At 36.6% G+C, this 60,948-nt stretch overlaps 4 protein-coding genes across 7 annotated transcripts; 2 read left to right on the forward strand and 2 right to left on the reverse strand.

Moving 5' to 3' along the window:
* Positions 1-22,035: 22,035 nt before the first annotated feature.
* Positions 22,036-25,842, reverse strand: LOC103956990 (vacuolar protein sorting-associated protein 9A). Of its 2 annotated transcripts, none has more exons than XM_009369047.3 (5): positions 25,592-25,842; positions 25,284-25,431; positions 24,926-25,096; positions 23,562-23,741; positions 22,036-23,368 (listed from the first exon to the last, which is right to left on the reverse strand). In XM_009369047.3, the coding sequence occupies exons 1-5, from the start codon at positions 25,681-25,683 to the stop codon at positions 22,535-22,537; spliced, it is 1,425 nt and encodes a 474-aa protein (XP_009367322.2). In that variant the 5' UTR covers positions 25,684-25,842; the 3' UTR covers positions 22,036-22,534. The 2 variants fall into 2 exon arrangements, with proteins under 2 accessions (XP_009367322.2, XP_048437236.1); XM_048581279.1 differs by having other exon boundaries at positions 25,284-25,453; positions 25,592-25,838.
* Positions 25,843-28,717: 2,875 nt separating this feature from the next.
* On the reverse strand, positions 28,718-32,721 carry LOC103956991 (beta-1,3-galactosyltransferase 7). 2 transcript variants are annotated; one of them, XM_009369049.3, is made up of 11 exons: positions 32,485-32,721; positions 32,262-32,358; positions 32,114-32,172; positions 31,739-31,959; positions 31,583-31,646; positions 30,751-30,823; positions 30,538-30,658; positions 30,355-30,442; positions 30,122-30,247; positions 29,557-29,666; positions 28,718-29,320 (listed from the first exon to the last, which is right to left on the reverse strand). In XM_009369049.3, exons 1-11 carry the CDS (start codon positions 32,574-32,576, stop codon positions 29,172-29,174), a joined length of 1,200 nt encoding a protein of 399 aa, XP_009367324.2. In that variant the 5' UTR covers positions 32,577-32,721; the 3' UTR covers positions 28,718-29,171. The 2 variants fall into 2 exon arrangements, with proteins under 2 accessions (XP_009367324.2, XP_009367326.2); XM_009369051.3 differs by having other exon boundaries at positions 31,739-31,950; positions 32,485-32,719.
* Positions 32,722-51,888: 19,167 nt separating this feature from the next.
* Positions 51,889-54,987, forward strand: LOC103956992. 2 transcript variants are annotated; one of them, XM_048581280.1, is made up of 4 exons: positions 51,889-52,045; positions 52,413-52,521; positions 54,030-54,283; positions 54,436-54,695. In XM_048581280.1, exons 2-3 carry the CDS (start codon positions 52,449-52,451, stop codon positions 54,242-54,244), a joined length of 288 nt encoding a protein of 95 aa, XP_048437237.1. In that variant the 5' UTR covers positions 51,889-52,045; positions 52,413-52,448; the 3' UTR covers positions 54,245-54,283; positions 54,436-54,695. The 2 variants fall into 2 exon arrangements, with proteins under 2 accessions (XP_048437237.1, XP_009367328.1); XM_009369053.2 differs by lacking the exon at positions 54,436-54,695 and adding an exon at positions 54,769-54,987 and having other exon boundaries at positions 51,890-52,045.
* Positions 54,988-56,131: 1,144 nt separating this feature from the next.
* LOC103956993 (probable eukaryotic translation initiation factor 5-1) lies at positions 56,132-59,183 on the forward strand. Its single transcript, XM_009369054.3, has 2 exons — positions 56,132-56,289; positions 57,303-59,183. The coding sequence occupies exon 2, from the start codon at positions 57,612-57,614 to the stop codon at positions 58,938-58,940; it is 1,329 nt and encodes a 442-aa protein (XP_009367329.2). The 5' UTR covers positions 56,132-56,289; positions 57,303-57,611; the 3' UTR covers positions 58,941-59,183.
* Positions 59,184-60,948: the final 1,765 nt, after the last annotated feature.

Raw genomic sequence — 60,948 nt, forward strand, 5'->3', positions numbered from 1 at the left:
AGAATTGCGTCCCCCGAGGGACCAACCATGCTCTCTAGTGTAAGAAGGTAAACCAATTTCCCGACACCTATCTGGGTCTGTTCTCTAGTACGAGAGGATAACCTAATTGCTCTCCAGTGCGAGAGGGTAAACTAATTCCCCGACATCCACATGGGTCTGCTCTTTAAGGCAGGATGATAAACTTACATTTCGAATATCTAGACGTGGATAAGCTAGGCTGCACTGGTATAACTAGGTGCACGATGGCTTGCACTAGGATTCCTAGAAGTAGCCACAATGGTCTTTTTCAAGGCTTAGCTAACTGAAGGATTTTGGGTCTCTTGGCCTAATCCACGGAGAATCGCGCTTCAGAGACGAATAAGGTACATTACGCAGTACGCCCTATGGACGGCTGCCCGGGAACCCTAAAGCTGCTACCGAGTGCACTAAGGTAGCCTACGGTTTCCGGAAGACTTCCTACGGCTTGCCTTTTAAGCAGTAAAGCTGTGCTAGACTTATATAAACGTACATTCTTGTGAAAGGTTAAACAAGCTAGTGTACATATACGAAGCTTTATCCACTGCCAACATGCTATGTAGTTGATATGCTTTACCTCTGCCAAGCGCAAAACGACCTATACCAAGTCATAAAGTGTTGTGATACTTGCTACGCAACTTACGAAATTGGAGAAAGCCAAGGTTAACAGCCTAGTGGTCACGCGAACTTGTCTGCTTTTGTAAGTAAAATGTTCGGCTGCCAGCCCTATGGCTAACAACTTTACAAAGTTCGACACCAACACCTACGACTACATAGGCTATGCGGCCTATTTGCTTATAGAAAAGTAGCACGCCTACCATTGGTCTATAAAGTCTAAAGGTTAAGGCATGAACAAAAGAAACGAAGATAGAGAAAAGCGAATGAAGCAATTTTATTAAATTTTCTAGCAAAAATGATAAACGACTAGCAAAAACCGAATGAGTTCAAGAAAAGCAAAAATAACAAGGAAAACAAAGAAAATCCTAAAGACTACATAGAAGACTACTCCTCAGCAGCTTGGACGCTCCATGACTACTCAGTCACCACACCTTCAGTAGCCGCGACACCCTCAGCAGCGGCACCATCCAACACTTCATGTCCAACTGCCACAACCTGGGTACTAACTTCTTCGACTACTTCACAAATGGAAGCTTCAAAAGTAAAGGCAAATAAGTATTTCGAAGAATAAAAAAAGGTTTCAAAGTCTTTCCCAGCAAACTCGAAGTCAGACGACCTACCAAAGAGATGATTTACATAACCCAGCTTGTAAAAATCGGCATGACTCTGAACAAGCAAAGCGTCGAGCCCAACCTTCTCACCTTTCACCTGCTCATTCTCCTCGAGCAGACCAACACAGATGCTCTGCAGGTCATCCACTTATTTCTTCAAACTTTCGTTAATCTTCAGTGCACCTTGGAGTTCTAACATTTGGGGTTCAAACCTATCAACAACCTTCTTGAAATGGATCACTTGGTTATAAGCAGTATGAAGGAAGATTTGTGAAAAACAAGTTCATTTGAGCAACATCAAAAACATGCAATTAACAATTAAAAGGCGGAATCATGTTTATATGCACTCAAAAACAAAACTTAACTCATGAACTTCAAAGCCTAGTAGATAGGTGAACCAAGACTCAACTCAAAACAAAGTGAGTTGAGAAATCAATACCTTTGTAGATTCCTCTTTGCATAAGCAAAGGCTAATCACCCAAAGAGAGGGCCTTCATTCCTTGCATCTTAGATCCATGGATTTGGATGGATGAAAAGGTTTCTCCAAGTTCCCAAAATTGAGAACCTCTAAGTCTCCACACCAAGGCATTTTGAAGAAGAAATGAGTGACCTAGAGAAAGTAAGATTGCTAGATTTTCCCCTCTAGATTGGCCGGCCTTTTTGAGAGCAAAGGGAGGTTTGTGTTCTCATCTTTACTCCCAAAAAAACCCTTAGGATGAAATGGCTATAAAGATGTCTTTATACCACCTCACAATGGAGTGGCAAACTTGCAATTAAGCCAAGTTCACTACCCTCCTCTAAATGGCCGGCCTAAGGGGATTTATTGGGCTATTTGGGCCTTTGTGAATCATTATTCATTAAGTTGTCATACAACTTAAGTCAATGGACTTGACGTTCGAAGCCCATTGGGCTTTAAGGTCCAAAACTATCCCGAGGTCTTTTAACGAACTTATTTGTTTGATTAATTAACATATTAATTAATCCTTGCCATAAATAATTAAACCATTTAATTATTCTTACTCATCTCCGTTGAATCTTCAATCTCTACCTTACACGGTGTACGATCCATTAGGTTCCTTTTAGCGAGGCAGTGGGCGATTCAAACTCTTTCAAATCGATTGTGAATTGAAACTTACTTTCAATTCTCCCTTTAGTGTTTATACACGTTTAGGGCTTCCACAAACCATGAGTGACACCTAGCAGCATATCATGGTTACCCAAGCTAATCAGAAGAGGTGGAGAACCTATTCAGTTTAGGATTACAAATGCAATACGGTCTTTCTCTAATACAATACTCTTGACCACATTGTTTGGTTTGATAGTTTATTCATGTCTACTATCCAATGTGAATCTTGTACTTATATGATTACCTTGAATGTGATCTGGAACGCATTCCAACATCTCATTCATACTCTGGCCAGAGATTCTAAATCATATCATAGAGTATTCTCCCTCAAACAGTTTGAAGGTTAGAGATCCCTTGTTGCGCATTCACTTGCCTCCATGGCTAAGTGGCTTAACCCCGACGATGCCGTGGACACCCTGATAGAGTGACTTTTGACATAATCAAAGATCAAGTACCTAACCACAAGACAGCTGTGATGCCTCAGGTCAAATGACTACTTTGCATTATCCCAACCATGAGTTCTCATGTGACATGAATATGAGAACTCCTCGTTGATCGTGTTCAGTGAACTCATTCTCTATTGAGCACCTACATGCTTATCTTGGTGTCACTCACACCATTGACTCGAGACTAGTCACTTTCCCTGAGAGAAGACACAGCACGTACTGATCTTAACGGACTGTCAATGCCCAATTGGCAATCCTATGATGAGGAACGTTTAGGATGTGTCTACGAAAGAATGGTCTCATGAATCTAACTTCTTTAGATCGCATTCTCCAAATCACATATTCCTTGGACTTATCGTTTAAACATATAACATTTATATGAAACGGATCAAACAATAATGTTTGCCCTTAATATTAAACTAGATTAGTTTAACATGTGAAATGTCCATAAAGTATCATCATATGATTGGTTTTAGGGCACATTTCCAACAATCTCCCACTTGCACTAGAGCCAATCAGCTTAGTCATCAGTGATGATACCTCTTCTGTAGTCATTTCATAAATGGCTGAGTAGTAGGCCTAAACAATGGATATCTATATGTTATCCATAGAAGCAACCTTGAGAATAACGACGTCACCATTATACATGATTCTCAATCATGTGGTTCAGTCTCTCATTTGAGTTCGGACCTTGATGAGACCTTGATTCCCTGGCTTGAGCTATCGCCCCATTAGTGTCATACACTTTCTAGTTGAAACCGAATGGAGAGTTCATAAATGAACTTTCCCATCCAAACAACAATGTTGTAAGCTTCTATATGGCAATATATTTTGCATACATGATGGAACACATTAAAGTCATTACTTTTAACGTTTCCACCCAAATATCTCTTTAGTCATAATAAAGAGATATCTCATTATCACTTCATTCATAATGAAGAGATATTCTATGATAGATTAGATTCATAATCTAATACATTTACGCTTCCATTACGTTACTCTAATTCTTCCTCATTCTTGAGGAATCCATCCTTAGTATTTCTTAAATACCTAAGGATTCACTTGACAGTTGCCATGGTTCTGATCCTGGGCTTACACTGATATCATCTTGTACCGTTCTAGGTACAACTTATATCAATGTTTTCATACAATATGAAATACATAAATCACCTTTCTGCGTATGCATAAAGGATTCTATTTACGCATTATTTCTTTGGGAGTCAAAGGGTACATTCCCTTTGAGAAGAACAACTTCCTAGTCTCACTAGAATTGTCATTCTAATTGAAGTTTATCATCATATGAGAAACTTCCTAGCATCTCTTGTCTATTTTTGATATAATCCAATTATATCTTGAAATCTATCATTATAGATTTCCATCCCATGTATATAGACTATGTCTCCCATATACATTCTATCATTATAGAATGTTTAAAGTCATAACTTTAACAATGAAGAATTCCTTTCATTTTCAAAATTAATATATATCATGTATATATATTCAAATTTAGGAATATGATTAACTCCCACTAATCTTTTGTAAACCTAGTAAACAAAAGATTCATTTACATCTTTATGAGAAATCAAACGATTTGATCCTTTTTCTCATAAGATGCTTATAGCTCCCACTAACTTGCTGGGATTCATGATGGATGGATCTCTACAACTTATATGTCTTGTGATTCTTAGTTTTAGACATATATTATCAAGACTATCTTGATAATGGTTTCGGAAACCCATATTATGTCCAAACATTGAATCACCATTTAGTTGTTTCTAGCAATCTTCGAATTAATTGAAACTAAGACTATGTCAAAGACGGTTTCTTCAAAGTCAACCATTTTCTTTGAGTGTAGTCACCTTAAGCTACCGATTAGCTATTAAGGTTTCATTATTTCGATTCAAATGGTACTTTACCATTTCCTTGAGTATATGTCATATATATACACTCAGTGTAGTCATAAGGATTTTCATTCTTATTTCTTTCGAATTAAGAGGTGTAACTCTATGACATAGTCATAAAGTTCAAACCATTCAACTGAGACGATTTATAAATCCTTCTCGACTACCTTGGAGCTTGTGGTGTAGGAACTAGGTTGTTATTTTTGTTGATCATATCAAACAAATATTGCTTATTAGCACACAACCCCAAATCTTAACATGTTTAAGATTTGTCTTTCTTTCCAACTACATCTTATGGAGTTATGAAAATTTTGGAAGATCTTCTAATTGACAATCATATTGTTTTTAGAAGTATATATATCCTATATATGGGTAATAGATAACATCCAACGAACTAAATTTTATTCAAGTTCGTTCTTCTCCTAATGGAGAAATTCATTATCTTATGATGCTATTTTCCTTGATATCTTTCAAGGAAACTCATCTAAAGTGTTATCTTTCCTTGGATCAAATCCAAGGAGGTAAATACTTTAGACGTCTTACTCATCAACTCACATTTCTTGAATTCTTTGAAACCTTTTGCAAAGTATTCGGGCTTGTGTTTATTCAAAATAAACTATAGTCCAACCGAGAGTGATCTTCGGTGAATGTCATACAACATGAGTAGTATTATGTTGTGGATAAGAGCCACTAACATCTAAGTGAATTAATCTCAACAACTTTGTGATTCTTTCTTCTTTCCAAAAGAATAAAGATTCGAACATTTCGCCTCTATACAATTTTAACAAGAAGGCATTGGATCCGGATCTAACAATCCAAAGCATCCATCTATTACCAACTCGTAATTTATGTTTTAGAGGTGTCACAACTCAGTTGGGATTAGTCACTCCCTTGCAACCTTTTGGGTTTTAAGCATCATTGTATTCTAAACAGTTAAACTACCACATCATCTCTACTATAGAGACAACCAATTAAATTACAATAATCTAATTATTGATTAATAAAGAACAATGTTTTGTCAAACAAAACATTTATCCATCTCTACTATAGTGACGGATTTAAGTTCCTTAAAATTGGAATGTAAAGACAATCTTTAGTATTTTCCAATTTCTTTGGTAGTTCATATGAGGAAGTAAGTACAATCCGCTTTCGCAGAGATCTATATTTTATTCACTTTCCGAATGTAAAGTACTTTCTCTTCTCTCATTAATCTTCTACTTTTTATTAGCACACTTTTACAACAATTGTAAAACATAGTTACTAATACGGAATCAAGCATTCAAGTAGAAGAACCAACTGTTTTGAACTATTTCAAGAACATATTACAACACCTTCGAAAGGTGTGTTCTTGACACTTGCAAGACATTTCTTGCAAATACCCCTTCCAATGTCCATCCTTTCATAAAGAAAGTTTGTTCCCTTGGAGTTATTTTGCCTTCTTCATTTGACTTCTCCTTTGACTACAATAGTCATGGTCCCTAAACTCCCACTATCTCTCTTGAAACTTATTTCAATTGTGTTATACACATCAAACAATTTGGAGAGTGTGTGGTTATTGTTCACTATATAGTTTACAATAAACTTAGTGAACCATTAGGATAGGGACACAAAGGTGAAGTCCTTGCCTAATTTCCGTCTCGTTAAGTGGTTTAACACTTCAACACTCAATGATTCAAAATCATCATAAGTCCATGTTGATGGACTATTTTTGTCAACCAACCATTATGTTCTAAACATAATTACAAACTTTCAAGAGTTGTTCAAGGCAACTCTCATTTCTTCATACAACAATTTGTAAGTGAAGAATCATGGCACATAAAGCGTCCATGCCCTTGTGCTTACTTCAAAAGTTCCTTGTTTATGTAACAAAGAAACAAGCACTAAAGTTTGTGTTGATTAAGGGTTGTTCAAAGCAACTCTTATTTCTTCATACAACAATTTGTATTTGAAGAATTATGACATTAAAAGTGTTGTCCTTCTCATGTTAGACTTATCTAACATATTCTTCCAATGATACATTATCAATAGGAAGATTGTGAGGATGAGACTACTTAGTTACATCTACAAGCCATTAAAGACAATCTATGGGATTGTAGAACTAAGTCCGGAAATTAAAGCATTCAGCTTTTCTTTGTCAAGTTTTGGATAGCGTTTGCAAATATATTGGTAAACAAATACATAACGAATATAAATTGATTGATTTTAAGCCATTTGATTCGGGTCTTTAAATCAAATAGCACCACCCACTATTTTTGGCAAATTCCATATCCCTCATTGGAATTCGAGAGTTTTGTTGAACTCTTAGCGGGGTATGGGAGACTCACCATTACCAAGCCCACCTCACGATGATACGATATCGGTTAGCAAAAATAATGATGAGAGAATAACACTTTACTCATTTACAACTCTTGTAATTACCCATCTAGTTTGGCCTCTAGAGAATGTGGCCTCACGATGATACGATATCGGCACCATTGCACTTAGTTAAGTTATTCCCACCATGCTTAGTTCATGAAGGGGTTCAAGAATAGCCTCACAATGATATGATATCGGCCATCCTCGTTGCCTACACTTACCTCATCATATGTTTATGGACTCCTCCTGAGTGTAAGCATGCACTTTGTACTCCCCCATGATAGGGTGAAGCCAGTGTACAAGTCACAAACGATTGGAGCCCACCACGGTGGAAGGCCACGAAGAGATATTCAAAGCATCTCTCGCTTATCAACTTAATAATGGTTTTAGTTGAGGGTTTTTAGGTTTCATCACATATAAACATACATTTTAATCCAATTAAAACATTTTGGTCCTATTACAACTATTGGTCCATATGATTGATTTAGTAGTATATAATACTCCCACTATGCTTTTAAAATGGTTTTTAAAGCAAGACTATATGGTACTACTAACATAAGATTTGCATTCATTGATGGACTATATAGTTGCCTTAGGGCCTTAGGATGACTATGAACCTTTGATTCGATTCAACACGAGCCTAGTGTTGAATCTTGGTCTAGGGATGGTGATTGATTTTAGTTACGCGTTTAATCACATTAAGGCGTGTTGTCTTATTGGGCGTTGGACCCAACTACTCCAATTTCATGCATATCGAATAAAACAAGAAAGGAGTACTTCAAAGTAAATAAAAGCTTATGCTCTTTTACAACAATTGATCAAATCAAATTACTTTAAAGTAAAGAAGAGCTTATGCTCTTTTACAACAATTGATCATATCAAATTACAACCAAAATTTAATCTACACATTCCCATGGTTCAAACAAATTTGAAACGGCCTTTCACATAGCTCAATTATAGTAGGCTTAGGTTCATAATCACTCTTTCTTTAATTAATTAACGCTTTAACTAATTAAACTTGAATGCAACATTTTCATTTGGTTTTTGTATCCATAGAATTGATTTAAATGGAGCTAAATGAAATGAAAATCCAATTCTCATTTAAAGAGACAAAACAATTTTGTTCTCTACCTAATTTGGGCCAAAATGCTATGACCTCAACTTGTTTGGGCCATAGTGCAATTAACCTCAACTTTTGGGCTATTTTGCAAAAACTTAAACTTTTAGGGTCACTTTATAAAAACACAAAAGTCCACTACTTCATGTAATTACAACTAGAACCCAAAAATTTCCACAAAAGCTAAAACTTCATTAAAGGAGCAAAACAATTTGTCCTTTTAGTGATTTTGGACCTTTACGTAAAAACATAAACTTTTGGGTCAAAGTACAAATACACAAAAGTATCAAAACTTTATGTAATTGCATAAAAGCCCCACAAGGACCCTAATTGAGTAGGGTGGCCGGTTTTGAAGCAAAGTAATAAAAAAAAATTTCAAAGTTTTTGTAAGTGGGGTGTGTGAAATGGAATAAATCATTACACACCTACCCACTAAAATTTCTTTAATTTTTTAAAATAAATATCTAATATATTTAATCATAAGAAATATTTCAAAACAAAAACTTTATGAAATAAATCAAAACTTTGAATCAAAACACCAAACCTTTTGTTCTTGGCAAGAACATATCAAGAACAATGAAGAACATTCTTCACCCAAAAACATCCCAAAACCACTCAAACTTAAGGGAAATAACATACAACCATACTAGGTTATATAGGGGTTCCAAAAGTCACTTTAAAACACTTTTAACAAGTCAAACAAGAACCCAAAAATCCACCCTTTGGATTTGGCCGAATTTCCCCAAAAATTTAGCTCCAAAATTCATGCTCATATGAACTACATCTACAACATTTGAGATGGCAAATTTTCTAACGAAATTTACATTCAAAGAAGCAAGAATAAAGCTTGTAACAATTACAACATTCAAATCACAAACTATGAACTACAAAACCTAAAAGGATTCACCAACTACTAGACTTAGGCTCTGATACCACTTGAAGGAAGATTTGTGAAAAACAAGTTCATTTGAGCAACATCAACAACATGCAATTAACAATTAAAAGGCGGAATCATGTTTATATGCACTCAAAAACAAAACTTAACCCATGAACTTCAAAGCCTAGTAGATAGGTGAACCAAGACTCAACTCAAAACAAAGTGAGTTGAGAAATCAATACCTTTGTAGATTCCTCTTTGCATAAGCAAAGGCTAATCACCCAAAGAGAGGGCCTTTATTCCTTGCATCTTAGATCCATGGATTTGGATGGATGAAAAGGTTTCTCCAAGTTCCCAAAATTGAGAACCTCTAAGTCTCCACACCAAGGCATTTTGAAGAAGAAATGAGTGACCTAGAGGAAGTAAGATTGCTAGATTTTCCCCTCTAGATTGGCCGGCCTCTTTGAGAGCAAAGGGAGGTTTGTGTTCTCATCTTTACTCCCAAAAAAACCCTTAGGATGAAATGGCTATAAAGATGTCTTTATACCACCTCACAATGGAGTGGCAAACTTGCAATTAAGCCAAGTTCACTACCCTCCTCTAAATGGCCGGCCTAAGGGGATTTATTGGGCCATTTGGGCCTTTGTGAATCATTATTCATTAAGTTGTCATACAACTTAAGTCAATGGACTTGACGTTCGAAGCCCATTGGGCCTTAAGGTCCAAAACTATCCCGAGGTCTTTTAACGAACTTATTCGTTTGATTAATTAACATATTAATTAATCCTTGCCATAAATAATTAAACCATTTAATTACTCTTACTCATCTCCGTTGAATCTTCAATCTCTACCTTACACGGTGTACGATCCATTAGGTTCCTTTTAGCGAGGCAGTGGGCGATTCAAACTCTTTCAAATCGATTGTGAATTGAAACTTACTTTCAATTCTCCCTTTAGTGTTTATACACGTTTAGGGCTTCCACAAACCATGGGTGACACCTAGCAGCATATCATGGTTACCCAAGCTAATCAGAAGAGGTGGAGAACCTATTCAGTTTAGGATTACAAATGCAATACGGTCTTTCTCTAATACAATACTCTTGACCACATTGTTTGGTTTGATAGTTTATTCATGTCTACTATCCAATGTGAATCTTGTACTTATATGATTACCTTGAATGTGATCTGGAACGCATTCCAACATCTCATTCATACTCTGGCCAGAGATTCTAAATCATATCATAGAGTATTCTCCCTCAAACAGTTTGAAGGTTAGAGATCCCTTGTTGCGCATTCACTTGCCTCCATGGCTAAGTGGCTTAACCCCGACGATGCCGTGGACACCCTGATAGAGTGACTTTTGACATAATCAAAGATCAAGTACCTAACCACAAGACAGCTGTGATGCCTCAGGTCAAATGACTACTTTGCATTATCCCAACCATGAGTTCTCATGTGACATGAATATGAGAACTCCTCGTTGATCGTGTTCAGTGAACTCATTCTCTATTGAGCACCTACATGCTTATCTTGGTGTCACTCACACCATTGACTCGAGACTAGTCACTTTCCCTGAGAGAAGACACAGCACGTACTGATCTTAACGGACTGTCAATGCCCAATTGGCAATCCTATGATTAGGAACGTTTAGGATGTGTCTACGAAAGAATGGTCTCATGAATCTAACTTCTTTAGATCGCATTCTCCCAATCACATATTCCTTGGACTTATCGTTTAAGCATATAACATTTATATGAAACGGCTCAAACAATAATGTTTGCCCTTAATATTAAACTAGATTAGTTTAACATGTGAAATGTCCATAAAGTATCATATGATTGGTTTTAGGGCACATTTCCAACACAGCAATCATCTTTTCATCTTTTGCATAAGCAGCAGAATGAAGCTCAGAAACGGCATGCTCAAGATCTTGAATTTGAGGTATGTAACATCTGATCTCCATCTTTGCACTTTCATACTTAACTAGGATCGCGTCAAGCCTAGTTTTCAAGTCAACGATCTCTTAGCGAACAGTCTCAAGCTGCAAAAAAGTGAGGGCAGAGATATTAGATCCCTTCAAATTACCAAGCTTATGTTTAAACCTTTTGATCTTTTCAGCAGAAGAATAAGTTTCGGCTGCCACAGCCTTTGCTACCTCCTTGGCAGCCTTGGTATCCTTTTGGTCAATAAGCATGAACTCGGCTGCCAGAATAGCCGTCTTCTACATCATGGCAAGTAAAGCAGTCTTCCTATTCTTGGGCAAACAAACCCTATAACGCCATCAACAAACTTGGCATAAACGTCCATGTCTTCAAGCATATCTGGTTTTAAAAATGCACAGATCTCAATAGCCTCCTTATATGCAGTGGATTTCTCATAATTGCCCACGCGAGCAGTCTCCTGCTTCCCAACAAGTGAATCAATCTTAGCAGCAGGAAGAGTAGGCATTGATGCCACTTTAGCAGCAGAGCCCACCTTATCGCTCTTCATATGAGCAAGTCTCTCCAAAGGTAAACCATACTTAGTTCCTAAAGGACACCTTAACAGTGGTTTCGGCACTAAGGGAACGACGGAGCCTCTATGTTGAGCAACCTTATTAGCAATCGAACTAACCGTTTTTGGCATGGCAGACATCACTAGCTCATATCTAGCAGCCTCATCTTTCATCCCCTTAGAAGAAGTCAAGTCAATCACAAACTTGGGGGCAGTCGGCGAACCTTCGCGAGCAGCGGAAGAAGTCTTTGGTGTTTTCTCAGCCAGTATTTCTTGAGCAAGCGGGGAAGAAATTTCTTTCCCACTTTCAATTGTAGCAGGATCCGCAACAGCAATCAAACGAGCCAATGCATCCGCCTTGATCCTATTCATCTCCTTTCTTGGGAGCAGCCCATATTTCTCCCCTTGAAAATGACTAAGCAGCCAAACATCATTCACGGTACTCAGCATGGGAGCTCAATCCATGCTGGCTTTTCCCTAATTTTTCTCTCGGACCAGCAGGCAAGAGGCCTACATGCCCAGCATTCTAGTAGCCCACGAGTCCCGTGACCTCCTCATTTTTCTCAATCGCCAGCTTGGCCCGTGACAGGTCCAACAGCCCAAAGGACATGAACCATGTAACTCACCTAGCATTGCGCCCTAGCGCCACAATACGTAGCCTCAGCCGCACAGCTACCCTTAGCTTTAGCCAAGCCGAGCAACCCAAGCGGTGGTCCCAGCCACAACATTCCTCGGTCCATGCCGAGCCGACTCCTTGCCTGTGCTAGCTGATGTGCTGTACCACCCCGCCGGCTGCCCCGCGACAGCACTATCTAAGAAGAAAATAAGGAAAATTAAATTTTTCTTACCTTGGTGCGGTGCGGAGAAGACGAAGAAAGCAACGAAAAACAGTCCTTTGCATGGGCAAGTGTAGAAGATTGCTAGGGGAGGGGGAAACAAATATCCTCTAATTTTCTTTCTCTTGTAGGGTAGAATAAATTTCTCTTTGAAGTTGATTTAATCATCTACTTAAGGTAGACTTAAATAAGCTTTAGAAGTGATTTATTTCCCTTTCCTAGAATGATCTAATTTCCAATTAAAGAGGGAATCTATGTCAAAATAGGAAACAATCCTATGTTTTCCAAAGCAAGAAGATCTCTACACCTTCTGCCCTTTGATGTGAGCGGCCCAACAGTTGTAGGGGCATTTATGGAGCCAAAAATAATCGCGAAAAATATGGAGGGGACACGTGGATTCTAGGGTGAAAAAAACAAAATTACCCTCAAGGCACAAGGGATTTCTACGCGCAAGCAGCGGCAATCTTCCCTCAATCAAGTCAAAAGTGTCCAAAATAGGTATTTATTCAAAACCTATTTCATCCATCCTCATCAAATCTTCTCCACAAGGTAACCCCCAAATCATTCATTTCTAATTATATTAATTAGTTAATTAATTGATTAATTGCCCAATTAATTATTAATTAGCTAACAAATCATGTATCTCACCCAAAAAACCATGCAAGTGGCCAGTCCCCATCCTCCTAAAAGGGCCTGCCACACCCTTATAAATACCATCTCATTATCTCCAAAACTCAATAGCAACTTGATAAGAGCATATTTATGCGACTTTGTTAGTTTAATTCCTTGCATTTATGTTGTTAGTTCCTAGTTATTTTAGTATTTTAAGTTATTTTCATGTGTGTGTAGGTCCAAATGGTTAAAGTGGCAAGAAAAGGCAATTTGGAGCAATTTAGAGTAGTTTTGGGCTTGGAATGGTTAGCACATACTTGGAATAAGGTGGATGGATGAAATTGAAGACCAAAGGATGCTAGGAATCTGCTAAAGAGATGGAAGAAATTAATTTAAGACTTGGAAGAAAAAGAATCAGCCACAAAGAAGGAAACATGAGTCAAACTTCCTTATTTTGACTTAGTCAATCCTAATCTTTTCCTACTTATATTCCAGCTATCAAGAGGGTTCCTAATTAATTTAGGACACTTAAATATAAGTTCTAAAAACCCTAATCCCAGTCAAAGGGGGATGCCGCACCACCTTACCCTTTTCCCTTTCCCTTGCCGTGCAAGGTGTCCCATTTCCTCATTCCAATTCCTTGCCGCAACTTTCCTATTCTTTTCCCCTAGGATTCTGATTTTAACTACCCTTTTTCCTTGAGGATTTGGAGTCCAAATCCTTTCCTAAAATTAATTAGGGTTTCTTTCTTCTTAATATATATTATTGCCACAAATCCCTATACAATCACACACACACAATTCAGCCATCATCCATCCTCTACCACCAGAATTCGCACCATCCATCCACCACAACCCAATTTCATACCCAAACACCCTTGTGCCGCAATTTTGCAAGGAAAAATGAGAGAATACCCCTTGGAGCCGTGCCTGCCATTCAAGATTGGATTGTTGGAGCATTTCTAGGTGTATTCAATCTTTGTTTTCAATGTTTAATTTAAATTTTCTTTGTTTAATTGTGAACATGAGGAGTAGCTAGAGGAGACTTTGAAACCATGATTATATTTGCAATATGAGTTGATTACTTCCAGTTGTGATTTCATAAATCATGAATGCAATTTACTTTACTGTTTGATTAAGAACTTATTCTTGTGTGTTGATTAAGAGGGCCCGCTTAGTTTGCATGCATGAATTTGATGTTAGAATATAAGGGAATTTCACATAATCGTTACGAACTTATATTCATAAGTAGTGGAGGTTGCTGGTCACGATCGTGTTAAGTTAAATTCCTGGCATAAGTATCATGATGTCATAGCTATGAATGCCTTGTCAATGCTTATGATTTTCACAAAGCTTAATGATCTTTGATTGTATCTCTATTATGTTGTTCATGCAGGGAACTATTGAAGAATAATTTGGTTGCCGATGCGTTGTCCGTCCAATTGGTGATGTCACGGTTAATCTGGGGTGTTGAGGTTCATGGTTTATTAGAAAAGCAATTGGAAATCAATTTGTATGCAAGTGTGTCATGTGTGGAGAAGGACCCTCTTACTAGCCATTCACCCATAGTTTATCCTAAATTCATCCAAAGTTGTTTAAGTCTTTAAATTTGTTTGTTTTTACTTTAAATTCATCAAAAACCCAATCCCCTTTATTTTGTTGTGTCAAACTAGTTAGAATTTGTCCAATTTGTGTTTTTAAGTGTTTTGAGTCAAGTTAAAAGTAATTTTCATCCAAATCACCCTTTAGAATCTAGTTTGAGTCTATTTGATAGTTTCGTGCTGTTTTGAGTCTTTATAGTTTGATTCGAGTCATATAAGTCTAGTTAAGTGTTTTTAAGCCTAGTTTTGTGTTTTTGAGTCAGTTTTAAATAGATTAGCAATCCCTCCTAATCCCCAACCTAGAACGATCCCTACTTATTCATATACTACAATTGTCAACAAGAGGGTTTAATTTGAGTGCTATCTTCTATCACATCAAATTTTTGGCACCGTTGCCGGGGATTAGCAACTTTGCTAATCCCCTTTGTTTCTGTTCATGTATTTTAGCTTTAGTTTCTTATTTTTATTTTGTTTTGTTTTGTTGATTTTAGGTACTAGAGAAGTAAGACATGGCAATTGCTAATATTCAAGCGCAAATGGCGAATCTTACTTCTCTTTTGTCACAACATATCGAAAGGACCACAATGCTAAGTGTCCCTACATTTGGTGTGTCCTATAGGCAAGGATATCAAACTAATCAACATCCTCAATTGTATGATAATGGAAGTTGAGATAATGTCAATGCTTGGGGTTATCTTTATTGGAAATGTGCCCTAAAACCAATCATATGATGATACTTTATGGACATTTCACATGTTAAACTAATCTAGTTTAATATTAAGGGCAAACATTATTGTTTGAGCCGTCTCATATAAATGTTATATGCTTAAACGATAAGTCCAAGGAATATATGATTGGAAGAATGCGATCTAAAGAAGTTAGATTCATGAGACCATTCTTTCGTTGACACATCTTAAACGTTCCTGATCATAGGATTGTCAATTGGGCATTAACAGTCCGTTAAGATCAGTACGTGCTATGTCTTCTCTCAGGGAGAGTGACTAGTCTCGAGTCGTTGGTGTGTGTGACATCGAGACAAGTACGTAGGTGCTCAATAGAGAATGAGTTCACTGAATACGATCAACGAAGAGTTCTCATATTCATGTCACATGAGAACTCATGGTTAGGATAATGCAAAGTAGTCCTTTGACCTAAGGCATCACAGCTGTCTTGTGGTTAGGTACTTGATCTTTGATTATGTCAAAGTCACTCTATCAGGGTGTCCACGGCATCGTCGGGGTTAAGCCACTTAGCCATGGAGGCAAGTGAATGCGCAACAAGGGATCTCTAACCTTCAAACTGTTTGAGGGAGAATACTCTATGATATGATTTAGAATCTCTGGCCAGAGTATGAATGAGATGTTGGAATGCGTTCCAGATCACATTCAAGGTAATCATATAAGTACAAGATTCACATTGGATAGTAGACATGAATAAACTATCAAACCAAACAATGTGGTCAAGAGTATTGTATTAGAGAAAGACCGTATTGCATTTGTAATCCTAAAACTGAATAGGTTCTCCACCTCTTCTGATTAGCTTGGGTAACCATGACATGCTGCTAGGCGTCAACCATGGTTTGTGGAAGCCCTAAAAGTGTATTATCACTAACGGGAGAATTGAAAGTAAGTTTCAATTCACAATCGATTAGAAAGAGTTTTTAATCGCCGACTGCCTCGCTAAAAGGAACCTAATGGATCGTTCACCGAGTAAGGTAGAGTTTGAAGAAACAACGGAGATGAGTAAGAATAATTAAATGGTTTAATTATTTATCTAAGGCTAGGATTAATTAATATGTTAATTAATCAAACGAATAAGTTCGTTAAAGACCTCGGGTTAGTTTTGGGCCGCAAGGCCCAATGGGATTTGAATGTCAAGCCCATTAACTCAAGTTGTATGACAACTTGAATAAACAAAGGGCTTGAAAGCCCAATGAACCCTATAGGCCGGCCATGATAGAAGAATAGGGCTTTTGGTCCATTAGGTCACTTATTTGAAGGGACTATATAAAGGACTTTATAGCCTAAAATTTACATATGGTAATTTTTGGGGAAAGGATGAGAAAACAAGCTCTCCTTTCTCTCTAAAATTTTGGCCACCTTGGAGGGATCATCTAGCAATCAAACTCCTCCAAAGTCACTCATTTCTTCTTCATTATGCCTTGGTGATGAATCATTAGAGGTTCTCAATTTTGGGAACTTAGAGAAACCTTTTCATCCATCCAAATCCATGGATCTAAGATGCAAGGAATGAAGGCCCTCTCTTTGGGTGATTAGCCTTTGCTTATGCAAAGAGGAATCTACAAAGGTATTGATTTCTCAACTCACTTTGTTTTGAGTTGAGTCTTGGTTCACCTATCTACTAGGCTTTGAAGTTCATGGGTTAAGTTTTGTTTTTGAGTGCATATAAACATGATTCCGCCTTTTAATTGTTAATTGCATGTTGTTGATGTTGCTCAAATGAACTTGTTTTTCACAAATCTTCCTTCAATCTTGGCCATAATCAATCAAGGAACAACGTGTTTTCCAACACTTACAATTCAAATTTGAATGATCATTCAAATTTTATGTGGAGGGAACCTCAACATGTTCAACAAGAAAGATATTGGCAGCTATTTGAGGAGTTTTATTCAAGCCCTATGCAGCCACCACATCCTCCCCCACAACAATTCCAATCGAATTCAAGTATGTCCATGGATAATGATAAAATTCTCGATGAACTAATTTCTTTGGCACAGGGCTTACAAAACCAAGCTAAGGAGATAAGCGAATTGAAAAATCAATTTGGAGAGATTGCAGAATTCATGGGGCAAATTCAAGAACAAAGTGAACTCTCCAACTCAAATATTGTAAATTCAACGGGAGATTTTGAAATCGCTAAAGCTATCACCTTAGGAAGTAGTATAGAGCTACTGCAAGAAGAAGAAGAGGTGGACAAAGCCATGGCAAGGGTAGAACCACCCTTGCCGCAGCCTTCTAAGGGTTCTACGTCATCCAATTCAGGTAAGGTTGTTCCAAATTCAATTCTTTCAAATCTCATTCCACCAAATGTCCCTATTCTGTGCAGGTTCATGAATTCCAATGAAGAAGAGAGTGAAAAAGACATCTTGGAAGCCCTTCCAAAGGTGCAAAGTAATCAAGTTCCATGATGTGTTGAATTGTTCAAAGAACTTTGTACAACAAGAAGAATGATTCAAGAAAACCATCCAAGTGGCCAGTCCCCATCCTCCCAAAGGGGCCGGCCACACCCCTATAAATACCATCTCATTATCTCCAAAACTCAATAGCAACTCTCTTGCAAAATTCTCTAAATTCTCCAAACACTTTTTCCTTAAAATTCTAACTTTGGCATCGGAGGTTCTTCAGCCAAAGTGCGCACCCCCCTCCCACCCAATTCATTATGGGGACGTACGGTGTCATTTGTTTTGTAGATGTAATTTTGTTCAAGAAGAAGAAGACGAAAAATTGCATCCACATGTTGCATATTCATATATTACATGTTAAAATTATCAAGTTTGAATCCTTCTTTCTTAGTTGAGTATAAAATACGAGAAATCCATCAATATGCAACTCTTCTCTCCCATTAAATATGATTTACATGTTAAATTTTTTTGAATCCTATGAAAGAGATGAAAGCGAAAGTCAAACTCTGATTATAAATACGAGAAACCCATCAAAATGCAACTCTCCACTTCCATTAAATATGATTTTTAAGGACAAAATCAACAATGGTAATGTGATATATGTTCACAAACATATGAACTTTTTTTTAGTCGAAGAAATATGAACTATGAAGTGAAATTAAGGAAGAAACAAGCTGGACCATGCACGATTTATATTATAAGAACCACATAGCAAGGACCCCTCATTTGCACGTGTAGTAGAATGTAAAAGGTTGTAGGAATGTGTAGAAACCAAAGAAATACACATGTATACTGCATAAATCCACATATAAAGAACAAGAAAAGGATTAATGGCCAAATACACATATATACATATACATGTAATATATTCCTGCTCCTTGGGAGGTACCAAATAAATGACTACTTGAATCGGGATTTTGAGTATAAAGATTCCACTAACCTATAAAAAGTATATTCTAAACATTGGGTAAAGTACAAAAAACTACATCAACTATTGGTGTCACGATACTTTCATACCTCATCTTTTAAAATTGACAATGTCATACTTCATCTTTAGAATTTGGTCCAATGTTATACCTTCCGTTACTTGGCCGTTTACTTTTTAGTTAAATGCTGACGTGGCTTAATTCGGAACCCACTTTCTATTAAAAAATTATTAAAATATTATTAAAAACTAAAAAAAAAATATTTAATATTTTTTAAAATAATAAATAAAAGTAAAATAAAAAATAAAAAAATCCCTCTGTTCGTCCGTTCCCCCCTCTCTCTCCCCATCTTCATCTTCATTTTCTTCTCTTCTTAATATTCAACCAAAAAAAAATATATATATATATTTGAAAACCCATCAACCCCCCCTACAGAAGAGGAAGAAGGAGAAGGAGGAGGAGGAAGAAGAAGAAGAAGAAGAAGAAGAAGAGGAGGAAAAAAAAGGAGAAGGAAGAAGAGGAAGAAAAAAAAAAAACCATCAACACCCCCCCCAAGACCCGCACGGAAGAATAAGAAAGAGGAGGAGGAGGAGGAAGAAGAAGAAGAGGAAGAAAAATAAATAAATAAATAAATTTTGAAAACCTATCAACCCCCCTGCGGAAGAAGAAGAAGAAGGAGGAGGAAGAAGATGAAGAAGAAGGGGAAAAAAGGAGAAGGAGGAAGGAAAAAAAAAAATTTGAAAACCCATCAGCACACCCCCCGCCCCGCGCGGAAGAAGAAGAAGGAGAAGGAGAAGGAGAAAGAGGAAGAAGAAGAGGAAGAAAAGAAAAAAAAAACAAATCCAACCCAACCCAGTTGCCCCCTCCAAAAAGCCCCTACAACCCAGAAAGAAGAAGAAGAAGAAGAATAAGAAAAAAATAAAAAATAAAAAAAATAAAAACTCAACCCAACCCAGTTCGTGTACCCCCTGCAACCCAGAAAGAAGAAGAAGGAGAAGAAAAAGAAAAGAAAAACCAAATCCAAAGTGAACCCATTTTGTTCCTCACCCCCCCCCCCCAACCCAACCCCAAATCCACCACTCTCATCCATTATCCACATCCTCTTACGCACCTATTCTCCACCTTCTCTGCACACCCATCTTCCCGCCGACAGGATCTGGGTTGGGTTGCAGGAGGGAGAAGAAGGGGTAGGGAGGGGGGAAGACAAATTGGGAATTTTTTTTTTTTTTTTTGTTGGGGGGGGGTGTGGGTTGTAGGAGGGAGAAGAGGGGTAGGGAGGGGGGAAGACAAATTGGAATTTCTTCTTCTTTTTTTTTTGGGGTTTGAAAGTGGGGGGAAGAAGATGAAGATAGGAAGAAGAGAGAGGAAGGGGGAGGGGGAGGGAAGTGAGGGTTATTTTCTTTGTTTTTTTACTTTTTATTATTATTTTAATATTTAAAAAATATTAAATAAATTTTTTTAGTTTTTAATAATTTTTTAATGATTTTTAATACAAAGTGGGCTCCGAATCAAGCCAAGTTAGGATTTAACTGAAAAGTAAACAGCCAAGTAACGAAAAGTATAACATTGGACCAAATTCTAAAGATGAGGTATGACATTGTCAATTTTAAAAGATAAGGTATGAAAATGTCGTGGCACGGATAGTTGAGGTAATTTTTTCTACTTTACCCCTAAACATTCATTTAGTTATATATCAACATTCCAACAAAAATACATGTATTCACCAAAAACTTCAAATTCGGTGAAGTAAATGTATTAAAATGAATTATAATATATATATATATATATATATATATATATATAATTCAAATCTCTATGTCATGAATCTTTATAATATGAAGATCTTAGACCCCCAGTTTGAAAAATTCAGTATAATTGAAGGCTGTCTCAAAATATTATGTAATATTTTATGTAGTGGCGTGTGATGCACAAGAAGGGAGGTGATCTGTTTCGAGTTGGCCGGCTTGCCGGGCTATTCACAACAAACAGGAAACAGAAGAATAGTTTATGTGATACGAGTATATTATTACGTGACGTTTGCCAGTGAAATCAAAGACAAAATTTTGCACATATTTTTATTTTATTAGAATATGACGATACAATTACATATAAGTCATTCTCTGAAATAAGGAACTAACCGATCAATATCCAGTAGGGTTTGGAAGCTTTTGATTTGTTTGTGTTTGTTGGTTTTCCTGGTTTCACTAACTAAAAGTTATATAAATTAATTTGTTCTTTAGAAACATCGACTTCAAAGTACCTTATCTTATGATCTGTATTATTGAATTGGAGGCATGACATGAAGGCCATCGGACAATTTACAAAAGGAAAGTAACAAGGAATCACACAATACAATAAGTTCCAAAACTTTTATCTTTTCCTTGTTTATTTCTATTAACAATAGTTGTCTATGATTTAAATTGACACTAAACAAATTAAAGTGACACAAAACGCATATTGAAAAGCAAACATATATATATATATATATATATATATATATATATATATATATATTGTTTAAATATCCCATCTCGGTCGTATTTTTTAAAAAGAAGAGTTTAAATATCGTAACTCCACTCCAAGTAATACCGACACCTTTATATAATTTATTAATAATATAGCTCTTTGCCAATGGTCTGTTTCCTTTGAATCATCTTGTGGTAATAAGTCAATATGTACGGGCTTTTATTGGCAAAAACCAGCACGTGAAAAATATGACTAGATTACATCTTACCTCAGAAAATCCAATCCATGTTCTCAACTTCCTAATTGCTGTTGGTTTGGTTTCCAAGGGGGGCCAGAGGGCAGGTGGGGAGAGAAGAGAGTAGAGTCATCCCCGCTACCAAGTGGCATAGCAATGCTCTTACGAAAATGTCAAACCTACAGCATATCATAGCATCCCATCCAGAGATGATTGCGTACACCCTAATTCAAACTTATTTTCGATTCAGAGTATTGATTACATTTGCTACGATCAATCGCATATGCGCACGCCAGCTCCTAGCTGTTTGATGTGTGGTTGGCCCCACATGCATCAAGTCATCCTTGCAAACCAACTGATGAACAGCACTGCTCTTATGAAAATGTCAAACAATCATACAATAGCATAGCATGCCAACCAGAGATGATAGCGACGTCGGACATGGAAAATTCAACTTCTATCGACTCAGAATACCGAGTACTTTTGCTACATGATTAACATTTTTCACAAGTGTTGAGCACATGAAAGTCTCACTCGAAATTAATTTTTACCACTGTGAAGTGTGAATAAGCTACAATATCAAGCCATAGCTACATACATCATACACTAAACTCCTGGTGCAGCCGAACTAGAACGACGATAGCAGTAGAATGCAAAAATGAAGAAACCACATACAATTGCAGTAACATCACGAGAACTTTGTGCAGAATAGTGTGGCATTACAGATAAAAGAACAGAGGAATTTTGAAGTTAGAACATACATTCTGCTCGTTAATGAGGGATAGAACGGTGCAACTACGGTGAATATCACATTTGATTGTCTCCAGCATGCCTGTGGCTCAGGATCATTCTACAGCTACGCGTGTGAAATTACGAGTGCCTCCAAGCATACACTGTTGCACCTGGGTCTGCTGAGAGTTTTATATTTTTCCATCTTCATATAAATGCAATTTGATGCATTCCCAAACAAATTTGTAGCCCCTCATTTCTACATAGAATATTGACAATTACGTGGTGAGAATGGACAATGATAGAGCTCATCGCCAACCAAGACGATATTCCATCTGCAATAGGAAAAAGGAGAAATGGATCCCTGATGGTGGCGATTGCACTGGAAATTCAACATACTCCTGCAAAATACATGTCCTGGTACAGCTGCTACTGAGAGGACTCCTCATGTGAACCATTCTGTGGTGCAGCGGCTCGATCCTGTGACAATCTAGATTCCAAATTTTCAACATCAATAAAGGGCTCCTTTAATCCATCATCCTCCTTATCAGTGTCATTTGACATCTCATTATTCTGCTCTACAGCTCTAGAGCGTTCCTGTTGCTTTACCGTTTCAGTATGCTGGTGGAACTCTGTATGCAAATTGTAAGGAAGAGATGGAGCAGTAACGCCTAACCCTTTGGAAAGACAAACATATTTGAATGCAAGTTGCTTGTAATTATTAAGAAGGTCCTCTACATCATTGATGCTTAGGTCCCCAACATTCGCAAACAAGTATGGATACTCCTGGAAAACCTGGCCCACCTGATCGTTGTTTACAAGGACTGCTGCACCCTTATTCTCCAAGTCCGAAAGAGATGGAATTTTTGAATAGGGTGAGTTATCCTTTGCATTAGGTATCTTCTTCCCTCGGGATTTTGTTTCTGAAGATTTGGACCGTGCTGCTGGGTCCTTGTTGGCATTTGGAGGTTGATGTCTGGTTTCCATAGATTCTGATCTATGTACATATCCTGCAAATGGACTGCTTTGAGTATACTGACCATCCAAATCAGTTGAAAGTCCTGAAAGAAGTGCTCGAGCAGTTTCCATGTTCTTGTCATACTCAGATTCATCCAGTGAAATAGCGTTTGCATCAATATTTGAGATGAAGGACTCAACGGAGAGCATGTTTGTGAAAAAATAGGATGCCTCACCAACTAATCGAGATTGTCGCCTGTACCTTTGTATATACAATAAATTTGAGTGCAGTTGTGGGGGGTTTGCCTGCATCGCATCCATACAATAAAGCAACTTTGTAAACCTGACATACTATGTTGCCTTCTTTAACTGAAGAGCACAACCCACCTCTAGGGGGAACAATAATTCAAAAATTTACTTAAAATCAAAGATCATATGTATTGCATCAAAGGTAAATGTTTAATCAAATAATTCAAGCCATGATAAAAGTTAGTCATACCTTTAAAGTAACATAAATTAGGACTGGAAGAAATTCATCAGCTCCAGGGGGATTCTCATTGGAAGCAACAGAAGCATTCATCAGCAAGTTATTGATAACCTTGCAACAATTGAGGATACACACAAGCTTATCCCTCGGTGCCTTATACATATTGATCTTTTGCAGTTCTTTTTGTGCAAGCTGCGAAGATAAAAAAATAAAATAAATAAAAATAAATAAATAAATAAAAAGGAGCCAGGGTAAGGGTTTTTGAGAGGTATCAAACAAATAATTAAGTCGACATAGACAGAAGTAGGAAACAATAAATTATGATTGAATAATGCCCCATGCACATTCTCAGGAAAATAATAAAAACCTAAGGGCTGTTTGATAACCATTTCGTTTCAGTTTTATTTATCATTTTCTGTGCTTATATAGAGGAAAAGAATGCCAGAGAAAGGAGGAATGAAGAAGGGTGAAGGAAGGGTGGTTGAAAAAATGTGTATGGATTAACACACAAAATGAAAACTAAAACAAAAAACTGGGAGACAGTTTTAATTGATTTCAGATTGAAGTTATTGTTTTCATACTATCTCCTTCATTTCTCCGTCCTCCCTCCCACCACCTCCCTACATCCTTCTCCATTCCAATTTCTCACGTATACTTTCCCTCTATCTCTAGCAGAAAAAATGACATGGTAATCAAACGGGCCCTAAGAAAAACAAAGTTGAATTACAAATTAGAGAGACCGAGACACATTAATTACCCCGCACATGGAGAGACAGTCAGTTCACACACCTCGGAAGAACTGTAAAGGGGGAAGTCATCTCTATTTTATGATTCTTTCAACTAGGTATTTGTCTGAGCTATAAAAACTACTGCCTATGTTGAAAAACCTCCGATCATCATGACTATTTCTTTTTTAATACCTGTCAACATGTGTGTAGGTTTTCTCCAAGAAGGCCCCTGAACAAGGACCTATAACAAATATAGACGGCTCATATGCAAATCAATACATCTCGATTAAGATCCATGACCATATCTTTATATAATGTACTTTATTCGTGCATATCTAACATAGGAAATTTGGTTTAGGTCAACAAACAATTTCATATTTCAGCAGAGGTCAATCGTCTATTTATTTTCTAGTATAGATTGGAATAAAGAATCTTCCTCTCCATCTAAGGTTAATACCATTTGCTAAAATTTCTCTTCATTGAGCTATCTTTAAAACACAAAATATTGATTAATTCAATCCTAATGTTGAAATATTTTGTGACCTCAAACAAATTACCCCTGTTTGATATGTGTATTATATATTAATGCCATGAGCATACAAGGACGCTTCATTTATACATATTTCATATGGGTAGTCCTCTACTCACCAGCCATGAAGTCTCATTTTGAAAGGTGGGCTTGATATCCAAATTTTCCGGCCGAATAAACTGTTGTACTAAAGCCATCTTCTCATACAGTTGCTCATCAAGTTTTAAATCATCTGGAAGCGAAGCAAATACGCGAGGAAATAACTTTGTCATAACATACTTCTCCAGTCCCTGCACTTAACAAAAACCCACAAACCAAAAAGTACCAACAACATCAACAAATCATACATATATTAACACAAATTGTTAGCCAAAACACTTTATAGCAAGCAAAACGACAATGCAAATAGTTGGATTCGTAAAATCGAACAAGGGTGTCAAATTCAATGTCAAATTCAAGCTCAAAGTTGAAACTCACTTCGCCGGCACTGTCGAGCTCCTCCTCTGAACAGCCCGCCCAAAGTGGATGAGCCCTGAAATCAATTTCCATCCGGGAAAAGAAGTCCTGCACTGCAGCGCTGTCCCTCTCCGGATCAGGAGCATTGTTCGTAAACGACACTATGAAACTGCAATCCAATCCAATCCAATCTAATCCAATTCAATTCAATGCAAAACAAACCCAACACATCTTTGTTAACACTCAATTCTCAACTACAGTAATTAGAGATCATCACTACATCAACAAGCAATGAAATGAACGATCGGAATCTTAAAAATTCGTTTCACCTTTTTATGGACTTGACGAAATCGGCCGCCGACGGTTGACGCATGCGTTCCAGAAAGTCGTGCAGTCCTAAGAACACGTCGGCGTTCTCCATTCTCCTCCGTCCGATGGCTCCAAAACCTCAGCCCGCGGCGATGATGAGAGAGAGAGGGGGAGGGAGCTGGAGAGCAGAGTGCTTTTACTTCCAAAGCCAATTGCAAATTGATTGTGATGGAGCCGATGCACGAATTGATTATCTGATAAAAGAACAGAGCATCCAACGTTAATTAACCAAAAAAGTTAATTAACTTCGTAAATATTAAAATTTAATTCACCTCTCAAAGCGCGTCCTATTTTTCATATTTATTTTTTTAGTAATTTTTTACAATTTTTACTTTTTTTATTTATTAAAAACTTGTTGATAACAACTTTTAACCTTTAATTTTTTTAAAATAAAAACCGAAAGTTATTGTTCAATTTTACATTTTAGTAGCCGTTTGATAACTATTTTGTTTTCAGTTTAAAAAAAAATTGGAGTTTAAAAACTTATTTGATAATTACTTTTAGTTAAAAAAAAAAAAAACAAAACAAACAAAATCGAAAATTGACAACCTAATATTTAAAACTCTAGAAATTAGTTTTTAGCTTTTCAAAAAGTGAAAACAAAATGGTTATCAAAATTTGACTGTAAATTTTTAGATTTTTTCTTTTCAGCTTTCATTTTTTCTTAAATTGAAAATTAAAAGTAGTTATTAAATAAATTTTCAATTTCATAAGAAAAACTAAGAATAAAAATCGAAATGATGATGAAAAGACTCCTTAGATTTCAAAGTTTGACTTCAATGTTTAGTTTTTAGTTTAACTTTTTTGTTGAGTATTGAAACCAATTGGCTAGGTTTCAAAAAGGAAAATACATTGTAATAATTAGGGTCATTTGATAATAATTTTTTCTTTTTTAGTTTTTAAATTTCTATTAATTAATGCTGAAATGATCATTAAACGAACGAGTGAAAAAAAAAACAAAAGTTTAAATCACGACAATCAAAATTACAAGGTCCAAAGTATAGACATTGACCAAGTCCACCTCGGACGCATGTATAGCCCTTTAGCGGACCCCATAAGCCCAATCAAATGAAGGATAATGTTAGGGAAATAAACCTGTAGATAAAGAAGTTGATAATACGATTATGATTTGATAAACGTGCTCATTTCTATTGATGATTCATTATTTAGTTTAGTTTGCAAATTTTGTCTATAAAAACAAAATGATTTGTTTTCTTCGCTAGGGTTTTGAAAAGAAAGCTGCAATAGGGTAATTCTAGAGAAACAAAATTTGCAAATTAAATGATGTGCCACAAGTATAAATGAGCATGTTCATCAATACTTAAGTAATAAACCAATCATCAAATTTCATGTCCTTTTAATTTTCCGAACATTACTCTTGCAAATAAGAAGAGCGTAAAACTGCAATGGAGGAGGATCGGATCAGTGAGCTACCTGATGAATTCTAATTGCCATTATTTCTCGGTTGAATATTGAGGAATCAGCAAAGACTTGTTTCTTCTCTAAGAGATGGATAAATTTGTGGAAACATGTTTAGTTGTCTCGGTCTCAACTTTGATTCAAAGAAGTACAGACTGGTTGATCGGATGAACAAAATACTCTTGGAATATCATCTGGGTGAAACCCTAGAAGCTTTCAGATGTCTTCCAGTCGTGCTCCACACGCAATCGTGTTTCCCCTTATTTAGAAGCATGCATGCACCATTGCACTCTCCCTCACCATGCTATATTTGAATGCAAAAGCAATGCGAATGACTGAAGCATTTCGATCGATTTAATGATATTTTTCATCAGTTATGCACTCTCAACCCTTCGCATTGAAGTATACGCGAGGGGGGAACATATCTTCAGCTCCCTGCAGATTTTCCTGAAATAACCAGTCTCGAGAACGTATCATATAGTGTTGTTGCGGAGGACAAACGAAGCCTCGTGAGTTTGGCTTCCTTGATAGAGCAATCTCCTCTCTTCGGTAGAATTACAATCGATATAAAATAGACACAATTTATTGAACAAAAATAAAATGTAAAATAAAGTTACTGATTTTATTTTTGAGTGAGAGTTACAACCTAGTCAAGTGCCTATGCCAGCTAGACGAGCTAGTCAAACGTCTAAGGAGGACTAGGCATCATTTCTTGATTTTCAAACGCCTAGACATTAATTGGACAGTGACCAAACGTCTATTGCCTGGACGGAGATTATTTAAACAATCACACAAGATTAATTTTAAAAGTCTGCTGCATCAATACTTTAAGGTGGAGAAGTTTTATGGCTTCGTTGGGTACACTATTGACACCGGATTTGCTACGTACTTGATTGAGAATGCAGTCATGCTTGAAAAGGTTATTGTCGAACAAGCCACGGAATTCAGTCACAAGTTCAAAATAACAGATCATGAGAAGTTGACGGCTACAAAACAGTCTGCAAAAGTACCATCCTGAACTGAGCTAAATATGATATAGTAAGAGGAAATTTTAGCAATACTCTCTCAACTTTAATACAATTGGAGTAATGGTTCACCAACTAAAATTTCATGACTATTGGTCCCTTAGCTCATCAAAACGTGAAGTTATGGTCCTTTATGTCAACTCCGTTAGAACTTCAGTTAAAATGAGTTGCGTGCCAGAAGCTAAATCAAGGGGCAAATATAAAAAACCAAATGAAAAAAATTGTAGCAATGATCCTTAACAACTTTAACCCAATTGAAGTAATAGTCCCTAACTTTAATCCAATTGTAGCAATTGTCCTTTCAATATGACTCATTTTGACGAATTCTAACGAACCATAGCTACACATTTTAATGAGTTAAAGGACCGGTGATCATGGATTTTTAGTCAATGAACCATTGCTCCAATTGAGTTAAATTTTTCCACTTCCATTGTTTTCCTAAAACTTAAAAACTCTTTCAAGTTGGTGACAACAATGAAAAAAACAGGATGAGATCATACGAAATCGTTTTAGTTTGGTGAGAAAAATAAAGAACACATCAGATTTGCAAGGTGCTTGATTTAGTTTTCTTTTCCGGTAAGTTTAGTTAAAAAAGAGAAGAATTCTTACTGCGGTCTCGTCGCATAACACGAAACCTTTGGCTAAAGCAATGGATTTTCTGTTTTGCATTACACAAGTGGAAGGATACAATACAACATCGATTCCAAACGTTACTCCTGATATTGGGGCTACAACTGACTCCCACATCAGAAAACATTTCGGTCCTACGTAAAACTATATCACAAGAGCTGTCAATTTGTATACATACTATATTGTACCCTCCCACGCGCAGTGACAATTGGAAGAATTTTCAGATTCACGTCGATGAAATCGCCAAACACTTGGACTGAACAGCTTCAACATAACTTAAGCACCAACCTCATTAGCTCTCAGGTTTTCGAAAAAAGTTGAAGAAATCAGTGCCTTGGACATCATGTGTATCAGATCCATGTGCAATGCTATCTCCTATACTCTCTAGAAGACTGTCAGCTGAAGTTGATGTGAATCACAATTTGAAAAATTTTTACACAAGAAAGACCTTAAAATGTGAACTGGTTTAGAATAACGAACTCCAAACAGCTGCATCCCCTTCACCACACTTTTCATGAACAGATTTAATCCTTTCCACCGACTTGCAGATACCGCTGCAGCTCCAATCAAATGATGCAATACACACATTACCTGCCTGTGCCTTCCACTCACAATCTGCAGACGATTCATATAAATTACAAATACCCCAGCAACGGACAAGGTTATCAAATTTACACGTTGTAAACAGACTGATAAATCTGTTGTGTGGGAAAGACTGACTTAAGTCGTCTATTGGGTAGTGAAACATGCACCAATGCCATTACCAATACCACACTACATTTCTTTGCCTTTTCTCTTTAGATTTGGATGCAAGACATTCACCAATCACATAATTTTTCAAAAAACAGTACCTGGTGGAGTCCCACAGCACATATTGCGTTCATCAATGTGTTCGACTTCAAGACCAATAAACCACGAACCAAGTGACACATCTTCATTGGCATACTTATGCAATATGGGCCTGCAATAAATGACAGGATGTCACAGAACCCTATCATGTCTTGCAGAAAGTAATACACGAAAATTTTCAAACCATGTTTACCACTTCGAACACCTTGCAGACTTTATTAAGTATGAACCCTTGAATTAATCTCGTTGAGAACACCACTGCTTTCAGGCCATTACTTTGATTTAGATCCATATCAGAGGTATTATTTTCTCATATTTTTTGCAAATTTCATATAATGGACAACACAACATCTTGAAAGGTCAAAGAAAAACCCAGACTTCTTTTTTATTTCTTTCATATTACCAAAGCTAGGATCAAAGATGTTTGCAATGTCTTTGACCATTCAATGCATTTCTAATATCCAACACAAATATGTCAAGTTTCAACATCTAGTACAAGATTTTCAATGTAGTACTGCAGTTACTTCTATTTGGAGAAATAGAAAAGATGATCTTATATATTCTTACTGGTTAATGGAGACGTATGTAGCAAGATCCCTTGAAATTGCATAAATCTGTCCAGTTGCATGCCGGAAGTACTTGTTTCCCTCCTCTCCAAACTTCCAATACTCTGGTTCATGGTACTTCACATTCCTAGAGAGTAAAGAAATATAACAAGATCAATCTCTCCTCATTGAAAGCACACGCAAATTGAAGAGTAACATTATCTCTCATTGTCATAAATGCATCAGGACAATTACTTTTGGGCAAGAACAGGTCCAGATTTCATACACCCAATGTAGACTCTTGGTTTTGAACGGTGACGGGCAAGAGTAGTACCTAGCATACCTATGCAAGTAAGACTTGTAAGAAACTTATCCTTGGTAATAATATTTATACAGTTATTCTAGTTGAAGATAAAGCAATGATGCAGCAGTGCATACCTAAATTGACATGTACATCATCATCCACCTTGACATAAAAATCAGCATCCCATTGTGCAACTGCAGTAGTGAAGAAAATTTTCGTTTTGGCAGACAATTCATGATAGCCTTCAACGTGTTCCTACAGTGAAAAACAAGAATGATACCGAATTCCTAGCAGAATTGTCTTAAAAGTAGTTCCACATAAACAAAGCTTTATTTCTACTCTCTTACCAGCCTGAGGAAATCATTATGTTGAGCATCTTCTGAATCAATGGCTCGATCCAAAATGCTGTTGGATGTTGCACTGTACAAATGAGGCAGATAACACTCAGGGCAGGTTTGGATAGAAAAAAAAAAACCATTTCAATAACCTATCCACTATCTTTGTGTGCCATGCATTAGAAGGATAAAAAAAAAACAGGTTATGGCCTCTATTCATATGTATAATTTATCCCGTATACCTTCCTATCCTCCATATTATTCTTTTCGCTCAGAAAAAAAAATGGCATGTCATAGTTACAACATAATGGTCCGACATTTTATGACTTCCAACACTACCACTAGCTCACACAGCAAGAACAGCAAGTAGTAAAGGTAACATTAGCAAAAGAAAAGGAAAAACTAAGTTGCAAGTTTCAATATCTAAAATGCTGAAAAAAAACCAAAGTAAGAGGAGCAGGTGATGCAGAAAAAACCCATAAATGAGCTATTGGGAGATCATAATGCACGTGGTATGTGTTTTTAGGTTAGCAAAAGAAAAAGGTGTGAACTAAGCTGCAAGTCTCAATCTTTAATTTTTGACTTAAAACTAAAGTAAGGGTGGCAAGTGATGCAGAACTTGTTACTGCTAAATGATTAGTTTACTGTTATCTGGACATTTTACCACACCACAAAACGACTGTATGAATGAATTTACTTAATTACTTAGCCATTTAGAGCACTGCCTTCTCCAAGTAGAAGTATCAAATTTCGTGGGAATGAGCACATGCATATGTCAAAATTGCCTCATCAAATTTCACTGCATAGGCTGCAATTCTATGATCTAAATGTAACTTTTCCATACCTGTGGCCAATCATAAATCGGATAACTATCCCTTTCTCACGCTCCAACTGCAGTAGCTTTTCCCCTGCCGAACAATTCAGACACTTTCAGCAAGCAGGGCCATAAAAGCATGGATCTTGTTTACACTAATACAGAAGAATTACAAGCTTGCAGTACCTTGAGGCATCCAAGTCTCTCTAACTGAATCTCGCCTCCTCCTACTACTAAAAGCAGTGTTAATTCCAATAACAATAAATGCTTTCTTTCTAGTTGAATTGGCCTTAGACAATTGCGAGTTGGCAGTGGAGCCACCGGAGTTCCCCATCTCCTGCGAACTCCGAGCTGCCGCCAATTCCATCTGAATCGACGCCATCTGCTTGTCTAGAGATCTGGCATGCCTCCGCGAAATTCACAATAAAATAGCCAAATTTTCAGTACCCAGTACAAATTCATACAATTCCAACAAAAACAAAACATCCCAAATCCAAAAATATAAAACAAAAAAAAAAAAAAAAAAAATATCAGAACAAGAGCTCAAGTGCTTGCACTCACTGAATTGATTCATGAGTTCTGTAGATTTCGTCCATCACATTCTTATCTTGTCCATGCTTCTATAAATAGCAACAAATTTCTTCTCAAAGAATACTCAAATTTAACCAAAAGGGTATGTAATTATAGAGAAATTAATTAAAATTAACACCTTCTTAGTTGCGCAATCTTCCGAGACGATTTGAAGCTCTTGCTCTTGGCGTCGAGTCGAAATTAGCTGACCGTTGGTTTCAGGTGCTGCCCACATTCTGCTACCATAAAAAATTCAAAACCCATAATTTGTTTCAGCACTAAAACCTAGAGAGAGAAAGTTAGAGAGAGAGAGAGAATTCCAATTGAACAAAACCAAAATTTGGGTAAGCTGGAAACGTTACCTGCCGGTGATGAGCATGCCGAGAAGGAAAGCCGGGATGCAGAAAATGGGAATCCATGTGGCGGAGATCTTCTGGGAGCTTCGGCTCTTCATTTCTTCTCTCTCAATGTAGAGAGAGAAAGAAAGTAGAGAGAGAGAAGAAGAAGTTGTGACGAAGCTGATTGCGAGATGAGAGAGACGGTGAGAATTTGTAGGTGGGATTTAGAAAGAGAAAAAAGTTTGAATTTTCTTACGAATTTTAGGCCTGGTGGGTTCCATTTGTACCCTTAAATCTCTGGACCGCCAAAAAAATACAATTGTTTGGCATGGACTTTTTGCGAATTTATGCGAATTTGTGTCTCCGCGTTCGGCCATGGCGTTCGTCTCAAGTCGCCGTCTCTCCGCGCCAGTTACGCCACTGGTCAAGAATCAATGACCCGTTTTTTAACTCGGATGCGTTACTTCCCATCCAGTTTGGAAACCCGACCCGTTGTTTGGCTTCTTTGGAAAATACAGGCGTGAGAATTTTGAAGTGGATGCATCAAAGATCCACAGTGGCCTGCAACATCATTAAACTGATTTGGGTTTGAGGAGAAATTTTTTAGTGTGCCACGAATACAATTTGATATATTTATAAAATAAATGGTCGCAAATATAGTCTGGTATACTCGTAAAACAAGTGGCTGGAAAAAAAAAATTTCAAGTACCGAACCACTTTTATTATGGAATAGGATCCTATCCAGATCTTCTTTGTAAAGATTCTAGGAATTAGTTCATTGTATCATTTCGTCAATCATCATGAGACCAGAAATCATTTTGAATTTTTTATTTAAAATTGAATACAAACAAAATTTAATGAAAACTGTCAGCGCGATGTACGATGATGACTAATATAAATTACAAGGATTCGAATATGATCCCCATTCTTATGTTATGACAGTCAATGTACCGAATTATGATTCTAACACACTGAAAAATATCTTTTTAATAAGATAAATAAGTAATTACATAAGAGGATATGGTTCCTTCATTTAAACCTAGGAAAAATTTTATACGGAATTTCAACTTTTTTTTTTCAAGTAATTCGGAATTTCAAATAGTAGCCGACGCTAATATTACAAGTATTTTTACCCTCTCTAAAAATAGGTCCAAAATCAAAAGCGTAGGGGTATACTTTATAGGTAACCAACTATTAAACTCATGCCACTAGAAAATTACGCTTAAACAAATTAAAAACGTGCAAGTAATTTGGATTTGGAGATTTAACGTTCTAAGGATGTGTTTTAGATTTGAAAATTAAGGTGTGGGTCCAACAGTCAGTGTTCGGGGTTATGATTCATGGTACGGGGTTTGAGGTGCCAGTATTTGATTTTTTTTTTTTATTAAACAATATTATCTACATTAAAAAATTAAAGGGGTAAACTAAGTTTCATAATGAGTTAGTAATAATGTAGTTTAAATTCTTTTTTAATCAGAATCAAACCTAAGATTTCTCACTTATAAGTGAAAATGAATACTATTAGACCGTAGTACTAAATGATTCAAAACTTTCAATTTTTAACCTTATTATTTTACCGCAAATCAAACACGTGTACTATACGAAATGCGAGTAAAAGATAATCATGTCCAATTTAAATCATTTCACTATTGAGCATGAGTTTAATTCTTTATTGCCTATGAATCTAGTCTTTATATATCGACAAAAGCTAAGGTACAATTTTGTATTTTACATAGTACAAAATATAGAATATTTTTTATGTTACAATTTTATTATCTATATTTGTTGTAGGCATAATTTACTGAACTATTTTAAGGGAATGATGAGAGGGAGGCCGGCGGAAATAAGGGAGAGAAGAGATATATTTAATTGTGAGGTGTGTGTTATATCATTCCATTGTGTCTTTATTTATAGTAGTATGATAGGTTAAATCTTTACCCTAATAGGATTACAACTCTAATAGGATAATATCTAACTTAGAAAATATTCTAAGATATCCCTATATACACTAAGATTTATACAATCACATTCTTAATCTAAATATGATTGCAACAATCCCCCATTGAGTGTGTAAAATACTCAAACAAAATATCGCTTCAGATCTTCAGCAGTAGAACAGTTAATGAAGTTGTCGACACAACGGGCAAATGCGAGTCTCAAATTGATGAAAGTATGCATTGGTAGTTAAACTCCCAAAACCTCGCTATGGTAAAACCTAAGGTAGGTAAAAACCAATAGAATAAGGTGAAAAGTGAGAAGTATGTATAATGTCTAAAACAAACGTCATATAGGACGAAAGTAGTGAACTCAGCGGAGTATGATCATCCCAGGATAGGTGCTTCATCAAAACCTTGTTAGGTTGCAAAAACTCAATGGGAAAAATGCTCATAATCGTAGGAAAAAGAGTACATTAAGATCAAGTGCGTATGCTTCAAGATACTCCCCCTGAGTTAGACATAACTTCCAAATAAGAGAACTACAAACAATTCAACTCATACAACTCATATTATTTAGGCATACCGATTCCTTGGATGAGCTTCTCAAATGTAGACTTGGGCAATGACTTGGTAAAGAGATAAACATGGTTGTCATGTGAATGGATTTGCTTGACTTTAATGTTCTGATGATGTTGTTGCTAGTGAGAATAAAAGAACTTCGACGCTATATGCTTGGTGTTGTCTCCCTTGATGTATTCCTTATTTAACTACTCGATACATGTTGCGTTGTCTTCAAAGATTGTTGTAGGAAGGTCAATGATGATAGTAAGACCACTAGTGCTTCGAATATGTTTCATGACTGCTCTCAACCAAAAGCACTAACACAATGCTTCATGCAAGGTGAGAATCTCAGCATGGTTCGGCGAAGTTGAAACTAGTGTTTACTTGGTAGACCTCCAAGATATTGCAATGTCTCCAACGGTAAAGACATAGCATGTTTGAGAACGTGCCCTATAAAGGTCAGACAGATAGCCAGCATCTACGTAACCAACAAAGCGGGAATCAACCCGAGGGCCAAGGGGTTGGCAACTCCACTCAAGGATTCATAGGTGTATCTGTTGTAACCTTGAAGTAGCGAAACATCTTTAACACCATTCCAATGTCTGCATGTAACGCATTGATAGGAGCATATTTATGTTACTTTGTTAGCTTGTTTCTTTGCATTTAGTAAGTTAGTTTCTATTTATTATAGTGATTTAAGCTATTTTTGTGTGTTTGTAGGTTTAAATGACAAAGTTGGTAAGAAAGTGCAATTTGGAGCTATTTGGAGCAGTTTTGGGCTTGGAATAGATTGCATATGCATGGAGCAAGGTGGATGGACGAAATTGAAGATCAAAAGAGGCTAGGAATGTGCTTAACATCTGGAAGAATTAAATCAAAGACTTGGAGGATAAGGAATCAGCCATGAAGAAGGAAACATTATCCAAACATTATCCAACCTTATCTTATCTTATCCTAACCTAATCTTATTCCACCTTAATTCCAGCTACAAAGATGACTCCTTTTGACATTAAATCACATAAATATCAGGTTCTAGAAGCCCTATTTTCGTGCCCTAAGTTTGTGCCACATATTTCATCCATTTCCTTCTAAAAATCTGCCACAATATCCCTTCTAGAAGGCCTATTCCTTGCTACAGGTTTTGAATCCATTTCCCCTTTGGTCTCTACCGTGTAACCCTAGTCCTTTTCCCTTAAGATTGTGCAATCATTTTCCCTTCAGAAATTTTGTGAACCCTAGCCTATAAATACTTCATTATGCTGTACAAATCAGATCATCACCCTTTACCATCAGATCACCACCCTCTACCATTAGATCACCACACCATCCACCACACCTCAAGAGCCTAAATTCAGAAAATCCACATTATACCACCGTAAGGAAGGAATGAGGAGCCACCTGGAGCCGTGCTTGCCATTCAAGACATTGGATTGTTAGAGCATTTCTAGGTGTATTCTATTCTTTGTTTTCAATGTTTAAATTTAATTATCTTTGTTTTGTGAAAATGAGGAACTAAATTCGTTTTAGTTAGAGGAGACTTTGAAATCATGATTATATTTGCAATATGAATTGATTACTTCCATTTGTGATTTCATAAATTGTGAATGCAATTTACTTAACTGCTTGATTGATAACTTATTCTTGTATGTTGATTAAGAATGCATACTTAGTTTGCATGAATGAATTTGATGCTAGAATATAAGGGAGTTTCACCTAATCGTTATGAACTTATATTCATAAGTAGTGGAGGTTGCTAGTCACAGTCGTGCTAAGTAAATTCCTGGCAAGAATATCATGTTGTTCATAGTTACGAATGTCTTGTCAATACTTATGATTTTCACAAAGCTTAATGATCTTTGATTGTATCTCTATTATGATGTTCAAGTAGGGAACTATTAAAGAATAATTTGGTTGCCGATGCGTATTCCATCCAATTCAATGACTTAAGGAAAATCTGAGGATTAATTAGTGCTGTTCACGGTTAATCTGGGGTGTTGAGGTTCATGGTTTATTGGAAAAGCAACTGGAAATCAATTTGTATGCAAGTGTGTCATGTGTGGAGAATGACCCTCTAGCTAGCTTATCACCCATCCATTCACCCCAATTTCGTGCAACTTTGTTTAAGTCTTTAAATCTGTTTGTTTTTACCTTAATTTCATCCGAAATCTAATCCCTTTTTACTTGGTTGTGTCTTTTAGTTAAAATCTGTCCAAACTTGTGTTTTTAAGTGTTTTGAGTCAAAGTTAAGTTAGAATTCGTCCAAATCACCCTTTAGAGTCTAGTTTGAGTCTATTTGATTGTTTTGTGTTGTTTTGAGTCTTTTTAGTTTGTTTTGAGTCATATAAGTCCAGTTAAGTGTTTTTAAGTTTAGTTTTGTGTTTTTAAGTCAATTTATAGTAGATTAGCAATCGCTTCTAATCCCTGGCCTAAAAGGATCCCACTTTCATATACTACAATCATAAGGTTTTAATTTGTGTGCTATTATATATCACATCACGCATTGTTGTATCTAGCGAAAAGATTAACAGCGAATGAGATGTCGGATCTAATGCATTGAGCCAAGTATAATAACGCATCAATTACACTTAGGTATGCAACTCCAGGCTCCAAAATCTTTTCCTCATCTGCCTTGGGATGGAAAGGATCTCGTTTAGCATCTAAAGTCTGAACGACTATAAAAGTACTCGAAGACTTCACTTTATCCTCATTAAAATGGCATAACACCTTTTGGGTGTAGTTCGATTGATAACTAGGATTCCATCCGAACAGTGCTCAATCTCTAGGCCAAGACAATATCGAGTTTTCCCAAGATCCTTCATTTCAAATTTTGATTTCAAGTAAACGACAATTTCCTTAAGCTCTGCAGGAGTTCCGATGAGGTTCATGTCGTCGACATAAACTGCAAGGATCACAAATCTAGAATATGACTTCTTGATGAACACGCATGGGCATAGTTTGTTGTTCACATAACCCTGACTTGTTAAATATTCACTCAGACAATTATACCATATCCATTTGGATTGTTTCAGTCCGTAAAGTGATCTTCATAATCTAATTGAGAGAGTGTTCAGTGGTCTAGAACTATTTGAACCAGTCAATGAAAGTCCTTCTGGAACTTTCATGTAGATTTCCGTATCTATATCCCCATAAAGATAGGCAGTTACCATGTCCATAAGCTGTATATTCAGTTTTTCGAAAAACTACCAAACTGATAAGGTAGCAAAACGTTATGACATCTATTACGAGGGAATACATCTCCTCATAATCAATCCCAGGGATTTGAGAGAACCCTTTTGCTATAAGGCATGCTTTGTATTGCACTATTTCATTCTTCTCATTACGTTTCCTTACTAAAAACCCACTTGTAGCCCACGGGCTTCACATGTGTTGGAGTAAGAGTTACGAGCCCAAACACCTTATGTTTCGCAAGTGAATCGAGTTTGACCTGGATTACTTGTTTCCAATTTTACCAATATGTTCTACGTCGACATTCATCAACGGAACGTGGTTCAATGTCATCATTAAGCATGGTGTCAATACCTACTGTGTACACAAATGCATCATCGACAATCATCTCATTCTGATTCCAAACCTCATCTAATACTGCATAGTTGACCAAAATCTCGCGATTCTTTAGACACTAATTTGTCTCGTCTAAGACATCACCGTAATCTAGAATAACCTCATGCACTAGAATAGATGAGCAAGCAATGGTCAGATTCAAACTAGGGTCACTAGTTTATGTCGTTTTCCTCTTTTGGGGTTGTGAATCATTTGAACCAAAGGGTCTACCACGTTTCAGGGTAGAAGCAGATGATTGGCTAGCCGCCAATGTACTGGACCGCATGAAAGGTGCGAATGCCCTACCCTTGGGGACAGTCTTGCCTTCTAAGGCGGTATTACAACATACTCTTGGTACGTCGATCATTGCAGGTGCGTTTGCAGTATGTGATCTCGTCACCTTTGCTAGATTAGTAAAAGCATCCGGCATGCTTTGAGCAATACTCTGAAGATTTAGCATACGACGCATTTCAGTTTCAGACTGAGCAATGTGAGGATCTAAATGAGACATAATGGGAGCATACCACAAAAATTCGTGGCGTTCTATAGGAACATTAGCATTCTTAGCTCACCCTAACGACAAGAAGACTGTTTCATCAAAGTGACAATCCGCAAAATGTGCAGTAAAGAGATCTCATGTCAAGGGCTCTAAGTAGCGAATAATTGATGGCGAATCATAACCGACATAGATTCTCATTCTTCTATGAGGACCCATTTTAATATGTAGTGGTGGTGTAGTTGGCATATAGACTGCACACCTAAACATACATAAATGCGAGACGTCAGGCTCGTATCCAGTAACCAACTGTAACAGTGAATGAAGTTGGGTAGCAGTGGGCATCAGGCGGACTAACATAGTTGCGTGCAATATTGCATAGCCCATGCAATTTGGTTTGCATGACCAAAGTCCGAGCTATCAATTAATAGCGTTTTATGAAAACTTCTGCTAGGCCGTTTTAGGTGCGAACATGGGTTATAGGATGTTCAACTTCAATCCCAACGAACATGCAATAATCTTCAAAAGTCTGTGACGTAAACTCTCCAGCATTATCCAATCGAATTGACATGATCGAATAATCAGAGTAGTGAGCCCTAAGCTTAATAATGTGTGTTAGGAGTTTTGAAAATGTAGCATTGCGTGTGGACAATAAGTCGACATGTGACCAACACGTTGATACATCAACCAACACCATAAAGTATCTAAATGGTTTGCATATTGGTTGGATAGGTCCATAAATATCCCCTTGAATCCTCTGAAGAAACTTAGGAAGATTGTAAATAATCTTTGTAATTGAGGGTTGAGTATTCAACTTCCCCAAAGACCAAGCTTTGCATGGCGAAAATCCAACGTATGAAGGTACATAGTGCCCATATGATGATTTGAGGATACAACGCATCATTTCACATCTGGGATGTCCCATACGGTCATGTCAAAGCAGCAAAGTACTTTGAAACCTAGGCTCAGGGCCGGCCACATGGTGGGTTTCTATGCCGCGAACGGTTGTGACGTACAACCCACTCAAGAGACATTCAGCTTCTTGTGAATATGCTTCTAGCCTTATTCGTAAGAAGTGATACAAAGAAATTCAGAACCATTCTCTTCAGTGGTTTCAACATGATATTGATTATCTCAAATATCTCTAAAACTCAACAACGTTATTCCTGAATATGGTGAATAAAGGGTCTCTTTAATGGTTATGACAATACCATTAGATAACTTTATACGGGCCTTTCCGTATCCTTATATCAGGTTGGATAAGCCTGAGAGGTTGTCAGAGGTGCATTTGTAGGTAAGAAGTTAGTAAAATAGTGTCGCTTACGCAAAATGGTATGGGTGGTAGCGCTATCAGCCAGACAACTAACTTACCCATTAGTCATACCTAAAAATAAATTAATTGAATCATTCACATTCATAAATATAATTCCATTTATTCAATTAATCAATTGAGAAAATAATATTCATAATTCAAAACAAACAAAAAACCAAACAAATTATTCCAAAGACTTAGAAAATCACAAATTAAACCATAAACCTAAAAAATAGGGGGGTTCCGCCACTCTTAATGGGTTCGGCCACTAAGGGTAAAAACACCCCAAAAACATGTCTAGAAGAATAAAACTTATTTGCCCATAGGAGCAGATATCTCCATTGATGTAGTAGCATCTTCGGGAAATTCCATATTGGCAAAGTTAGACTCACAACAGGAATGATACTTGGCAATGACCTCGGGGGTAGCTTGACATATGTGTGACCAATGATCATTTGATCCACAGTGGTAGCATATGCCCAATTTAATAGAAGTCGATTAAACGATAGTTTTTCCCTTGTTCTTAAAGTTTAGGGCCTTAGAGGCAAGGGGTTAGCATTTCTAGGTCAAATTTCCTTCCTTGGGTGGGCCTTGGCTCTATTAACCTTGGGCCCATGGATGGGCTTGCCACCCATTGCCATGGCCACAACGATTCTTTCATCGTTTGTGGCTGCTAAAATTGGTCACATGCACTTCAAGTGAAGTGTTCAAGCCAGTGGATTGAGCTTGATGATTTCTTATCAAAAGTTGGTTCTGCTTTTTACCTAGAAGTAAAACAGAGATCAAATCCAAAAATTTGGTAAACTTCTATGCCTTATATTGTTGCTGTAGGAAAATATTAGTGGCATTGAAGGTCGAATAGGTCTTCTTCAATATATCCTCGTTTGTTAAGTCCACGTTACAAAACTTAAGCAGTGAACAGATTCTACAAACTTTAGAGTTGTATTCATTCACACACATAAAATCTTGGAAGCGTACTTGCTTCAGGCAAATAAATGTCTTTCTGGTGATTGAAATGATCAACCAAAGGATCCGTGGGTCTTCCTCAGCGAGGTACTCGATCTGCAATGCATCATGGATGTGTTTTCGAATAAAGATCATTGCAGTAGTTTTCTCAGCTTCATCGACGGGGTTGTCGTCGGTAAGTTCCTCAATGATGGCTCTAATACACTTTGCAGTAAAATGGAGCTTCACGTCTTAAACCCACTTCAAGTAGGTTCTTCCAAATATTTCCAAAGCGGTGAAATTGTTCTTGTTCAAGTTTGACATGTCCCTAAAATGGAGGGTACATCAAAATGTGGTTAGTCATATAGAAATCAATAGACATATATCATAGAACATTCGGGTTCTATAGACATGTATTGAATTAATTTAAACATGAAAACTACAGGTTTCATGTGGTAAGTTTTGAATGAAAACTTTGGGTTTCAAATGCAATAAATATGAAACTACAGTTCAATTTAGTTTTATGAACAATTAATTCAAAAAGAAGAGGTTCCTACAAGAACACAGAATGCAATATGCTGATTTAAGTGTAGTGGATTTGAGTTGTTTCGGGAACTCAAGTGTGAAAGCTTCAGGACTTCGAAAGAATGTCAACGGTTCAAAGTAGAAAAATAAATTATTGCATCGTTAATATCCAAAAGTGATCTTCAAGTCAATAATTTTGGATTAATTATCAGATTAGTGGACTGCTGGTTACTTTTAATTAATTCAATAGATTGGGGCAGAACGGGGTCAATCATGTAAGCAAAATAATGATAGACATGTCATATTAGCTTCAGTTGGCGATAAGCCAAGTGATAATTAAATTAGAATTAATTAGCGTAAACCAAAGTACCCAAAAAAAATATTTGGGTATGATTTATAACGTAGGGATACCATAAATTGGCAATGGGTTGAAAAAGTATCGCAGCTTAGCCAAAAGAAGGTTGGCTGCAGTGCGGGTCTAAGCCCTATAGCAAAGCTACAGGCTGTTGGGCCTCAGGGACTGTTGCAGGCCTCTGGGTTGTGTGGTTTGGGGTTAGCCCAGCAAGCAACACGGGCTTGCTGCAAGCAGGCCTGAGACACAGGTTGGACTGGCTAGCAACGGGCTTGCTGTAGGTTTGGGCCAAACACTCGGGACAAAGCCCAACAACTCAAAAGTTGAGGGTTTAAGCTGGAGGGGCTGCAGGCCCATGGTAACTCTTACCAGGCTGAGGCCTAGTGTCTATGTAGGCACAGCAAAGCCAAAATGACTGCTACCATAGTCCAGACACCACAACAACATTGTTCTGGTGGTGTGTTCAAAGTGGTTGGGCTACAGGCCAGCGCAGTGCTCAATGGTGGTGCTAACGGCAGCGAGCCTTAACGATGCTACATAAATTCCCATTTTTTTCTTCTTTTTTTCTTCGACTTTTCTAGGGTTTAAAGAACCCTAAATTGCTTCTAATTTATTTATGTGCTTTGACTCACAAATTCCACATAGCAAAATAATAATTGCGTAATGCATGAACCATATATATATATATATATATATATATATATATATTTGTGTGTGTGAGTGTGTGTGTGTGTGTGTGTGTGTGTGTATTACAAATAAAAGCATTTGAATTTTGTAGAAGAAAGTCTCCTCTTACGATCTTTTAGTTCCTTAGCTTCTGGCAAGAACGTGCTGATAACGTGTTGTAGGCTTAATTTACTGAACTATTCTAAGGAAATAGATAGGGGGAGGCCGGAGGCAATAAGAGAGAAAAGAGAGAGATTTAATTGTGAGATGTGTGTTGTATCACCCCATTGTGCCTTTATTTATAATAGTAGGATATGTTAAATCCTTACTCTAATAGGATAATATCTAACTTAGGGAATATTCCAAGATATCCCTAGATACACTAGGATTTATGTAATCACATTTTTATTCTAAATATGACTGCAACAACATTATATCTATATATATATATATATATATATAAGGAGAAGGCAAAAAGAGTGAAACTTTCATATTACCCAAATTACCCTTCTCCCATAAGATTTAAAAAAAAATTCACAAAAAAAAACCCCCAAGTATTTATTTTCTTGTAAAAACTATTTTTGCGAATATGTCGAAAGGTTAGATGATATGCTTTGATGTTATTACTTTTAATTGTTTAGTTTAATGGTTGTTTGGATGATTAAAAGTGTTCTTCATTTTGTCTTTTGAACTTGAACCGATAATCAAATCAATACATATTTTGTTTGTAGTTTCCTTTTGCTTTATCTAACTTGTTTGAAACAAATGCAAATTGCTATACAAGCTTGGTTATCCAATTAGAGGCACTCTTTTTTTTTTTTCTTCTTTAACAAGGTTTGAGGCACTTTGTACATCGTCGTGAAAAATTGTCTACAATTAGAACATCTACACCATTGGTCCAATTGGCACTAAAAAATGTGGTCTACCGATGAAGAAAATAGAGGCAATTGGCCAAGGGTTTGTGCTCTTTAAGTTGCCCTTGCAAGAATTGTCTTGGCTTGTGCCATTGTAGCTGCCCAATTGCAGTAGTGAGGCCCACCCACGTGCACAGATGAGCGCTCTACAGACGATTGCCTTGCCTTTGCAGACCATTGGAAATCCAATGGTCCTTTCATTTGTACCGACTGTTGGATTTCCAATGTTAAAAAAGAATTGAAAATTAAAGTCTGCTCTGTGTGGCACAATCTGGTGCTTCTGGATTTTTTTTTTAAATATTAGTAAATCAACGGCCTAGATTAATTTGAAGGTAAAAAAAAAAAATCTGAAAAACCAAAAATTATAAATAAAAAAATACAAATGTTTTAGCTTGCTTAACAAACTTACAAAGTTCAACCATCTTCTTTGTTTACTTTTATTTTCAATTTACTATGCTTGTTTGTAATGTTATGCTTTGCTTTGTTTAAAACTAAATTATCAGATTAAATAGGGAGTTTGTTTTCAAAGAATAAACCTTATTAAGTACACTCTTACAAAGCATAAAACATTACAAAAATATGTTTGTGAATGGTAATTGTCTTGCCCTTCCTCTTCTCAAATTGGTGCACTAGCACAAAGACAATTATTGTTCAAAATGAACAGTAAGGGCAATGAAGGGCAATTTCATTGTCTTTGCCTTTATCTTGCATTTGCCCTTTTAAAACAAGTGGATTGCTCTTAGTGTTTTTGTATATATATAAAATTCTATATTGGACTCAAGTGATTTTATTTTCATGAAAGGTTGTATAATCCTCAACTACGTTATATAAATTTATTTGTGAGCCTATTTAAAGTCAGTTCAGGATTCAAATCCAATAAGAAGACAAAGTTTGGATTTATTTGCAGTTTGATTTTTTCTAAACAAATAAAAAACTTGTACGTCTATAAACAGGGCAGGTCCAGAGATTTTTTTAGGTTCGGGATGACACCAAAAAATGTGCCCTCGCTTCATATAAAAAAAATTATTTGTTTTCACATGTAAGACATCGATAAAATTATATTTAGAAAACACTTCAAACTCAATAATTTAGAAACATGGAATTACTAATTTATTTTGTATAGAGAGAAGGAAACCAAAAACCTTCGGCTTTACAAGTTGATAGATTATGAGTTTTGTTTTCTATCTAAACTTTTAAAATGTTTTTGTATAAATCGTGAGATATATTTTCTTATTTACTAACCTCGTCAATATAAGACTAAAAAATAATAATGTTTTCGAGTCCTTAAGGATATGTGTCACATCCCGGCCTGGGGCCCCCCCACATCCCAAGCTCGATTCTACCGTAGCACGATATTGTCCGCTTTGGGCCCCGACCACGCCCTTACGGTTTTGTTTCTGGAAACTCACACGAGAACTTCCCAGTAGGTCACCCATCATGGGATTTGTAAGTTCGTAAAATAAAATGTTGACCGCCATATGTGGTGGGGCAAAGCCACGAAATCAGATGCGTTAAAGCCGTGTCCGGCCACTCTTTTCAATTTTCAGGCAAATCAGCAATACGATGGCCAATGCCACCACTTGGGCTTTGTAGCCCATCATTCCAGGAGCCAATCCCTGACCAAGTGTGCCGACGAGGATGTCGGGCCCCTAAGGGGGGTGGATTGTAACATCCTACATCGCCAAAGGGAGTGGATCATGTAAGCCTTATATGTATATTCCCATATCTACCTAGCACGAGGCATTTTGGGAGCTCACTGGCTGAACTCCGAAGTTAAGCGAGTTCGCACGAGAGCAATCCCATGATGGGTGACCCACTGGAAAGTTCTCATGTGAGTTCCCAGAAACAAAACCGTGAGGGTGTGGTCGGGGCCCAAAGCAGACCATATCGTGCTACAGTGGAGTCAAGCCCGGGATGTGGTTGGGGCCTGGGGCAAGATGTGACAATATGTATAAGTAATGAATGAACACTAAATTAAACCTTTTGATGACACGTAACATTATTTGCAAATTTGATCTAAAAATTTAGTCTACGCGTTACTCTTTGTTGAAGATTAGACTTGAATTGGAACAGATATTTAAAAATAGCAACACACATAGTTATTAGCTAGTAATAACAACCAAACAAAAATTTGTAAAAATTGAAAAAAAATAAACATGCACATAGCATTTTGAACTTAGGACCTCCTTAATTTTAAACAATAAAAATCATTGCTTCTAATTAATTTAGCCAAATTTTATAAATTTATACTGTTATGAAAAGAAATTTGTAAAAATTGGAATGTAATTAAGCACACATGGTATTTTGAACCTAAGACCTCCTCATTAATTTTAAACAAAAAAACAACCAATTCTACTTAAATTTCTTTGTCACTAAACCAAATTTTATAAATTTATACTCTTATAAAAACCTATATAAATATACCATCCTAATAATTTTGGTGCCCCCAATTCTTTTGGACCCCAAACGATCGCCCTACCTGCACTAGATCTGGGCCGAGCCTGTCTATAAAGCAACAAGTGATTCAGGAGGCACATATATCTAGCAAATAAACAAACAAAAAATTCATTGACGTACATGCATTAAAAAAATTGTAGTTCGCTAGTAGCGCATGATTAGAAAAAAGTCTTCCTCTCCTGCAAGAGCTGGTACAGAAAAACTAGTTATTATAAAGTTTTAGACTCCCTATTTTTAAACCAACAAACTTTGCTAAAGTCCTCTTAAAAATAATATTACTCTTCAAACAAAATGATTAAACATCCTCTTTCTTTTTTAGTGTTAATTAATATAAAATATCGTTTATATTGAAAAAATAATAACTCAGATATTAACAATCATGTTTGTACATGAGATAATAATTCCAAATGAGGTCGAAGGGAAATGCATCGAGCAGGGCACACTTACTAGTGAACATTTTTTAACCTTCCCGACAGAACATTTCGAGTGCTTTCCACCACAAATTTTGAAGAATGAAACAATTCGCTTTTTTTTTAGGCCGAAATTCAATGAGTATGAACTATGAAGTATGTGCCCGCCCTAGTTAATCAGAAATGTTAAAGAGATTTCTTAAAGTAGAGAGTTTTTTTAATGTTTTTGAAACACGGAGTGGTACATTACATGTCACATTATACAAGTGGTAAGATATTTTTGTTAAAAAATTAACAACTTAAAAAATAAAACTTCTATCACTTATATAATAACACGTAGTGTACTACTTGTGTTCCGAACACAATAAAAAAACTCTCAATTGATTCTCTGTTGTCTTATAGTTTAACGTCAATTCTCGTGTCAACACTATAAAATATTGTGCTACAAATATGATATGAAAGAGAGTTCATAAAGAGTTTCACTTTTAGTCTCCTCAACATTTTTCTTGATTAAGAACTCTTTTGGCTTCAACATTATGCTAATTAATAGTTTTGTCATATAGTTTACGCTAATTAAATTGTCAACGTCTACAAATAATTAACATGTTATTTTTACTTGTAAATTGCGATATGATGTCAACAACTTATAGCTATGGATAGATCGATGGCTTACAAACTCCTCACATCTCTACCGCTAATGATATTTGTATTCATGTTTTATATCCTAGTCCCATGTTTGGTGCTCAAAAGACAATGAGACGCACTGTCCCACGGAAGGAGTTTTGGCTGAATTTTCGTTCCATCTCCTCTTTCTGAAACAACTCGTTCCACTCTTGTGGAACACAAAATTATAAAATTTTAAGACAAAAACGGCCCTTATCTTTTTCAATATTTACAACATCCAAATCATAAAACAAACCCTAAAATTCTATCTTCTTCTTTCCATCTTCTCTGCCGCTGCTGCCTTTCTTTTCCCGTAGCCTTCCTCCTCATCCTCATCCTCTCCATCAGTTCAATCCACTTCGGTCACTGGTGCACCACCCTCACCTCCTTCTTAGCCGCCACTGACTTTTCCAGCCTCTCCGACCCGACCGAAACAGATACAGAATCAACCAAATTAGCATCAATTCCACTGTGATTGGCGACTCCCAAGCCTAATTCCGGGTCAATTGGGATTTTTTCGATTCGTGCCAAGCTCTGATTTTCTGGAGGGTCTGATCCTTCTCGGAGCGTTCTTTCTCTATGGCGTCAATTTGGTTGAAGACAAAGCTCAAGCTGGCGGAAAGGGATGAGGGTTTCGGGTCCGGGGAAGAGGTTGGGGTTGGGGAGGTGGAGAATGGTTTTGGGTCCGTCGATTTGGTCAAAGACTCGCAAAACGTCCTCATAACACTTTCAGCAAGAACTTACACTATAATGCAAAGATTCAAAACCAAATCCTTCAAGGTTTAAGTCTGCCTTTATCATAATCAAACTGAACTAGACTCCACAAAGCCTTGTGAAACAGAAAAAACAATTGACAACAACATCTAAGAACGTTTAAAAAAACAAGAAAGTCTTGTCTCGTTTCACGCATAAATATTGTACCAAACAACAAACGAAACAGGGATAAATTAATCGTTTAATCTTTTGGTTCCATTCCGTCATGCGCTTACCAAACGTAGAACGGAACAACCGTCCCGTTCCGTCATGCGTGTACCAAGCATAACCCAAAACTTTTGTTTCATTTCATCCCGTTTGCGTACCAAACGGTACCTATGTTATCATTGTGGTTGTAGGATTTCTTTTATCTTTGTTAAACAAAAATACACGTTGTTGGTCTCTGGATGCGGATGAGCAACTTACATAGAACTAATTCATCGTCACGAAGCGTTTTAATTCAACAATGCAATATCATGTGAAGGGAAACTTACATGTGACATTGTATTAGTCAATCGAGAAGTCATGGTGATGGTGAAGCCATTCTATGTAATCATTATTTGGTATTATGGTATAGCTCATTGGATGCAATGGAAAATAACGAGCCTTTCTCATCTCTCTCGTCTTCCTCTTTACTTGCATGTCACAATCAATGTAGTATAGTGACTCAATTATTTTATTTATGAGCATTCACTGCTGCACTCAAAGTTTGTGTTCAATTCTCTCTAGCTAATATTACTTGTATAGAAAAGAAAAAGAAAATTTGGAGAGAAACTTCTATTTTTCTGGAGTTAGGCGTGTGGATGGTATCCTAGCGACTTACAATTCAAGGTGGTATCTAAGGTTAGATCCAAGCTTGTACAAACACTTCCTTTTAATCAATTGATTAAAACTATCACAATTAGTCAGTTTAACATCCAATTACGACTTAATTCTATTTAATTTGGACAATCAAACTTTCTAGGTTTGACTAAAATAGGAAGTTTCTTTGAGGTTAGTCTACTTGTTTATTCCATTCAAAGGTCACACCTATAAGCATGGCAACCCAAACTCATCTTTTCCATTATTTTACACTTGACGAAAGATGAGTGGATGACCCAACATCAACGTTTGTTAGGCTAAAAGTTTGACATTTATGAAAAGTAAATTTAAGTCCAAAGAAATTGGGAAATGCATTAATAAACATGTTCATTAACTTATAGACTAGGTGTCACGCCCCAAATTGGGGGTTAGTGAAAAAAAAAAAAAAAAACTTGGATTCGGTGCGCAAATAAAATGGAAAAAAAAAAAAATTGTTGTTGGCACTTCAAACTTTCCATAATTAAAAAGAAAAATACACTTGTGATGAGTGTAAATTGAGATCTTTGGAGTGCTAATAATAGTTTTTTTTTTATAAAAAAAATACTCAAACAACAGTGAAAAATAAAATCCTTCTTGTATATATAATAAAAAAAACATTACAAAAAATGAAATAAAACTCTTAAATCTCTCGTCTAACACAAAATCAGCTCGTCCAGTCTCTGTCTTGTCAAATAACTCATCTGTAGAATGAAGGGTGAGTAACAACCATCGTCACCTAATGAGTAGAATATGTAATATGCTAGTTGATAGAGTACTTATACAAAATCATATAGCACATAATTCCATATTGCATTATCCCTTACGTGTTCATTATATTCTTCATCAAATATAACTCACCACCTGACCCATAATGACCTTTTTGCCCTAATGTCCCCTTGTTTTCATTTATCCCTTAGAATAGTGCAACACTAAAGCTATCATGCTTGACATAAAAATAGATAGAGAATAGTAAATAGAGAAAACCCCCTGATAATTCTTTTCATTTATCAAAAAATAAGAAGTTTTGAACACAATTCATAAACCACGCACCTCAATCAATAGCAAACAAGTCCACTAACAATCTCCACACATCAAACCATCTAATCCTAAACTTCCTTCCTTCCTTCCTTCCTTCCTTCCACACATCAAACCATCTAATCCTAAACTTCCTTCCTTCCTTCCTTCCTTCCTTCCTTCCACACGTCAAACCATCTAATCCTAAACTTCCTTCCTTCCTTCCTTCCACACATCAAACCATCTAATCCTAAACTTCCTTCCTTCCTTCCTTCCTTCCTTTTCCTCACATCAAACCCTCTAACCTCGGCAAGATAGCTATAAAAGTTGCCATAGATAGCTAAAAACATGACCATGCCACGTTAGGATAATAGCTAATAGCTTATTAGGCACTTCTAGCAAACTCTCCCAGAATATAGGAATAAGGTAAACTTCCCCCATCCAAGTATATATGTGTTAATAAGTTACCAATGGATGTATGAAAATGATATCACAAAATGAAGAAGCTTTTGTGACGACACCTAAAGCTAAATAGATAAAGGTGTTGAACATGTAAATTTATCCAAAAAGTCTATTTGCTAAACCACTGCAAGGTATTAGTGTTGAATTCATATCCCTTCCGAATCTCACAGTCCGAAACCAATAGATCTAGAAATTTAAACAGTTCAAGAGAGGGACAGAGATATTAAGACCCTTAATTTTTGTGAGGCAGACTAGTACTATGAGCTAAAACAAAACACTTTCCAGTTTTCTTTTCTTGAGTAACTTCGATGTTATGAAAGAGACTTATTTATTCATGAAAATGAAACATGACAAGGATCTGGGCTTAATTATATCTACTATCCAAAAGAGCGTCTTGAATAATCAAACAACTCATCAAACCGTTCTAAACACATTCCACAAATTTTTAATTAGGAAGAAGAAAGAAAAGGAGAAACCCAAATATAGAAACTTAGCAAGCAAAGGTGAGCTAACCGCATTTGTCTTAAGTCCTTTAATTTGTGTGAGGTCAGCTAGCATGTTGAAACAAAAAGGTATTAAGAGAACGCCTTTTTCCAGGTAAAAGGACTAATATACCTTTTTGTGTTAATTAAGTTTAAATAATAGCTTAAACAATCACGAATTATACTGTAATTTTCACTAATCCAACCCCTCTGTCTTTGGTTGATAAAACAATACGAAAATATGGAGAAGGACCGCGTCCACGAATCACGATCCGCCATGGCTGGTTCACCAAATCACCGGTGACCTCCGCCTTGAACCACAATATTAACTGCTGCCACTTTAATTTGTTCGACACCGCCTCTCTCTTCTTCTCTCTCCGCCACTTGATTTCCATTCTATCGGAATCGATTTTGCGGCTGGTTTCTTCAGTTCTCGAACAATTGCCAAGTGCAGTCTTGTTCTTCAAGCAATTGGTTTAGCCAAAAAATTGAACTGCTCAACAAATCAATATCAAATCGCCGCCGCCTCCTATTCATGCTTTCTCTCTTTTCAATTTTTTTCTTTTTGTTTTTAATTTCTGAATTAAATTTTATTAAAAAAAAAACTGTATTAAGTTTGGGACTTTTTGATTTTTTTTTTTAGAAAAACTAATGAAAAAAGTTCGAAAACTTTGAGTTTTAACAATAAAGACAAAATAAAAGGTAAAATGAATAGTACCATAATTGACTTTTTAATGTAAAAATGTGATTTTTCGTTAAAGTGAATAGTACCGAACGCTTTTCGTTAAAGCTCTTTTTTTTTTTTTTTTTTGTAACAAATAATATTATCTAAATAAAAAGAGGGGTGAGATACCACTAGACCTAAGATCTCTCACTTAAATAACTAAAGCGTAGTATCATGTGGCAGAAAAGATCGGAAGATGCAACACGACTACTTCTCAGGTGGTCAGTCATCCCATCCTAGTACTACTCTCACTGGTTATTTGACTAAAGAAAATAATTATTCATATTTAAAGTTTTCAACTCGGGTGTCCGAAGATTAATTCTGGGTGTACAAACGATTACTCCTTTTGCAACCTCACTCTAACTTCACCAATTCCAGGCCCAACCCAAATTATTACCGGGCTTAAGCCCTTGAGGGGTTTCCTTAACTCATCTCCTCCTCCAACCCAGTATTCTGGAATACTCTCGACGCACAGCCGCTGAAAAGTGTAGGGTTTCGCCATTTCTACCAGGTAAACATTTCACCTCCTCTCTCTTTCACATTATTCTGTGTCCTTCTTCCGTTTTGATTCTTCTATCTTTCTTAACGAATTATTAAATCGCTAATTTTCCGTTAAAATTGTCAATAATTGTTGTTTTTTCATCGCGTGAGAGTACGCTTGTTCGGATCTCGAAAATTGCATTTCTGGATCAGATTTTATATATTTTTGTTGGAAATTCTTGTAGATCCGTGGTTGTTTATTGTTTGTTATGAACTAAATCTGATTAGATTATCTTCTGTTCTTAAGAATTTGACTAATTAATTCGGAAATCTGTTTGTTGAATTTTTGTTTTTTAATTTTTTTTGGTAATTCGAACGAGTTTTGTTTGGTGTTTAAGGTGGTAAGAGGCAAGAGCTTGTTCTTTCTTAGAATCATGAGCATGAACGGAGGGATGCGGACTTGCGCAAAGTTGTTGAGGGCTTCCGAAGCTTCGCTATCGAAATCAGGTTATTTTGATGCCATTTGTTGCTTATTTTGTTTTATGTCACTGCATATTATGTAATATTCAGGTGTATGCACAATGTGATAGACCGATAATATGTTTAGATGAATTACACCGAGTCCTGGAGGTAATTTTTGAGTGGCTAATAAGCTTAAAATTGAACGGTTTAAGCTCGGTGGTTTCAAACTTGATGCAAATTAGGAAATGTGTCTGGATTGCTATGTTATTTACTTTTTTTCTCCTGTCGGGGTTTATGAAAAATGTTGGAATAGCCTGATAGGTGTAAATCATGGCATTCAGGTTTTCTCCATCACAGATGGATTGTTAAGGATAAAAACATAAGTTGTAATCTCTTTGATCCTCTCCAGATCCGTTGGAAATAATGATAAAACTAGCACACATCCACTTTTCACCCATGTTGCTTCTAGTTGTAGAGCTTTCCCCTCCTTCATGCTTCTCTTTGTGTATATTTCCTTCATTGCCTTTTAGAGAACCGGGTGAGCTTCCTCTGATGGCGCTCGTGTTCCCATGCAGGCATAGAGAAACCTCAAAAGTAATTCCTCTCTTTTCTTGCTTGCAAGAAGGTAATCCCATTTTCTCTTCTTACTTGAAAGAGAGGTCTTATACATATCTCTATACCACATTGGTTAGGAGTTTCTGAAAATTACTTTTGGCTGTTCCAAATGGGTTCTTTCTTGAGAAATTGTGTGCAAGGGCTCAATTTCACCCGGCCAATAGTGATTATGGGGCAGCCTCAAGGTTTTACATGTTCTCTCATGTTTAAATTCAGGGAACTGCCCAAATATTTATTTTTGCCACCAAGGACTACTGTACCAACCACTTCCATTTTGCTGGAGTATAGTTTCTTAAGCACTGGCTCACTTTTTGGCATGACACATGTGAACCAAAGCTTTTTGCAGTTTTTACTTTTAAATGGGAGGGGCAATAGGAGAAACTTTTAAATGGGAGCGGGATAGTTGATATGTCGTCAATATGTTATCCAGATTATTGATATCATGTTGATATGGAATGTCAGTATGGATGTCAAGACGGTGTTGATATGGGCCCAATATGGTGTCGATCCTCTTAAGAAGAAGCTCCTAGTTCTATTTTTATGTCTGCACCGAGAGACCTATTGGTAAAAACAATGGTGCCACCTTGTGTTGGGTGGTTTGAAGTGTAAAGGCATATGAATCTTTACATGCTTTACATTCTAAAATGCGAGCTTCTAAACAAAACTTAAAATAACCACCCCTTTGAGACCACCATTGTCATTGCTGTTTTCTGGTGTTTTCGTGCATCTGCCTTTGGAAATAAGTATTGAGTAATTTTACACAGTGCCACTGAAGCATCGTCCTGTATCTCATTCAGCAATCCATCCATAGTGGAGAAAGACGGGATGTCTTCTAAGTTTATAACTTAGCTGAGGTGTTGATTCGTTTGAGTTTGAGTGCTGGATCTTTTTTATTGTATGTACTAAGTAGATATAGTGGCTTTTGTGCTTTTTTCCAGGGACTAGAGGGTTCCACTCAACTGGAGTGAAAAGAATGGGTGGACATGGCCACGATGAACCAGCCTACATGCATGCCAAACACATGTATAACTTGGACCAGATGAAAAACCAGAAGTTGCAGGTGAGCCTTGGAGTGCTCGCCGCTTTCAGCATTGGTGTGGGTGTTCCGATTTGGGCTGTCAATTTCCAACAGAAGAAAACATCCTCTGGTTGAGATGGACTTATGCAGCAATAAGAGACGCAGAACACTGCGGTCAGTACATTCTCTTGGATCCATTTGTCATTTACTTCTCTTGTTAAAAGTATGCGGTGCATTTGTTTGATAAATTTTATGTTAACCCATCATCATGGCACATATGAATCATATTTGAGCGTTAATAGTTTCCATTTTCCCTTTTGGTTCAGTTCTTTCACAGCTTTGAGGGATGAGCAGTTAAGTAGACAATAAAATGAAATCCTGAATTTTGGATGCCAAATGATATGACCCGCCATTTGTGTATTTTTCATGTCCTTTCTAATAATCTTTTTACGTGCGTTTTATCTATGTTTTGTAAAAAAAAAAAATGAAAGTAATTGTTACGAAAACTCAAAAGTATTCATTATGCACTACGCAATTGAGAAGGACCTCACATTGATCATTTTTTAGTGTTAATAACTTCCTTAAATGGTGCATTTAATTTTAACTCATTGCGTTTTGAGTTCAAACTGATACGAAGTTGAGATTCTTTTGAAATGCAGAAATGATACGAAGACATTTCAGTTTTGGGGCAAAGGCAATCCGGAGAATGAGTTTTCAACTCTCTCTCTCTCTCTCTCTCTCTCTCTCTCATGGTCTTCGTACTTTTTATAAGTTGGAGTATGCATTCATGCATTAGATAGAAATTTTTGTTTTTGTAATAAAAGTTTGAGTGGACCGAACTTATTAATCAAACGTGTTCCATTCGATTGGGTGTTTCAGTGTTGAACAAGTTCCGTATGGTCAGACTCACAAATTGACCGTAACAATGGTCTGTGGCTCCTCTCCCTTTGCACTTGTTTTGTTGTTAGGAGCGAAAATAGGTTGCTCATTAGCCTCTATTACTTTGAGAGTTGTTATTATCGCTCTAAAATAATTATACGCACTTCCTCTTTCGGTACTTCTGACAGTAGGTGCTTGTGCAAATGATTATTTTGAAGTGCCACTAACAACTTTTTCCAGCTATTACTTATTTATTTACCTGTATTTTCAAATTACATGTTACTCAAATATTTTTCTTTTAGTAATTATCCTTAAAAGTGATTTCATGGAGTTGGAAGTATAGCCCACGGGTAAGTTTTTATAGATAATTATTTCTCTTATACAAGTGGACACGGAACTTGAGGTGCAAGGGTGAACGAGGTACAAACGCTTTTCATGCAGAAGAAAAAGAAAAGTAGCTTTTCAAAAAAAAAAAAAAAAGAAAAAGAAAAGTACGAGAAAATTAAACCAAATAAAACTATTCAAACCATTGTGTCTTCGATTCAAATAATCGGCCTTCCCATTATAAAATACCGTTTGTGACAAAAATTATGGCTATCAATTACGACAAAACGTATATGTTTTGTATTTCAAACTTTTCTGTCACGATAATAATTTTATTAGAAACAATAAGTAAAACAAAATTAATTAAATTGATATTTTCGTTTCCATTTGCTCATTTTCGTGGAAATTCTGGTTACGCAATCATTGTTCTTTGAGTTGATCGCTCTCAAATTTTGACCCGTTGATGGTCAGGTAGGATTAGAATTATTTCTCCTTCTCTTTCCATCTCCTTCTATCTTCTTTTCTCAAATTCTCTTATTTTGTTTTTCTCTTGTTTAAAAAAATTACTATAAGATGTTGATATGATTTAACCGTGATCGTTAAAATAGAAAAAAAGGAAAAGAGAAAGAAAAAAAAAGGAAAAAAAATCTTACTCCGGCCAGATGAGGTGCCTAATCTTTGCGATTAGTTACCGTGAGAGAGAGTGTGTGAGTTGTGCACAATGCATTATCCTTGTTGGCACCAATTGGTTGGTAGAGAGAAATTAATAATAACAAGAAATAATAATTCACAAAAATAATAAATTAAAGGCGGTGAGTTTGCCCTAGTCGTACTTTCTCGCACCCGCACGCCGCATATAAATTCCCTCTGCTTTCTCCATTCCCCTCACGCATCAGACGCCAAGGCATCGCCCCCTACCCCTGCCTTTCTCTCTCTAGGGTTCTTTCATCTCTCTCTCTCTTCGTTTCCCACCCAAGGTATAATTTCTCACGATAATCTGTGCTCTTTGATTTTCGATCTTCGATTTTCGATTTCGTGAACTAGTTTATCTGTGATTATTGTTTTTGATTACGTGAGAGTTTGTGTTGCTCGATCCGAGCTGAAGTTTTGACGTTACCGGATCGATTTGTGTTTTGTATTTGGAATCGGTACTGTTCTCTGGATTCTAGGGTTTATTTTTTGTATTAATTTGTTTAATCTGGATAGGATTTATGATTGATTTATTCCGTGTTGGTTGGATTTGGATTTTTCTATCACTTTGTGGTATGTTTATCTATCATTGACCCATACCCGAAATTTCAAGCTCACAGGAATCGCTACGATATATATATATATGTATATATATGTATATGTTTAGTATATTATGTAGGTTCTTATAATATGTTTGATTCTCTTGACAGGGAAAGTCGTATTTTTTTGCTTATGCTGCCAAAATTGTGCGTATCGATGCACAATTCCTTGCCATTTATGTTTTTTGAAGTGCTTAGTTACAAAAAATTAATATGTTTAAATTCGTGTTTGTATTGTAAACCTTTTTCATGTTTTTGGGATCACAAATTTGCTTGATTATTTGGAATTAGAAATTTGCTTGGCCTTTTTGGATTGTGATGATGTTGTACTAGCATTAGGTTGTACATAAACATGTCGTTTTACCTTCAAATCTGGTTAGCTCTTAGCAATATAATCACTGCGCTTATTTTTTTGGGGCTTGGAAGTTAATAATTGCTGGACATGAAGGGGGAAATTAAGTTGGCTTTTCCCTGGGATGTGGTGCATTGCTAGGCTCATAGGGACTGTTTTGGAATTGTTCCAAGGAACTTGGCTGGGTGAATGATTCTTTTGTTAGGTCTGGTATTTTTATTTGTCCTGCTGTTGTTAGGAGAAAAGGATGAGTTGAAGTATGAATAATTTTGTTTTGATCTGTTTTCTTTATTTCATATTTTTATCTTACTCTAAACTAGTTCTAAACAGCTATATTATTTGTTTGTAGGAAATTGGCAGTTCAGTCTGCTGTATCTGCAATTCGCCAAAGTGGAGTGTGTGACGTCTAGAACTTATTTTATGTCTGAACGGGCCACTCTCTTTTTGTCGTCAATTGGATTACTCGGTGAATATAGTCCTACATCTAGAAAAAAGAGCAGAGCTGCTTCCATTGAAGTTGAATGCAAACATCTTGGTTTGTCAGAGGGGAAACACACACATTTCTTGGTTGCCAATTTATGCAACCGTGTGGTAAAGGAGGATTTCTGGTTTCAAGAGGCAACACCCTTCTGATATAATCTATCATATCTCTCACACCATGGCTCTACAAAACATTGGTGCTTCAAACCGTGATGATGCCTTCTACAGGTATAAGATGCCAAGGATGATCACTAAGATTGAAGGCAGAGGAAATGGCATCAAGACTAATGTGGTTAACATGGTCGATATTGCAAAGGCCTTGGCTAGACCTGCTTCCTACACTACAAAGTATTTTGGCTGTGAGCTTGGAGCCCAATCAAAATTTGATGAGAAGACTGGAACTTCCCATGTGAATGGTGCTCATGACACTGCTAAGCTCGCTGGACTTCTTGAGAACTTCATCAAGAAATATGTGCAGTGCTATGGTTGCGGAAACCCAGAAACTGAAATTATTATAACCAAGACGCAGATGCTAAATCTGAAATGTGCTGCATGTGGGTTTGTGTCTGATGTTGATATGAGGGACAAGCTCACAACTTTTATCCTTAAGAATCCTCCAGAGCAGAAGAAGGCGGCTAAAGGAAAGAAAGGCTTGAGGAGGGCCGACAAAGAACAACTTAAGGAAGGGGAGACCGCTGACGAGGAGCAAAAGAAGCTTAAGAAGGAGGCAGCAAAGAAGAAGGGAACTTCGGGTTCAAGAGCATCAAGCAAGAAGAAAAGCAATGGTTCCGATGAGGATCGCTCCCCCGCTCACAGCCAGGGAGATGAGAACGACCAAGCTGCTGAGGAGGATGGGGACGATGATGTCCAGTGGCAGACGGACACTTCCGTGGAGGCTGCTAAGAAGCGAATCCAGGAGCAGTTGAGTGCTGTTACTGCTGATATGGTGATGCTTTCTACCATTGAAGAGAAAAAGTCACCAAAGCAGTCTCCTGATCGTGAAGTGAAGAAGCCTGAGACAAAGAGCCATCAGAACGGTGCTGATTGTTATACCCACGAAAGACTTGTTAATGAGATTAAACAATCCTTGCAAAAGGGGATGTCTGCAGCTCAGCTTAAATCCTTTTTGGGCACTCTTTCTGGCACACCCCAAGAAGTTATGGATGCCCTACTCGAGGCTCTCTTTGAAGGTGTGGGAAAGGGGTTCTCTAAGGAGGTTTCTAAGAAGAAAAACTACCTGGCTGCAGCAACCCAGAAGGAGGGATCTCAGACAGTTCTATTGCAAGCTATCGAGTCTTTCAGTGGGAAGGCAAACCCTGATGCTGCAAAGGAAGTGGCTCTGGTTCTAAAACTGTTGTACGATGTTGACATTCTGGAGGAGGAATACATTATGAAGTGGTACCAACGGGGCGTAGCTGGGAAGAGCAAGAGCTCCCCGATTTGGAAGAATGCCAAGCCGTTCATCGGGTGGCTCCAGAGCGCCGAGTCTGAAACGGAGGAAGAGTGATGGGTATTTCGCTGTCGTTGATTTACTTGTCGTCCTGTTTTTTCCTTGTTTGCTTTTGCTTTGAGTGTGTTGAAATAATGGGCTGTTGGGGCCTTTCCTGTTGTAAGTGTCAGCCTCTGGGCTCCGCTGTTGTTGTCTTTGGTTTTATCGGTTTCGAGTGCAAGTCATTTGGTGGTGGTGTCTTTTTTACCAGCTATTATTGTGTCCAGTGACATTGGTTTTCTTATGCATTTGCCTTAATTATGTCTTGTCTTGTTGGCCTTTTTGGTTATGAATCGGTTTCGAACCACGTACACACTGCTGCTGTCAATGATACGACGTTATTGTGAAGAGACCGTGTTTAGAGAAATGTTGTATTGACGCTTACAAAGCACACATGGTAATTCGTGCTTTCATCTGGGCTTTGTTTCGTGTTTAGGATTGGATGAGTATTCTCTTTGCATTCTCCTTGTGATGATCTAGAGGATCAATCAATCGTGTTTGTTTATCGTATTGTACGGTCAGTTTTCATTAGGTATTATTTATATTTAATTTTAAATAATTTTGTACCGTACAATATTTGATGAACAGACACTATTTATGTTCAATCAATCGTGTTCGTTTTTATATTATGCGGTCAGTTTTCGTTCGATATTACTTATGTTTAATTTTAAATAAAAAATTTAAAATGATTTATAATCGTACGATATAACGATGTACGAAGAATATATACATTTGTGGGATCTGACTAGTATCCTAATCCTCCAGGATTAGTTTGGATTTGATAGCGCATTAGATTCAATGGATTCGAATGGAAAAGTGGATGTCACTTCTAATTTATGTCGGTGTTAATTTGGGGTCAAATTTGTGTCGTAGTTGAAAAGAAGAATGATTGGCCATGTCTCTATGCAATTAATCTTCTACTTTGAAATAGAACATAAATTGGAGTATGTCATTCAATTCTTCATTTAGAAATATATTGAACGCTTCTTGAGGCGCATGAGTGTCACAAATTGGTCCCACGCGTCTGTCGATAATATATACGGGTCCTGAATAATTGTGGAAAGAAAATAAACAGGAGTGCGCATAAAATGAGAATAAGTACGAGAATTATTTTCCAATATATATATATATATATATATATATATTTTTTTTTTTTTTTTTTGTCGAGTAGGATGCTTTATTTCAAACGATGTAAGATCATATTAGAAAGTTAAACACAACCCAACAACTAATTAGTCCACATTAATAATGTAATTTTGTAGGAACAACTATCACTCATGACCTCTATAGATGAGTAAGAATCGCCTCCAAACTGAAGAAATTAAGTAGGAATGACAACTATTCGGCTTGGGACAGAAATGATACATTTATCTTCATAGCCACGAAAATTAACTATATTCATAACTACAAATTAACCATCCAGGATTATCCATAACCATACCTACCGAGTAACAAAATCCTTATCAGTTAACGGTTATATCCATCTTTGTCAATACAAAAAATATATTCGTTCAGTTAACGCAGTATAATTTAATAGATATTAATTTCATCTTGAACATTTGATGTATAAAATAATTCAATGAAAGAACCTTGTAGAGTATTAAAACTAAAGCATTGAATTTAAAACATTAATGATGTTGGCTGATCTTTAATATCTCTCATAAGCCCTATTAAATTCTTAATGATTCTTGAACTTTCCTACAAAATGTAACTCAAACAATACAAATTTTGTTTTCTCAAGCTAATGCATTTGGTGAATAATGAATACACACACACAAACACACACACACACACACACACACACACACATATATATATATATATATATATAATACTATTATATTATATATTGTTTGGGTTGAATTCAAATAGGGGTAAGAATCGGGGACCTCTGTAACCATTTTCAAAACCATAATCGAGTAATATTCATGGTTTTTTCCCATTTGGGCGGTTATCCACTATTATCATGTTTAACGATTAGAATTGTCATCCCTAAAATTGAGGTCTACGATAAGACTAATTGAAA

This window comes from the organism of the source record quoted next, unplaced genomic scaffold (genome assembly GCF_019419815.1).
Source record: "Pyrus x bretschneideri cultivar Hongxiangsu unplaced genomic scaffold, Pyrus_bretschneideri_v1 Contig17, whole genome shotgun sequence".
In the NCBI taxonomy this organism is placed as follows: domain Eukaryota; kingdom Viridiplantae; phylum Streptophyta; class Magnoliopsida; order Rosales; family Rosaceae; genus Pyrus; species Pyrus x bretschneideri.

Bases quoted from the DNA above. Each gene is read 5' to 3' on its own strand.
- LOC103956990 (XM_009369047.3), bottom strand. From the start codon at position 25,683: ATGGAGAACGCCGACGTGTTCTTAGGACTGCACGACTTTCTGGAACGC. The intron at 25,432-25,591 runs GTGAAACGAATT...ATTGGATTGCAG, and splicing joins TTCGTCAAGTCCATAAAAAG to TTTCATAGTGTCGTTTACGA. The intron at 25,097-25,283 runs GTGAGTTTCAAC...TGTTAAGTGCAG, and splicing joins AGCTCGACAGTGCCGGCGAA to GGACTGGAGAAGTATGTTAT.
- LOC103956991 (XM_009369049.3), bottom strand. From the start codon at position 32,576: ATGAAGAGCCGAAGCTCCCAGAAGATCTCCGCCACATGGATTCCCATT. The intron at 32,359-32,484 runs GTAACGTTTCCA...TTATGGTAGCAG, and splicing joins GGCATGCTCATCACCGGCAG to AATGTGGGCAGCACCTGAAA. The intron at 30,824-31,582 runs GTATGGAAAAGT...TCATTTGTACAG, and splicing joins CGATTTATGATTGGCCACAG to TGCAACATCCAACAGCATTT.
- LOC103956992 (XM_048581280.1), top strand. From the start codon at position 52,449: ATGAGCATGAACGGAGGGATGCGGACTTGCGCAAAGTTGTTGAGGGCT. The intron at 52,522-54,029 runs GTTATTTTGATG...GCTTTTTTCCAG, and splicing joins AGCTTCGCTATCGAAATCAG to GGACTAGAGGGTTCCACTCA.
- LOC103956993 (XM_009369054.3), top strand. From the start codon at position 57,612: ATGGCTCTACAAAACATTGGTGCTTCAAACCGTGATGATGCCTTCTAC.